Source organism: Bos javanicus, chromosome 18, assembly GCF_032452875.1.
Source record: "Bos javanicus breed banteng chromosome 18, ARS-OSU_banteng_1.0, whole genome shotgun sequence".
NCBI lineage: Eukaryota > Metazoa > Chordata > Mammalia > Artiodactyla > Bovidae > Bos > Bos javanicus.
Window position 1 is genome coordinate 60,333,536 of NC_083885.1, and position 71,826 is coordinate 60,405,361.

The 71,826-nt window shown below is 42.5% G+C and overlaps 3 protein-coding genes and 1 pseudogene across 3 annotated transcripts; 2 read left to right on the forward strand and 2 right to left on the reverse strand.

The window, feature by feature from the left end:
• Positions 1-1,211: 1,211 nt before the first annotated feature.
• On the reverse strand, positions 1,212-3,789 carry LOC133229720 (protein FRG2-like-2). The gene is made up of 4 exons (XM_061386446.1): positions 3,504-3,789; positions 3,094-3,174; positions 2,785-2,862; positions 1,212-2,500 (listed from the first exon to the last, which is right to left on the reverse strand). Exons 1-4 carry the CDS (start codon positions 3,718-3,720, stop codon positions 1,962-1,964), a joined length of 915 nt encoding a protein of 304 aa, XP_061242430.1. The 5' UTR covers positions 3,721-3,789; the 3' UTR covers positions 1,212-1,961.
• A 1,992-nt stretch (positions 3,790-5,781) lies between these two features.
• LOC133229723 (protein FAM90A27P-like) lies at positions 5,782-14,182 on the forward strand. Its single transcript, XM_061386447.1, has 7 exons — positions 5,782-6,414; positions 7,488-7,591; positions 8,095-8,267; positions 9,921-10,095; positions 11,384-11,580; positions 11,936-12,038; positions 13,294-14,182. Exons 2-7 carry the CDS (start codon positions 7,520-7,522, stop codon positions 13,393-13,395), a joined length of 822 nt encoding a protein of 273 aa, XP_061242431.1. The 5' UTR covers positions 5,782-6,414; positions 7,488-7,519; the 3' UTR covers positions 13,396-14,182.
• An 18,212-nt stretch (positions 14,183-32,394) lies between these two features.
• LOC133229734 (large ribosomal subunit protein eL38-like) lies at positions 32,395-32,865 on the reverse strand. Its single transcript, XM_061386450.1, has one exon. It carries the CDS (start codon positions 32,605-32,607, stop codon positions 32,395-32,397), a length of 213 nt encoding a protein of 70 aa, XP_061242434.1. The 5' UTR covers positions 32,608-32,865.
• Positions 32,866-45,452: 12,587 nt separating this feature from the next.
• Positions 45,453-45,837, forward strand: LOC133229735 (large ribosomal subunit protein eL39-like; annotated as a pseudogene).
• Positions 45,838-71,826: the final 25,989 nt, after the last annotated feature.

Consider the following 71,826-nt stretch of genomic DNA (forward strand, 5'->3'; position numbering starts at 1 on the left):
ATGAGTGCTATAAATGGTACAGTTTGCAGAATATCTCAAATATTACCCATGAAAATAAAAAATTTTACATCACCAAAAACAGATCTACATGGCATGTTTATAGAATTACGTTGTCTCTAAAACAGAGGGCTTCCCTGGTGGTAAAGAACCTGCTTGCCAATGCAGGAGATGCAAGAGATGCGGGTTTGATTCCTGGGTTAGGGAGATCCCCTGGAAGAGAGCAGGGCAAACCATTCCAGGGTTCTTGCCTGGAGAATCCCATGGACAGAGGAGCCTGGCAGGCTACAGACCACGGGGTCACAAAGAGTTGGACTCGGCTGAAGCAACTTATTGCACACGCACACCCCAAAACTGGAAGGAACCCAAATGTCCGACAAATGGTGGATAAACAACCACTAGTCAATCTGTAAAACTGAATGGCAGTCAGCAATGAAAAATAATAAACTCTTACTCTGTGTAAAAACATGACTGAATACCAAAGGCATTATGCTGAGTGACAGAAACATACAAATGGATAGTATTCAGCCTTGGAAAGAAAGGAAATCTTGTCACATGCTACAGAATGGATGCACCTTGAGGACATTATGCTGAGCAAACTATGCCAGTCACAATAACACAAGTATCATATGATTTCACTTACCAAAATATCTAGAGTAGTCAAATTCATAGTTACAGAAATAGTAGGATGGTAGTTACTGGGGACTGAGGGGAGGGAGACCCAGAGAGTAATTTAATGGGTACAGAGTTTCAATTTTTCAAGGTGAAGAAAGTTCTAGAGCTGTGTTGCCTAACAATGTGGATATATTTGAGCTTTGTGAATGTCTGTGCGTGTCTCTGTGTTATCACTGTTTTTTTTATTACCATTATACTTATAGTTAACGTCCATCACCAAGGTGGTGGTTTAGTCGCTAAGTTGTGTCTGACTCTTGCAGTCCTCAGGCTCCTCTGTCCATGGGATTTCCCAGGCAAGAGTACTTGAGTAGGTTGCCATTTCCGTCCCCCAAAGCATTACTGTTTACTTGGTTACTAAGTGATATGGAAATAAGATGACAAAGGCTAAAATAAATTTCTGAAACTTTAATTTCATTTTTGTTACATAAAAATTATATACATTTATATGCTGAGACTATACGATCCCAGTGTAAAGTGCAAATCAAAACTATACGGAATTAAATACAATAATATATAAAGCCAACAACAATATATATATGAGATTTAATATCCTCTATGAAACCATGGCAAATTGAAATCTATGAAGCAGGAGAAATCTAAAAGTAGGTACATAGGAATAAATACAAAAGGTCAAGAAACCTTTTCATATATCTTGACTTAGGTTTTACCTAAATTAAACAAAAATATGTTTAATATCTAAATTAAACAAAAATATGCCACATGGTGGCATCACCATCTTTCATCAAACTGAAAACTGTAAACATTTCCCAAGACAGATTCTTATTAAGGCTTTGTGAGTATCTGCCTCCATGGCCTGGAGGTGAATGAGGAAAGATCTAGTGCTTTTTCAGGAAAAAAAAAAAAAAGGATATGAATATGTTTTCAGTTCTACACTTCAAAGTGTGCAAATACATGTGAATTACATCCTGATACTTGCTCTCATTATAAAATAATGCCAGTGTGGTACATGCACCTCAGCTTTAGCCCTCCAGAGAGGCAAGGGGCCTGGGAGTTGGTGGGGTGGGGTGGGGGGGGGCAGGGGGAAAGAGGCAGGTAGGTGGGAAAGGTGGTGGTTATTAATACACCAACTTGGTTTTTCCAAGATACTCAAAGTGCATGCATTGTCTAGCATGAATTTTAAACTCTGTAATCTGAATCCTCAAGGAAACCCAGATTTCACATTCTGAGTCCATTTTTCAAGTTCCTTTCCTATCACCACCCCGGGTTTGTGACGAACAATCGGCCCTGCTGGTCATTTTGGAGAATCTAGGGGGTTTCAAGGTTTGGCTCTAACTGTCAGAGCTGTGGTCTCCGCTGAGTAGGCTTGGGTCCCCCTGGCTCAAATCAAGCTTCTTCTGACGCCGAAGAGGTGGACTGGCCTCAGAGCTCGGCCCTTCTACTCCATCCTTGGTTGGCCGCAGGGTAGCCTGCGCTGGGGCCGGAGAGAGCCAGCCCTCAGCAGGGAAGGCACAGGCCGCCTGGTTGGCCATGGTGTATATGGTCTGCGCCGCGGCCCACAGAGGCCCCCGGAGCTGGGCCAGCTGCTGCCAGCACTGTGGGGAATATCCCGGCTGCTTGTGCATGTGGACTATGCTCTGATAAATGGCCTCGGACATATAGCGCAGGGAGGTCACGAGGCTTTTTCGTAGTGGAGGCAACTGGTCTTCGGGGGACCTGGATCTGGGCCGCCGACTGCGCCCAGGGCGCCTCGGGTGGGGTCTTCTGGAGCGAGGAGCCCGGGTCTTTTCGCTGGAGCTGCTGCGGCCAGACTCAAGCACCTTCCGTTTCTTGTTTTCCAAAGTCACACTGGGTTCATCTGGAGGGGCCCCTACGGACAAAGCATGCGGGTGAGAGACCTGCCACATCAATTCCCAAGGACCCCCCATCCCAGGGATCTCACCACGCGCCTTCAGGTACACCCCACCTCTCCTGCGCCACACCCTCAGCTCTAGAACGAGATGATGCTACACCCATCTTGGGCGCTCAAATGCTCCAGGGATCCCAGAGTTTCTAAATGCCTTCAGCCATTGGACAACCCCCTTTGTGCCCACGCACTGGACAGGTCACCTGCTTTCTCTTCACACACCTCGAGACCCAAAAGCAAGATCCTACCTGTTCCATCGCAGGTGCGGTTCCTGGAATCCATCTTCCGCTTTCTGGAACTCTCAGAACTGGAACCGCGTTCTGAATCTGTGGATCAGGTGAGAGTTTTGAGTGACTGCTTGCAACCCGTGCCTTGGCAACCTAGCTGATCCCCGACACACAAGAAGCCAAGATCGCAACAAAAGCTGGTTTGCCCGCTACGCATCCTAGAGTTCAGGATGGGCAAGGCCTGGCGGCCAAAGCTCACCTAGTTCCCTGCTCAGCGAGACTGGGGTACCCCCTGTCCTGTCCCTCTTCTCCAGAAAAATGAAGTCTTACCTGAAGGAGCAGTGTGTCTGTTTCTGTCTTGGGTCTCGTTTTCCTTCGAATTATCTTTCTCATCCATCTCGGGCTCTGATCCTGGAAAAAAGGGGGAATTAAATGACTGCCCACCTTGGGGGACACTGAAGTGTTTAGTCCATCCCTCGCCCGTATTTTGGGGCAAATCTCTCAATTGAGGCCCTGCAGACGCATCCTATATGAACTGGAGCAATACGGTTCTTGGGGATCATCGCCACAGTACTCAGCCCTCACAGGACTGGGGTTCGGCTCCTATCACCAATCTCCAAATAGAATACCCACAAATTAGATGTCCCTGATTCCATTCCTCCTTTCCACCCCAGACCAACAGCTCAGGTTCCTATCTGGCCTCTGGACGTGGCTGTCTAAGTGGAAAGAGAAGGTCTTGCCTTTTTCTTCGGATCGTTTCTCCTCCCCATCTGAGCCCCTTTCTTCCACGGAGTTCTGTTGGAGTTGGGAAGAGACTATTTCGCCTTTCCCTTCAGAGAGTTTCTCCTCCACATCAGAGCTCTTTTCTTCAAAGGAGTCTTGTTGAGATGGGGTCTGGTCAGTGGGTTGTTCCATGGAAGGGCTGTTGGGGTGCCGGTCTTCTGTGCCGGATTCCATCTGGAGCTCCAAAAGACGTACCTGCTCTCAGAGAGGTTCGGAGTGAGACGTGTCCACTGGAGGGATGAACCGGCCTTTTATTAGAACCTCAGGGGGCGTGGCTTGTTCCTATTGGTTGATTGGATTATGCCGTCTTCTCGTGAGATTAGGAGTCTTATTTGTGGTTGTACTGTCAGACACGACTGAAGCAACTTAGCAGCAGCAGCGGCAGCCATTTCCTACTCCCTGGAATCTTCCCGACCCAGGGATCGAACCCTCGGCTCTTAGGTCTCCAGCATTGGCAGTCAGGTTCTGTACCACTAGTGCCACCAGGGAAGCTGTGGTTTAAAATATAGAAATTGGCAAAACCTAATTGTAGCATGTTGTTTCAGATGTATACATTTGAGAAAAAAGTGGAACGTATAAAGTAATGGTAAACACCTATAAAACCTTCCATCCAATCAGGGGGACGGGATCGGTGATTAGGTTAGGATGATGGGATTATCTGGAGGGCATAGCCAGCGGGTCCTGAGACAGTATAAAGCCCAGCAGAAGAAGGATTTCTAGTCTGCAGTTGCTTCTCCAGTCATCTTGGTGAACATTCTGTCTCCAGTGGTTTTGTGCAGTGTCCACGTATTTGATCGGCTCAGGACAGGGGGCAAGGACACGGCTTAGTTCTGATTTCTCCTTGAGAACTCAAAGAATCCCTCAGAGAAATTGCTGAGTGGGACAAATCTATTGAGGACCAATTTGAGTGTTGAGATGAGGATTAGTTAATTGTTAAATAGCATTTCTTGGCATCGTGCCTGATTCACAAAATACTTCTAAAATGTCAATTTTTAGATGAAAGTCAAACTTTTAAAATAATGGTTACTCGGAGACTGATTTATGTATGTGTGGGGTGAGGTGTTGGATTATCAGTTATGGAGCCCTGTTGTCTTTGAGCAAGGGCTTTTAAAAACTGTGAGTTATTAACTTCTCTTTATCCTGGTGTACTCAGGAAAATTAGTTTGCAGCTGATTTAAATTCAGGACCCTGAATATTTTTAATGCATGAGGTTTTTTTTTTTTTTTTCCTAAATAGGGTCTATTTTTATAGCAGTTTTTAGCTCACAGCAAAAATGAGCAGAAAGCTCAAATATTTCCATGTACCCCCTCCCCAACTCATGCAGATCCTCTCCCACTGGCAGCATAGGCTTAAGTATTTTAAACATAGTATATAATTGCAAAGTTGTATGGTCATATGTCTATCTTTCTAAGATCATATGGAATGCCAAAGACCAAATTATATATCTTCATTTCTACACACTGGATATAATTTGGAGTGTGACAGAATGGTTAACAACCACTAGAACATTCCATCCAATCAGGGGAGGTGGGCAGGGCTCTGTTACCATGTGATTAGATTAGGATGATGGTTACCTGAGGGTGTGGCCAGGAGGTCCAGTGGTTAAGACTCTGCACTTCCATGGGAGAAAGCCAAAAAATAAAAATATAAAATACTGAGTTACTCATATATTTTTATCCCAGTGTGTTTAGCAGAACATATTTGGAGCTGGTTGAAATTTAGGACCCTGACCATAAACCTGTAAGAGCTATGTGGAAACCAGAGTTACATTTTCTTTTTAGAAATTTTATTTTATATTTTTATTTTTTGGCCTCCTCCCATGGAAGTGCAGTGTTTTAACCACTGGACTGCTAGGAAGTCCCAGAGATGAGTTATTCTAACTTAATTTGTGTTTGGGAAGTGCTTCCTCAATACTTGAAATTGGTCATTGAAAATATGAAGAGGAAAACACACTTTATTCTAGACCATCAAATATGCCAGTCCCATGATCAGATATACCATGTGCTGACCCTTTCTTTCCTGTCCCTGGCAGAACTGTCTTTTCTTTTTCTTAATATAATCCATTATGGTAAATTTTATTTACTTCTTATGACAGCTTGTGGAATAGGATATTTTCCCACTGCAATCTATTTGTATTTCCATTAGATCCTATTAATTTTTTAGTCAACCCATTCCATCTTTTCAAGGAAGTTCCCTGAGTGAGGGGCTTCCCAGGAGATTCAAGGGTAAAGAATACACCTGCAATGCAGGAGACATGGGTTTGATCCCTGAGTTGGGAAGATCCCCTGAAGGAGGAATTGGCAACCCACTCCAGTATTCGCCCCTGGAGAAACCCATGGACAGAGGAGCCTCACTGGCTACAGTCCATGGGTCAGAAGAGTCCTCGAGCACTGAGGGACTAATGCTTTCACTATATCGTTTAAATAGTAGTTATACATGTATCTTTCTAAAGTCTTAGGGAATGGCAAAAACCAAATTAGAGTATTTTTTCAGGTTTATACTTCGAAATAAAGTGGGAGTGTAAAAGAATGGTGAAAACACAATACAACATTCTATCCAATCAGGTTAGGTTGGCGGGGCTTTGTCACGTGATTAGGTAAAGGAGATGGGGATATTGGGAGGGCGTGGCCAAGGTGGGGGTTCCTAAGACCTAGGCCAGCAGAAGGCATTCTGGTAAGTGGTCTCTTCCCTCTTCATCCAGGTAACTGCTCTGTCTCCAGCGGTTTTGCCCAGTGTCCACATATCTGAGTGGCTCTGGACAGACAGCAAAAGCACGATTGAATTCTTTTCTCTTTAGGGGCCTCAGTTTGTCCTCAGCAAACCAGGAGATTGGGAAAACTCTGCAGCGGTCCATTTTCAGGCATTGAGGTAAGGATTAGTTAATTCTTTGCTAGAATTTCTAGCACAGTGCTGATTCACAAAATACTTCCGAAGTGTTAATTTTTACATGAAGGTTATGTCTTGTATACAGTACAATGTTTCATTTATATAAATTTATATGTATTCTTTTTTCATATTCCTTTCCATTATGATTTGTAATAGGATATTGAATATAGTTTCCTGTACCATACAGTAGGACCTTGTTGTTTATCCATTTTATATATAATAGTTTGCATCTGCTAACCCCACTCTCTCACTTCATCCCTCCCTCACCCCTCGTCACCCTTGGCAACCACAATCTGTTCTCTGTGTCTGTGAGTCTGTTTCATAGATAAGTTCACTCATGTCGTATTTTAGATTCCACATATAAGTGAAATCATAAGATCTTTGTCTTTCTGACTTACTTCACTTGTATAGTACCTCTAGGTCCATCCATATTGCTACAAATGGCATTATTTCATTCTTTTTTATGCCTGAGTAATACTCATATTTGGAGAAGGCAATGGCACCCCACTCCAGTACTCTTGCCTGGAAAATCCTACAGACGGAGGAGCCTGGTAGGCTGCAGTCCATGGGGTCGCTAGGAGTCGGACACGACTGAGCAACTTCACTTTCACTTTTCCCTTTCATGCACTGGAAAAGGAAATGGCAACCCACTCCAGTGTTCTTGTCTGGATAATCCCAGGGACGGGGGAGCCTGGTGGGCTGCCGTCTCTGGGGTCGCACAGAGTCGGACACCACTGAAGCGACTTAGCAGCAGCAGCAGCAGTACTCATATTTACCACATCTTCTGTATCCATTCATCTGTGGATGAGCATTTAGGTTGTTTCCATGTCTTGGCTATTGTAAATAGTATCACCTTATTTTTCATTAATTGGTACTCTGTTCCTAGTAGAAGAATATGTACATATACTTTGAATAAAAAGTAGCAGGTGAGATGGTAGGCAGAGAAGAGGGATGGGACTTGACTGTCCTGTACGTGGGAGGTTCTAAGAATGTCTAAAATTCAATGGCCTTAAATTCAATGTCTAAAATAAAATTTCATTTTCTTTACTCCACAGAGAAAGAGAATCTCTGGGGTAAAACCCCAGCGATGGACCCCAGCAAACTTTCCATGGAACAGGGTAAAGCATTCTTACAGGAGATCGGGATCCCACAAAGAGATGTAAGTACTTGAGGTTTTAGGTCGGGCAAGTAAGATGTTGAGGAATAAGGTGGACTTCCGCTCTGCTTTCAGTGCTAAGGTAGGCTTTCCTATGCACAGGGGTGAAATTCAATGATGAACAACGTGGGTGCACATAGGAAAGGGTGCTTGGAGATTGAGTTCAATCATATGACCAATAATTCAATCAATCGAACTCAATCAAAAATCGAGTTTCGATCTAATGGAGACAAAAGAGAACCAACATGCTACGGCTCTGGCTCTTCAGTTCTCACTTGGGGATTCCCAGTATTCCCTTAACACCCCACGTTCACCCCCTGTTGCCTGCTCCTTGAAGATAACGAGAAAACTCATCATGGGGTTGGAGGAAAGAACGTTTACACTCAGACTAGCGTTACATTAAAGACCTTAGGAAACTGGGAGTCTCTTTCATCTTCTGTAATCCCAAGGCTTCTTCCTGGGTGCAAAACTCAGATTGTATGTTGGTTCTCTTTTGTCTCCATCAGCTCGACTTGATGACAGAGAAATGGGTGGTTGATGCTTCTGTGGAGGTTCTGCTACGGTTCCCTCTGTTGCCAGGAGAGGACCCAGCTGCCCGCTGTGTCCCCGATAAGAAATGTCAGCCTCCAGTGCACAAGCCTCACGGAGCTCCACAGAGACCTGGAGTCCAAGAGGAGAGGTAGGTCAGACGTCAGACAGTGATGTGGGTAGGGCCTGGAGGGATTCCCAAGGGCACAGATGTAGCTGTAGATTTCTGCTTGCATAGATTAAAAACCAGTTTTGTTTTTTTTTTTCTGGAGTATAGTTGCTTTACAATAGGTCAGTTTCTGCTGTACAGCAAAGTGAATCAGGCACATGTATACATATATCCCCTCTTCCTTGGGTTTCCTTCCCATTTAGGTCCCCACAGAGCTTTGAGTAGAGTCTCTGATGTTATACAGTAGGTTCTCATTAGTTATCTATTTTATACATAGTATCAATAGTGTATATGTGTCAATCCCGATTCCTCCCTCCAAGAGACTTTAAAACAATGATTTATCTAGTTATTGACTATACTGGGTCTTTGATGCTGCACAGACTTTTCCGTAGGTGTAGTGAGCATTGTGTGTGGGGGGTACTCTTTCTAGTTGCGGTGTGTGGGCTTCTCTATGGCAGAGCACAGGCTCTAGGCACTCCGGCTTCAACAGTTGCAGCTCTCGGGCTCTAGGCACAATAGTTGTTTAGGCACAATAGCTTTAGTTTAGGCACAAGGGCTTTAGGCACAATAGTTGTGGCACACAGGCTTTGCTTCTCCACAGCATGTGGGATCGTCCAGGACCAGAGATTGAACCCGTGTCTCCTGCCTTGGCAGGTGAATTTTTCACCACTGAGCTACCAGGAAGACCCTCCCCACAACCATAGACTTTTGACTTGTGTGTCCCTCAACACAGCACAGCCTCAGCCTGGTGTGAGTTTGCACATATATGTGAGCTTGTACAAGGACCCTCAGACTGCTTGTTCATCTGCAGCTTTGTGCAAAAGCCTCTATTAAACGTTGACCTATGGGGTTGGGGTCATGTCTGAAATTTCACAGGTGTTCATTAATTTACATGTCACATCTTTGCAATGCTTTGTCAGAAGAACTGGCAGGTTTTCTCAGTAAGAAGTTGTTATGTGAAAATTGTGAGTTTTCTGAAAGTATGTGGGGAAAAATTCTGTACTTGTTGGCTGCCTCCGTTTTAGCTTTAATAAATATTGGTAGATGCTTAAATGTTGGAGGGAGTACCTGGCTAAAAATCCAAAATTCAGGCCCAAGTTTATGTTGAAATTCTCAGGGAGAAACATTAGAAGAAGCCCTGATCATAGCCAAGTCATCAAAACCAGGCATTCAAGGTTGCAAATCTAATTTCCCTGTTTGTAAATAAGAGGATTCATCTCAGGCAATGTCCCACTCTGGAACTAAGTAATGACGGAAAAAGATGACACATTTCACAGAATGGGACATGAGTTCATGAGTAGACCAACTCACAGAGGGTGTGCCTTAGTGATCACTGAGCCCCTCATTCATTCAGAAGTGGGGGTATGATGGGCTTCTGTCTTTATGTTCATTGTTATTCAGTCACTCAGTCGTGTCCAACTCTTTGCGACCCCATGGACTGCAGCAGGCTAGGCTTCCCTGTCCTTTACCAGCTCCCAGAGTGTGCTCAAACTCATGTCCATTGAGTCGATGATGCCATCAACCATCTCATCCTCTGTCATCCCCTTTTCCTCCTTCCCTCAGTCTTTTTCAGCATCAGTGTCTTTTCCATCAGGGTCTCTGTGTTTACCTTTATTTTTTTTTTCTTGTGACTAGAAAATCCAATAGTCAACTCCCAGGGAAGAATGCCCAGAAGCCCCAGGAGGTGAGGCAGATAAAAAGTCACTACATTCACCAACTGCCCCAGAGACCCACTATGGCTCAGAATGTGAAGAAGCTACTGAGGGGACATGTGGAGCAGAGGACTACTTTCTCAGGCAAGAATAACAAGGTAGGTGGAAGCTTGGATGTTTCAAGAACCACGGTGTCTGCATGCATCCCAGAAAGTGGATTTTACTGTGGAAATGTTTGCAGGATCTTAGTTCTCCAAGTAAGCAATGAACCCCTGCTTGGGGCAATGAACGTGCTGAGTCCTAACCACTGGACAACCAAAGAACTCAGAAACATCTGTGTCTTATGACTCAGATGTTCTTACTTATCCAAGGCTGGCTTGGTTTGTAGTATCCTCACCAGGACAATTGACCCATCAGCTCCTCTGAGGAGAAACTTTATTCAGTGTTCAGTGTCATGTCAAGCTGGGTGTTTTTCCAATGCACAAACCTGGTTCATTTTTATTACCTTTAGACACTAGATTCTTTTCTCCTTGATCTCTCTCTCTAAAATGCTCTGTGGGCAGCACCATCAGTTCAGTTCAGTTCAGTTCAGTTCAGTTACTCAGTCGTGTCTCACTCTTTGCGACCCCATGGACTGCAGCACACCAGGCCTCCCTGTCTATCACCAACTCCCGGAGTTTACTCAAACTCATGACAATTGAGTCGGTGATGCCATCCAACCATATCATCCTCTGTCGTCCCCTTCTCCTCCCACCTTCAATCTTTCCCAGCATCAGGGTCTTTTCCAATGAGTCAAGTTTTTCTCATCAAGTAGCCAAAGTATTGGAGTTTTGGCTTCAGCATCAGTCCTTCCAATGAAAAATCAGGACTGATTTCCTTTAGGATGGACTCGTTGGATCTCCTTGCATCGTAGGATCTCAAATTTCCTGGCAGCTCTGGTCCATGTCTTCTATCCCAAATCAATATGCAACTTCAAAAATCTGTCCTTATGCAGCTGATCCTGAAACAATGCAAGAGTTAGGAGCAGCAAACCTTAGTCAGTGGAAAATCCAACTATGACTTTAGAGCCAGCCCTGTAGTCCATTATACTTGCAAGTGGTTTCCCATCTGAGCATTCAACCAACTTTGGATGTGGTCATCCTACAGTACGTATGTATGAAAAATATCTGAGTGTAAATGGATCTGCCCCGTTCAACCCATGTCTCGAAGAGTCAACTGTATTAACCTTTGAAATTTGCCTGTGGGAACTTCTCTGGCAGTCCAGTGGTTAAGACTCCATGCTTCCAATGCGGGGGGCATGGGTTTGATCCCTGGTCAGGGAACGAAGATCCCACATGCTGTATGGTATGGCTTCAAAAAAGTTGAAAAAAACTATAAAATAAATTAATCTTTGAAAAAAGATTGCCTGTGATACCTGTTAACTTCATACTCCTCCCCCACCCCCAGGTGAAGTGCAGAAACTGTGGTGCTTTTGGACACCTGGCCACCAGCAAGTGGTGCCCCGTGAAGTCCTGGGCTGGGGCCGTTGCTCCACAGCCTTTGGGCTCCAAGAAGAAGGAGAATCTGGAACCGAGGAGACCCCAGGACATCCAGACTCCAACGTTCTTTAATGAGGCTGTCAGAGAGCAGGAACCAGAACCAAGGTGAGGAATTGTGGAATTCAGAATGATTTTGGTGGGGTGGGGAACACCCTCAGAGCTTATTCTAGTCCTGAGAATCATGATGGGGGAAGGGCCAGCAGCTCTCTTGAAAGGATGGAGAGAACCACCTGAGAGTGTTCAAGGATGAGACCTCAGGAGGGGAAGAGGCACTTCCGGGAGAGGAAGCTGCCTCTGAAATGGTGGAAGGACTTGCCTTTGCAAAAGTCTCAGAACCTTGGCCACCTGCCTCACCCCAAACAGGGGCTAGGACCAGGCTCCAGGGCTGCTCTTGGCTCCTGGTCAGTGGTGAAGACAGAAAGGTAGGGGCATCCAGACACTTACATGAACTGTTCTGCAGGCAAGAGGTGCCGCAGAGAAATGCTGTTCCCCAGACCCACCCTGTGAGTTGCCAAGGGAAGAGGCAGAGACAGGAGCCTGAGGATTTGCGTGCCTTCATGAGGGTGAGTCTTGCCCAAGCCCCCCTGCTCTGTCCCTCCCTTCCATCCCCCTTGTGCTTCTATGTGATATAGTACTCTTGCTTGGAAAATCCCTGGACGGAGGAGCCTGGTAGGCAACAGTCCACAGGGTCGCCAAGAATTGGACACGACTGAGCCACTTCACTTCATGCCTCTCATGTGTGCAAGGTCATGTTAAACCCAGGCTGGCCGCTAGGTGTCCTGTTTTTTGTTTTCACTTTCTATATTTTTCAGGTTCCATTTTTTTTTTTTTTCACACTATGGGTTGGGGAATCCAAAATTCTGGTCCCACTATTTTAATTTTTTATGCAAGTAAGCCAGCAAAAGCTAGTGAAGGCATTTCAGCATTTTTATTGTGCAGTGGCTCAGTCGTGTCTGATTCTTTGCCACCCCATGGACTGTAGCATGCCAGGCTTCCCTGTCCTTCACCATCTCCTGAAGTTTGCTCACATTCAGGTCCATTGAGTTGGTAATTCTATCCAACCATCTCATCTTCTGTTGCTCCTTCTCCTCCTGCTCTTAATCTTTCCTTGCATCAGGGTCTTTCCCAATGAGTTGGCTCTTCACCTTAGGTGGCCAACATATTGGAGCTTCAGCTTCAGGATCAGTCCTTCCAATGAATATTCAGGAATGATTTTAGCATACAAAGTGTTTTATCAGATGCCTTCTCTGACTTCAAGTCCAGATGAGGCATCTTTTAACTTGCAATTACTCCCAATTGTCCTCAAAAAGATAGTTGCTATTGACATTCTTCACATTGCATAGGAAAATGTTTCTACCATTGACCTTAACAATAGACAATATAGGGAAGTTTTCATGGCCATAACTGATGGGCAAAAGCCTCAGATGGTATAGTAATTTTTCCCCTTGACCATCTCTGAGGTGGATTTCTCTGCAAATGTGTAATGACCATTTATTTGCATGTCTTTTCTGTGAAATTTAATTTTGTATGTGTTGTCTGTGTCTAATTGGGTTGTTCCTCTTCCTGTTGTAGAAAAAAACTCCTAGCATATATTTATTTTCTGTCTATTGTATTTCATTTTATTTTATTATATGTATATTACATATATATAATTATATTGTATTAGTCTGCCAGCTAATACAACATTTGTCCCAAATTGCTTATGATGTTCCTCTTTTCTATTACTATATTGTTGAAACAATCAGTGCCAGTGCCGTACTGCATTCAGTTAGATAATTCTGACTCCCGAGGTATCTAATGAGGTTCCTTCTCCCACAGCAACCCACCCGGCCGATGCCTGTCCAAACGTCCAAGAGGAGACCTGTCCTAGGCCCTGTCCTCATGGGTCAGCCACTGGCCCAGATCCCCAAGAAGAGATGACTCTGCCCTTGAACTGAGTGCTTGTGGACACAAGACACGCGGTGGACGCTAATGCCTCACCCAGCTGTGCAGACCTTCTGCCTGGAGGCCCCTCTCATGGCCGAGTCGACAGCCAGTGGGCCTGATGGTATCCCGTGGGATATTCCACTCCACCCGGCTTGCCCTGGGTTGTGTCTGTGACCTCTGGGCACAAAGCTAATGTCCTGATGTGGGCTCAAAGCCCAGCCCCCAACGTGCTGTACAACAGTGTGCCCAGAACTCAGTGCAGCTTCCAGGCATGACTTGAGAGGGCTTCCTAGATCCCTGTGCAGACTTGCCAGAATCTCTCACCAAAAGGCAAGACTTGGCCTATCTTACAGCTTCCAGCCCCATTCTCAGCACCTGCTCTGGGGCTGCCAGGCTCTCCCATGTCCCCTCAGTACACCTGGACTTGGATCCTGACAAGCACCCACGTGACCAGGAAGACACCAGCCGTGACGCCCAACTTTTTCCTGGCTGTACTCTGAGGCATGTGAGATCTTAGTTCCCTAACTGGGAACGAACCCTCACCCCCTGCATTGGGAGAGTGGAGTCTTTACCACTGGACGCCCCCAGGAAAGCCCCTTTATGCCTGCAGGCTCCACCCAACTCAGTTTGGCCGAGCCCCGTCAAGATCTGCAGTGTCCCCAGTGGTGGGAAGGAGACAGGAGGATGGACTGAGTAGTAGCACTGAAACGTATTTTACCATGTATAAAATAGATAGCTAGTGGGAAGTTGGTGTAGAACACAGGGAGCTCAACCCAGTGCTCTGTCATACCCTAGAGGGGTGGGGTGGGGTGGGGAGGTGGGAGTGAGTTTCTAGAGGCAAGGTACATATGTAGACTTATGGCTGACTGTTGTGTGGCAGAAATCAACACAGCCTTGTAAAGGAATTATCCTCCAGTTAAAACTAAATTAAAAAAAAAAAAAAAGATCTGGAGTGTCTCTAATCCCCACCATGAGTGTTTCTGGTCAGCCAGACAGAATTGTCTGTATAAGATGGGGTGAGGGCTGGCCAAGCTCCAATCTCAGGTGCTTCCTCCTCTCAAGAAGTCTACACTCGTTGGTCAGAACCCTCACAGCAGCGAGGAATCTGAGGGACAGGTGTGTCCTCGTCTCTTTCTCCCCTGAGTGACTGTGTGACCCTCCCCCTCGCTCCCATGGAGGGAGGCTCATCTTCAAGTCTTGCTAGATTGGGATGAGACTGAGTGGCGGAGAGTTGGGAAGATGTGGGCATCCCTGAGTCTGGTGAATCTGCACTTGCCTGTGCAGATTCTGGAACTCCAGACATGACTGGGGACCGGGGGACAAACACTGCCTTGACGTTTTGTAAATTTCTGTTGTATTTAAAATGGAGCTTGCGAAATTATCATAGGTAGTCCTTTGTAAGTTAGCTATGTAAGAAGTGGAATACAAAGAAACTGTTATAATGTCAGTAAAAGCTATGAAATTCATCCGTGTGGATGAGTAAATGACTAAAATATGGGTAACTGGGCAAAAGGCCTGTTTATGATTTTGGAAAATGTCTGAAGAATTTCAGTGTAAGTTCTCTTCACTTGGTTAAGGGCAATTATTTTCTTAACTTTTTGCAGTTTGTTATCAAAAACCATTATAATGTTATTTTTTGATGGATTTCTTTAAGTATTAATAAAATGCTCTGAAATAGAATGTATATTGTAGGTGTTTTCATTTTTGTTTGTCACCTCAAGTTAATTTTCTTTATTTTTCTTCATCAAATTCTCTTGAGTAAAGAGGATCTTGGTACCTGCAGTGAAGTCCAGAGACTGTATCTTGTAAGAAATACAAATCCTTAGCCACAAGCCAGTATTCTCAAACTAATATCTTGAGTCTTATTAACAATTCTAGGTGTTTCATATGTAGCTTGATAAGCGCAAAAATAAACTGGACCTGACTTTGCACATCAGAATCACATGGTGAGCTTTAAAAATTGTCATGACTGGTTCCTGCTCCCAGGGATATTTCCTTACTGGGTTTGGCATGGTGTGAGACGATTGGGGTTCCCCAGGTGGTGCAGGGGTAAAGAATCTGCCTGCCAGTGCAGGAGACACCTGAGATGTGGGTTCAGCCCTTGGTTTGGAAAGATGCTCTGGAGTAGGAAACGGCAAGCCACTCCAGGATTCTCGCCTGGAAAATCCCATGGACAGAAGAGCCTGGCAGGCTATAGTCCATGGGGTCTCAAAGAGTAGACACGACTGAGCGCACACACACATACACACATGAAAATATTGAAAATATGAATATTGGTCTCTTCCCCCTCGCTTCCTGGCACCAAGCTTGTAGTTCAGTTCAATCACTCAGTTGTGTCCGACTCTTTCTGACCCCATGGACTGCAGCACGCCACGCCTCCTTGTTCATCACCAACTCCTGGAGTTTACTCAAACTCATGTCTATCGAGCCCACGATGCCATCCAACCATCTCATCCTCAGAGCTTGTAAGACCCATGTAAATTCCTAAGTGATAAGAATACTGGTGAAATGGAACAGGACCCTCTGGTTCTTCCCCCTGTGTCCTCTGATTGCCTTTTGTCTGTGGGAAAAATGTTAGCCAAAGGATAAGTTTAATCAGAGAAGTGCGAAAATGCAGAAACAAAGGAAAACAGTCCAACAAGACTAAATACTAACAATTTGGTTATTAAGCAAAGTCAAGGACCTTTAGTTCCTTTTCAAGTACATGATAACAAGACCGTAGCCATGACAACAGCTGACTCAATTCTGAGACTGGACCTCAAATGGAAACAAACTGATCTTCTGACTGATGATTGCTGCTGCTGCATCACTTCAGTCGTGTCTGACTCTGTGCGACCCCATGGACAGCAGCCCTTCAGGCTCCACTGTCCACAGGATTTTCCAGGCAAGAATATTGGAGTAGGTTGCCATTTCCTTCTCCCGACTGAAGATTAGCTGTACCTAAAACAATCAAGACAACACTGGTCAGAAGGCTGAGCTCCGAAGAATTGATGCTTTTGAACTGTGGTGTTGGAGAAGACTCTTGAGAGTCCCTTGGACTGCAAGGAGATCCAACCAGTCCATTCTGAAGGAGATCAGACCTGGGATTTCTTTGGAAGGAATGATGCTAAAGCTGAAATTCCAGTACTTTGGCCACCTGATGCGAAGAGTTGACTCATTGGAAAAGACTCTGATGCTGGGAGGGATTAGGGGCAGGAGGAGAAGGGGACGACAGAGGATGAGATGGCTGGATGGCATCACTGACTCGATGGACGTGAGTCTCAGTGAACTCTGGGAGTTGGTGATGGACAGGGAGGCCTGGCGTGCTGCAATTCATGGGGTTGCAGAGTCGGACACAACTGAGCGACTGATCTGATCTGATGTGAAAACAATCAAGACAACACTGGTCAGACCATCAAAGACCAATTTCAAGATGACTGTCAGCGCTGACTGTTGTTTGTGCATGTAGCCTCCTCCCTCCATCTATAAAAGCTATGGGGGTGAAGAGTTAGCCTTTGGACAGGAGTCCATTCTTGGATGACCCCTGGTTGCCGGCATTCAAAATAAAGCAAATTTTCCTTTCCACCAACCTGGCCTGTGTATTGGCTTTTGAGCAGGTGAGCAGCCAGACCCCATTCTCACTTACACTAGGAGCATATTTTGTTCTATTGAGGTGACTCGAGTTGGGCTCTTGGATGGAGGCTGATCACTGGAAAGATCAAGCTATGATTTTGTTGTTGTTGTTCAGTCGCTAAGTCGTGTCTGACTCTTTTCAACCCCATAGACTGCAGCACATAGGCTTTCCTATCCTTCACTATTTCCTGTAGTTTGCTCAAATTCATGTCCACAGAGTCGGTGATGCTATCTAATCATCTCATCCTCTGCCACCCCCTTCTCCTTTTGCCTTCAATCTTTCCCAGCATCAGAGTCTTTTCCAATGGGTCAGCTCTTCGCATCAGGTGGACAAAGTGTTGGAGCTTCAGCATCAGTCCTTCCAGTGAATATTCAGGGTTGATTTCTGTGATTAGAAGCTTGGAATTTGCATCCTGCCCTTCATCTTCCAGAGAGGGTGGAAGGGTCTAGGAATGGAATTAATTACTGATCATGCCTACATGAGTAAGCCTTCATAAAATCGAAGTTCTGGGAATATTCGGTGAATTTCCAGGTTGGCAGACATGTTCACACTGGGAGGGTGAAGCAGCCCAAATCCACGAGTGCCAAAGCTCCCACGACTGGGACCCTCTCAGACCTGTCCTTTGTGTCTATTCATCTGGCTGTTCATCAATAACCTTTACCATGATGCTGCTGCTGCTGCTAAGTCGCTTCAGTCGTGTCCAACTCTATGTGACCCTATGGACAGCAGCCCACCAGGCTCCTCTAGGCAAGAATACTGGAGTGGGTTGCCATTTCCTTCTCCAACCTTTACCATATCATTTCATAAATGTTAGACTCAATAAATATTTCTCTGAGTTCTATAATCTGTTATAGCAAAAATTATTTTGGCTGTGCCACATGGCTTATGGGATCTTAGTTTCCCAACCAAGGATCAAACCCATACGCCCTGCAGTGGAAGCATGGAGTCTTAACCACTAGACCACCAGGGAAGTCCTCATAAGCATAGTTTTAAATTGGCACACCCAGTAACCTAACCAAAGGCAACGGCACCCCACTCCAGTCCTCTTGCCTGGAAAATCCCATGGATGGAGGAGCCTGGTGGGCTGCAGTCCATGGGGTCGCTAGGAGTCGGACACGACTGAGCGACTTCACTTTCACTTTTCACTTTCATGCATTGGAGAAGGAAATGGCAACCCACTCCAGTGTTCTTGCCTGGAGAATCCTGGGGATGGGGGAGCCTGGTGGGCTGCCGTCTATGGGGTCGCACAGAGTCGGACACAACTGAAGTGACTTAGCAGCAGCAGCAGCAGCAGCAGGAACCTAACAAGTGCACTTTCATTAGACTTATCATCACAGTGTATTTTACTTAATTAGTGCTTACTTATCCTAGTTGTCTTACTCCTTTTAGGCTGCTATATCATAAACTGAACATTTACTTCTGACAGTTTTAAAAGATAATAAGTTCTAGATCAAGGCACCAGCAGATTCGATGTTGAGTGAGCGCCCCTATCCTGCTTCATCAGTTCAGTTCAGTTGCTCAGCTGTTTCCGACTCTTTGAGACCCCACGGACTGCAGCACACCAGGCTTTCCTGTCGATCACCAACTCCTGGAGACTGCCCAGACTCATATCCATTGAGTAGATGATGCCATCCAATCATCTCATCCTCTGTTGTCCCCTTCTCCTCCTGCCTTCAATCTTTCCCAGCATCAGGGTCATTTCCAATGAGTCAGTTCATCACATCAAGTGGCCAAGGTTTCAGCTTCAGCATCAGTCCTTCCAATGAATATTCAGGACTAATTTCCTTTAGGATAGACTCGTTGGATCTCCTTGCTGTCCAAGGGACTCTCAAGAGTCTTCTCCAACACCACAGTTCAAAAGCATCAATTCTTCAGTGCTCAGCTTTCATTATAGTCCAATTCTCACATCCATACAAGACTACTGGAAAAGCCATAGCCTTGACTAGATGGACCTTTGTTGGCAAAGTAATGTCTCTGCTTTTTAATATGCTATCTAGGTTGGTCATAGCTTTTCTTCCAAGGAGCAAGCGTCTTTTAATTTCATGGCTGCAGTCACCATCTGCTGTGATTTTGGAGCCCCCAAAATAAAGTCAGCCACTGTTTCCACTGTTTCCCTATCTATTTGCCATGAAGTGATAGGACTGGATGCCATAATCATAGTTTTCTGAATGTTGAGTTTTAAGCCAACTTTTTCACTCTCCTCTCACTTTCATCGAGAGGCTCGTTAGGTTTCTGCTAAAGAGGTTCTTTGCTTTCTGCCATAAGAGTGGTGTCATCTGCATATCTGAGGTTATTGATATTTCTCCTGGGAATCTTGATTCCAGTTTGTGCTTCATCCAGATGCTTAGGAAGCATAACTTCAAGGAAAGCTAGTGGAGGTAATGGAATTCCAGTTAAGCTATTTCAAATCCAGCTTGTGCTTCATCCAGCCTGGCATTTCAAATGATGTACTGGTTCCAAATTGGGAAAGGAGTACATCAAGGCTGTATATTGTCACCTTGCTTATTTAACTTATATGCAGAGTACATCATAAGAAACGCTGGGCTGGATGAAGCACAAACTGGAGTCAAGAATGCTGGGAGAAATGTCAATAATCTCAGATATGCAGATGACACCATCCTTATTGCAGAAAGCAAAGAAGGACTAAAGAGCCTCTTGATGAAAGTGAAAGAGGAGAGTGAAAAAGTTGGCTTAAAGCTCAACATTCAGAAAACAAAGATCATGGCATCTGGTCCTATTGCTTCATAGCAAATAGATGGGGAAACAATAGGAACAGTGAGAGACTTCATTTTTTGGGCTCCAAAATCACTGCAGATTGTGACTGCAGCCGTGAAATTAAAAGATACTTGCTCCTTGGAAGAAAAGCTATGACCAACCTAGATAGCATATTAAGAAGCAGAGACACTACTTTGCCAACAAAGGTCCATCTAGTCAAGGCTATGGTTTTTCCAGTAGTCTCGTATGGATGTGAGAGTTGGACTATAAAGAAAGCTGAGCACCGAAGAATTGATGCTTTTGAACTATGGTGTTGGAAAAGACTCTTGAGAGTCCCTCGGACAACAAGGAGATCCAACCAGTCCATCCTAAAGGAAATCAGTTCTAAATATTCATTGATGCTGAAGCTGAAACTCCAGTACCTTGGTCACTTGATGTGATGAACTGACTCATTGGAAAAGACCCTGATGCTGGGAAAGATTGAGGGCAGGAGGAGAAGGGGACAACAGAGGATGAGATGGTTGGATGGCATCACCGACTCAATTGTCATGAGTTTGAGTAAGCTCTGGGAGTTGGTGATTGACAGGGAAGCCTGACATGCTGCACTCCACGGGGTCGCAAAGAGTCAGACACGACTGAGCAACTGAACTGAACTGACTTTGAATCGAAGTTAACTAAGAAGGGTAATAGTATATAGCCTTGATGTACTCCTTTCCCAATTTGGAACCAGTCTGTTGTTCCATGTCAGTTCTAACTGTTGCTTTGTAGGAAATGTAGAAGAGATTAAGAGCTTCCCTGATAGCTCAGTTGATAAAGAATCTACCTGCAATGTGGGAGACCTGGGTTCAATCCCTGGGTTGGAAAGATCCCCTGGAAAAGGGAAAGCCTACCCACTCCAGTATTCTGGCCTGGAGAATTCCATATAGTCCATGGGGTCTCAAAGAGTTGAGACTGAGTGAGTGAAGTCGCTCAGTCATGTCTGACTCTTTGTGACCCTATGAACTGTAATCTACCAGGCTCCTCTGTCCATGGGATTTTCCAGGCAAGAGTACTGGAGTTGGTTGCCATTTCCTTCTCCAGGGGATCTTCCCGACCCAGGGATCGAATCCAGGTCTCCCGCATTGTAGGCAGACACTTTACCGTCTGAGCCACAGAGGAAGTCCAAAGAGTTGAACACAACTGAAATTGTATTACATTAAAAGAGATTAAAAAGGAATTACATTGTAGGAAATGTAGAAGAGATTAAAAAGGTCAGTGGTTGACTTGGGTTACAAAGAAGGGGCTATGAATATCTTGAGTCTAGAGAACTTTCAGGATCATGAAATTGTGTTAAACTGTCATGATGGACACAGGTTATTATACATTTGCCCAGATCCATAGAGTGAAAATCCCTAAAGAGAAGCATAAGGGTAAACTAGGAAAGAAAAGAAAGTGAAGTTGCTCAATTGTGTCCACCTCTTTGCGACCCCATGGACTGTAGCCCACCAGGCTCCTCTGTCCATGGGATTTTCCAGAGAAGAATACTGGACTGGGTTGCCATTTACTTCTCCAGAGGATCTTCCCAACCCAGGGATCGAACCTGGGTCTCCCACATTGTAGGCAGATGCTTTATCTGAGCCACCAGGGAAGTCCATAGGGACTTTATCTATTTAATGTCCATTTAGATTCATCAGTGGTAACAAATGTGTCTTCTGGTGGGGAGAGATATGTAGGAAGATTATCCACATGTGGGAACAAGAGGTATATGGGAAATCCCTGTACCTTATTCTCAATTTTGCTGTGAAACTAAATCATCTAAAAAATTGGTATCAGTGCATGCACACTGAATATTTTTTAGAATATATAACATTAAAAAAATGGACATGCTTCTATCTTTAATTTTTCCTTAATCATTATACTTTAAAGGTGTGAGAAAATAGAGCTTTCTAAATGGACCAGACAACAAACTGTAGCAGATGGTTCACAAATCCTAGAAAAACATACACAGGAAGTAGAGCAACAATGTTCTCAAGTCTTATTTTACAGATAAGGTCACTTATTACTGAACAAGGATCATTATTTCCTTGCTTGGTCATCAGAAAGCATTTAGAGAATCATTTTCAAAGGCATTTGTCTCTTTCTCACACACTGTTAACCCAACATCCTCTGCTGCCCTTGTTTTATGTTCAAAGAAAGCTGTGATATAAACCCCTTCAGACTCCTGGTCTCTGAAGTTGGAGGCCTCCCACCTGCAGACAGGTGGTCACAATGCAAATTATTTTGTGAAAACCTGTGTCCCCAGGCTGCAGAGGGGAATGAAAGAAATGAAGAACTCAAGATATCCTTGAGAAGAATTCTGATCTTCCTAGGTGGCGCAATGGTAAATAATTTGCCTGGTGAGGAAGGAGATGTGAGAGAGATGGGTTTGATCCCTGGGTCGGGAAGATCCCCTGGCTTAGGAATTGACAACCCACTCCTGTTGCAGCCATGAAATTAAAAGACGTTTACTCCTTGGAAGGAAAGCTATGACAACATAGACAGCATATTAAAAAGCAGAGACATTACTTTGTCAACAAAGGTCCGTCTAGTCAAGGCTATGGTTTTTCCAGTAGTTATGTATGGATGTGAGAGTTGGACTACAAAGAAAGCTGAGCGCCAAAGAATTGATGCTTTTGAACTGTGGTGTTGGAGAAGATTCTTGAGAGTCCCTTGGACTGCACGAAAATCCAACCAGTGCATGCTAAAGGAGATCAGTCCTGGGTGTTCACTGGAAGGACTGATGTTGAAGCTGAAACTCCAATACTTTGGCCACCTAATGCAAAGAGCTGCCTCATTTGAAAAGACCCTGATGCTAGGAAAGATTGAGGGCAGGAGGAGAAGGGGACGACAGAGTATGAGATGGTTGGATGGCATCACCAACTCAATGAACATGGGTTTGGGTGAACTCAGGGATTTGGTGATGGACAGGGAGGCCTGGCGTGCTGTGGTTCATGGGGTCGCAAAGAGTTGGACACGACTGAGCCACTGAACTGAACTGAACTTGTATTCTTGTGTGAAAAGTTCCATGGACAGAGAAGCCTGGAGTGCTACAGTCCATGGGGTTGCAAAGAGTTGGACACAACTGAGATACTGAGTGTGCACAGTTCAGTTCAGTGGCTCAGTCATGTCCAACTATTTGCGACCCCATGAATCACAGCACACCAGGCCTCCCTGTCCATCACCAACTCCCAGACTTCACTCAGACTCACGTCCATCGAGTCAGTGATGCCATCCAGCCATCTCATCCTCTGTCGTCCCCTTCTCCTCTTGCCCCCAATCCCTCCCAGCATCAGAGTCTTTTCCAATGAGTCAACTCTTTGCATGAGGTGGCCAAAGTACTGGAGTTTCAGCTTTAGCATCATTCCTTCCAAAGAAATCCCAGAGCTGATCTCCTTCAGAATGTACTGGTTGGATCTCCTTGCAGTCCAAGGAACTCTCAAGGCTCTTCTCCAACACCACAGTTTAAAAGCATCAATTATTCGGCGCTCAGCTTTCTTCACAGTCCAACTCTCACATCCATACATGACCACCGGAAAAACCATAGCCTTGACTAGATGGACCTTCGTTGGCAAAGTAATGTCTCTGCTTTTGAATATGCTATCTAGGTTGGTCATAACTTTCCTTCCAAGGAGTAAGCATCTTTTCATTTCATGGCTGCAGTCACGATCTGCAGTGATTTTGGAGCCCTCCAAAATAAAGTCTGACACTGTTTCCACTGTTCCCCCATCTATTTTCCATGAAGTGATGGGACTGGATGCCATGATCTTAGTTTTCTGAATGTTGAGCTTTAAGCCAACTTTTCCACTCTCCTCTTTCACTTTCATCAAGAGGCTTTTGAGTTCCTCTTCACTTTCTGCCATAAAGGTAATGTCATCTGCATATCTGAGGTTATTGATATTTCTCCCGGCAATCTTGATTCCAGCTTGTGCTTCTTCCAGCCCAGCATTTCTCATGATGTACTCTGCATATAAGTTAAATAAGCAGGGTGACAATATACAGCCTTGAGGAACTCCTTTTCCTATTTGGAACCAGTCTGTTGTTCCATGTCCAGTTCTAACTGTTGCTTCCTGACCTGCATACAAATTTCTCAAGAGGCAGGTCAGGTGGTCTGGCATTCCCATGTCTTTCAGAATTTTCCGCAGTTTATTGTGATCCACACAGTCAAAGGCTTTGGCATAGTCAATAAAGCAGAAATAGATGTTTTTCTGGAACTCTCTTGCTTGTTCGATGATCCAGCGGATGTTGGCAATTTGGTCTCTGGTTCCTCTGCCTTTTCTAAAACCAGCTTGAACTTCTGGAAGTTCATGGTTCACGTATTGCTGAAGCCTGGCTTGGAGAATTTTGAGCATTACTTTACTAGCATGTGAGATGAGTTCAATTGTGCAGTAGTTTGAGCATTCTTTGGCATTGCCTTTCTTTGGGATTGGAATGCAAACTGACCTTTTCCAGTCCTGTGGCCACTGCTGAGTTTTCCAAATGTGCTGGCATATTGAGTACAGCACTTTCACAGCATCATCTTTTAAGATTTGAAATAGCTCTACTGGAATTCCATCACCTCCACTAGCTTTGTTCGTAGGGATGCTTTCTAAGGCCCACTTTACTTCACATTCCACTGAGTATCCACAGCTGGGAGCAAAGCCTTTTCAAAACGCAAGGCCCCCAGGTGATTCCCACCAAGCAGTCATCCCCCCACCTCCCCTCCCCTCCTTCAAGGGCACAGCGCCGGCCACACCCATCCTAGAAAGAGCCTCTCCCCAGGGAATCAGGCTGACATTCTTTGTTTCTAGAAGTTCCCGCCCTAAATCCTCCCTTTCTGAGGTCTCAGGTGTGCTCAGTGTGAGGCTGCAGCTCCGGGCTCCTAAGTGCAGGTCTTCCTCCTGCGTTATTTCTGAAACCCTCAGAGCCTGGGCCTGGTAGCCCAGTTGGCGGGTCCATGATTGTCTCTCGTGAACTGTTCTGCGGCCTGCTGTCTGCAACGCAAGAAGAAAGGAGAAGAACTCGCAGGGGTGGTCTGCAACGGGCGTGCTGGAAAGGTGAGCACCAAACCCAAGATGTGATTAGCATATCAGGTTAGTCTTGATTACCCACTACAGGAACACAGAAAGTCAGAAAAGAGCTCAGAAAAGGGTGAAAGAACCAAGAAAACTTTTTCTTCTTGTTCACTGCAGCAGTTGCAGGTTAAAGAGTTGTGTTGTTGCATTTAAAGGTATTTTCTCAACATGTAGTTATGAGTTTGCAACATAATATCCCCAGAGAAGACGCAGAGCAGGAGGAAGAAGAGGAGGAAATGGCAGCTTCTCAGGTAATTGTCCTGTCCCTGGTCTGGGGCTGTGTCTGCTTTTCCTTCTGGAATGCCTGGACTGAGAATCTGCAAACCTTTAGTTCTCTGCTTCTAATTTTTCTGCCTGGGGTGTTTGTTATCAAAAGCTTATTTTCTCTCTCTTTTCTTTTAATAGTGAAGCCAGTCTCCTTAGACTATTTCTCCTTTGTGTCCCAGAGCCTTTTTTCCATTGTTTGTGTCCCAGCTTTCTAGAGAGCGTGATGCATTCCCAATATGAATTAGTGACTTTCAACAGGTGAATGTATTCCCTTGGTGAGAGATCAATTCAGAGAGGCACTGGTATCCGAGATTCCCACTGGGATGTAGTTCAGTGTTGGGATCTTAGAGAAGTAGGGGAAATGCAGTGATGAGTTTACATCTGGATGCAATTCAGTTCTTTAGAACAGGAGTAAGAAAATGTCCTTATAAGTAGAATGAACTCAGCAGTCCAGAATTTTTCAGAAATGAAAAAAGTTGCAGACACTATCCTCTATATCTGTAAGAAACAATAGCTGTTAAACGTATTATTAGGTTACAGATCATGGGAGGTATATATGAAGTGAAATTTGCTTAAAACTGACATCTTTTCATCATAGGTTCAGATCATGGATTCCATAATATTGCCAAAATATCCGGTGGTAATAGTGCATTTTTCCTTGTACTTCTTACCCCATGACCTCAGATGTTCACTGGTTTAGGTGTTTGTGTGAGATTCCCATGCTATGAAGTTCTTTTTTTTTTTTTTTTTCCTGTCTGTCTTGAACAAGAGTCTTGGAAAGAAAAACTGACGGATGTGCCTAACTATCACAGTTAATGGGGAAACTCAGTATCTTTTTAGTTTCTCTCTGGTTTGGAAAATGAACACTGTTGGCTAAAACCAATGCACAACTTGATAGTTTCGAATCAAGCTTTATCTGGGGCAAAATGAGGACTGCAGCCCTGGAGATAGCACCTCAAATAGCTCTGAGAGACTGCTTTATAGTGGCAGTGGGGGAAAGTCAGTCTATAAGATTTTGGTGAAGGGGTGTTTTGCCGAAAGTTTTCGCTTTTGTCTCAGGTTTATTAACTAAATCACTTGTTACATACAAATAAATAATACAGATATTTACTTAAAAATTGCCGAACTTACTTTCAATATACTAACATTAAAAGAAAAGAGAAGTAAAAACAACAGAGGATACATCACCAAATTGGCTTCTGACAAACATCCAGACTTGGAACAGCCCTGGGAAGTCCCAGGACACAGCACATCTGGAGTCTCAATGGGGAAAAGGTACCAAGCAGACCTTCTGCTCATTGGGTGAGACTTCAAACTTTGCATTTCGGGTCTGGTTTATAATCCCAGGAGGGATACAACTGATAACTTTGCCAATCTGTGACCAAATTGCAAGCCTGGTTCTATGTTAAAGCTGTTTGTTTTGTCTTGTAAAACTTGGAATTTTGCTAAACCTGGGGTTCGGTTGGCTGGGTCCCCCAAGGTCTCAACAATCTCAAGATTTCTCCCTCACCTTATCTCTGGTGCTGCAAGTCTTGTACTCACTGCAGGCAGTCACTCAGTCGCTTTCAGTCAGGGCAGAGTCCAGGCAGGTTAGAAGCAAGGTCAGAGGCCTGCTCGGCTTTGTCTCTGAGGCCTAAACCAGGCTATTCATTTCATTTCCCTAACAAGGGGGAGTTCAGTGCAGTCAGGCTCTTACTTTACAAAAGGTTTTCTGCCAGTCGTGAGGAGCTGGTGTCACCATTTAGTGATTTTCTAGATATAAAGAGATGCAAGGGTTTGGATCATGAAATCAGTTCCTGACAAGACCTGTTCCACCAGATTCCCTGGAGCAGAGTGCCTCAATCCACCCTGAACTCCCTCTGGGGAGAGTTTACAGCTGCAGGGACCATAGGGCTCATTCTTCCCAGAGGCAGATGGCAAATGCCCTGGTTCAGTTGCTGGCAATCCTCTTGGCAAGTGCCAATTTGTAGTTGACAACACTCACGTGTGTTTAGTAGAGATGCTAGGTTTTGGGAGGGAGGCTTTTCATTACTCAAGTCCAGGTCTGATCACTTCCAGTACACTCTGCGCTCACATCACACACATAGTCTCATTACATTTTTGAATTTTCCAGAATGTTTACAAGAATCATGTTAGTGCTAATCTATGTTCAACTGTGCTAAATTTTAAAATATAGCTCTGTGCAAAAGATAGATTTTCAGGAAATTAAAAAATTCAGAACCAGAGCTCTACTTTATTTTATATCATTGTGTATGTCTGCATCCTAGTCTTTTTAAAAATTAATATCATCCTCAAATACTTATGCACATTTTTAATCAGTTAAAAATTATACTGCTTTTATTGACATGACAGTTTTTCTCTGTTACTAAGTATATAGCCCCATTTTAGTGTATGTTTATGTGCGAGAACATGTTGATATGATTTGATCTATTTTTTTCTTTGAAGAGTCCCTCAGAAGGGAATCATGATCCACTCCAGTATTCTTGTCTGGAGAATTCCATGTACAGGGGAGCCTGGCAGGCTACAGTCGATGGGGTTACAATGAATAGGACAAGACTGAGTGACTAATACTTTCTTATTTACAAATATTATCAAATATTATTTACAAATAAAGAAATTTATATAAATTTTCATTAGAGTTGTCTCTGTGTATTTTTCTGTTTATTAAAGTCTGGAGTCCATAAATTGAAGTAAAATTTAAGCTCTGCCATTTACAGAATATTTGTTAAAATATTTGCCAAAAGATGCGTCAGCAATATTATTGATTTTACATTATTTCTGTTGCACATTTTCAAGACTCTTCTAAAATTGTCAGAAAGATATATAATATATACTAAAATTAAAATGATTCTTACTGCCAAGGTTACTATCCTATTAGACAGTAAAATCATTAAAACACTTGAAGTTGAAAGTTAAGTATGAATTCTTCCCTTACTTTCTACTTCGTTGCTGTTCAAAAATAGTCATTAATGGAACACAATTTTCAACATTGCTAGTTAAAATAAACTTGTTTAAAACGGGCCACATTTGTCCCATTCCAGTACTCTTGGATCAGAGTATGCTTTTTAAAAATATTTCCTGTTTCTTTGATAAACAATTTATCCTGTGTCACATGAGTAAAACACTCAAAAATAAATATGCCAATGTTGATCTGATTATTTTACAATTTCTCTTCCAGATTAGAATAGTTTCTGTAGTGATTTGTGGATGATATCTCATCCTCTTCTCTTAGGGTTAGAAATATGGTACAAAATATTATATTATATTAAATTATATTATTGTGTAATACCGGCCACTCTCCTAGATCAAAACCAGATCTCTGAACTTGCTATTTTCATCTTGGGTCACATTAGGAAGTCTTCCCAGAGAAGGCAATGGCAACCCACTCCAGTACTCTTGCCTGGAAAATCCCATGGATGGAGGAGCCGGTAGGCTGCAGTCCATGGGGTCACTGCAAGTCGGACACGACTGAGTGGCTTCACTTTCACTTTTCACTTCCATGCATTGGAGAAGGAAATGGCAACCCACTCCAGTGTTCTTGCCTGAAGAATCCCAGGGACAGGGGAGCCTAATGGGCTGCCGTGTATGGGGTTGCACAGAGTCGGATACGACTGAAGCGACTTAGCAGCAGCAGCAGCAGGAAGTCTTCCCACAGCCATATGACACATGTACTTTGTATTTCAGGGACGGCTGAGGTTCCAGGATGTGGCCATAGATTTCACTCTAGAGGAGTGGGAGTGCCTGGACCTCAGTCAGCGGGAATTGTACAGGGACGTGATGTTAGAGAACTACGGGAACCTAGCCTCCTTGGGTGAGAATAACTTTCTTCCAGAATCCCTTATCTACCCACCTGGTTTTGGTCCTTTCATTTGTAGAATGTCTCCTGGAATCTTCTGCTTCTTATAATAGAGTTTCAGATGCCTGCTTTTTAGGGGAAAATGGGAATCTGTGAGTTTAGAAAGAAGACTTCATGATGATTATGATTGTAACCTTTTTCTTCCTTGATATAATCTGCCACCTTTTAGGTTAATGGCAATTCTGTAAGTTTTGTAGTATAAAAGGATGTCTCTTTCCTTTTCAAATCAGATTTCTACTACTTACTTTTACCTTAGCAGTACTTCACTAGAATCTCAGATCTGTTCTTTAATGTATTTGTTAGTATTGTAAATGTCCTTTCATTAAAGTATTTGGGAAAATCATTCTCTAGGCTGTATTAACAGTCAACCATGCATTCTCTTTGCGCATGAATACATATTGGATTGGAAACTGATGAAACTCTAGCAAAACAAATATTCCTTTCTCTGATGAACAGGTCTCGTAATCCCTAAGCCAGACCTGGTCACCTTTCTGGAGAAAATGAGGGATCCTCAGAATGTAAGGAGAATGGAGACAACAGCAATACACCCAGGTATGTCTGAATGGATGGAGCAGATGGTTCAGATGAGAGGTCCAAGCATCAAAGAGGAATCTATCCTTTGTATATGGTTTCAGAAGATCTGCTTCAGTGGATATGATTTTGGGGAAGTCTGGTTATATTTCTGTTGCTGTCATAGATGGATATCTCTTGCCCCATTGTGTCTCTTTAATCATTCATGAATTCATCTCTAGTGATTACTTTTCTCATTCACAGTGAGAGTTAAAATTCTCTTCTTGGCCTGTGACAACCTGCATGAGTTGGCTACTCTTCCATTTCATGGGGATCCTGGGAAAACTGTGCCCATTTCTGAGTAACTCTATGATGCTCCTTTTCTACCTTTAGACAGAAGTATGTGAGTGGAGTTGTAGACAAACTGTTAAAGTTCTAGGAATACTGGGGACGGATTTTTTTTTTCTTCTGATTTATAATTTCTAAAACACTGGAAGCTACAAATATGAACTTATAAGTTTTAAACTCAAGTCATTTCTTCACTGCATCAGTCAAAACCTCCCTAAAATGAGAGAACGCAAATCTCAGGGTTACTTCAAAGTTTCTTTTTTCTTTATATGAATTCATGTTAAATATATTAAGTGTATCTGTCCCAATTCCTCAATGCTAAAATACTTGAATATAATCAATTACCTCAAAGAATGTTAAAATAAATTGGCATAAGAGATTAGAACATTTTCCACCATATTTTTAATGGTTGTTAAACTATTAGAATTTTTAGATAATATAAGGAAATCTTTCAAAAATGATCTTATTGGAGTATAGCTGTTTTACAATGCTGTGCTACTGTACAGCAAAGAGAATCAATTATACACATAAATGTATATCCACTACATATCCACTCTTTTTTGATTACTTCTCATTTAGGTCTCCATAAATCACTAAGTAGAGGTTCCTGTGTTCTCATCATATCTTTAAAGTCTTACTTCTTACTTAATTTCTGAAGAATGACTATTAATTTATCTTGTTTGTTATCAGTTTCCCTGGACTTTATCCCACATGTCCTCACTTTCTGATGAGTTCTCTGTCAATATCAGTTATGACTTTAAGATTCAAACATCTAATAGAACATTCTCAAATAAAAACCTGTGTGATAAGAAGTGGAGCCCAGTGAGAGCCCTTCCTAGAGCCTGGCAAGGAGGGGCTGGCACAGAAGGAGAGAGGCTGCAATGGTGGGTCTTCCCTTTGGGTATCACTCACCAATGGTGCTTTGCACTATAGAAGTTCAGGCTTCCTCCACAAGCATTTCATTTGCAGAGCTCCTCCCTCCCTCCTGTCTCCTCAGGATGTCTCCTCACAGCCAACCGCAGTCCTCTGCCTGGGTCTGCTCTCCAAACCCCACATTCCAGCACCCAGCCCTTGTCTGCAGTGGTGCCCTCTCAGGGTGGTGCCCACTCAGCCCTCTCAGGCTGGGTGGGCAGGGCTGGGGTCAGTAGCCTGTGTACAGGTCTCACTGTGTCCTGCTGCCACAGACTGTTGCCGTGTTCTCTTCCCACAGAGAATGAGGCTCCTCTTCTACCCCAACTGAGCTCCCATCCCATCCCAGTGACCGGCTTCCCCAGATGTCAACCTCTCCTCTCTTCAGTTCCCCCACTAGGATTGGAGGTCCCATACCACCTCTTCCATTTCCTTCTTCTTTCTTTTGTCCTACTTGGCTAAGCAGGAACCTTTCTTGTCCTTTTAGGTGTCCAAGATCCTCTGTTAGTGTTCAGCTGGGCTCTGTGAGAGTTGTCCCATTTGCACATGTATTCTCAATGCATCTGTAGAGAGATGAACTCCACGTCTTCCTAATCCTCTGCCATTTTGATCTTTCCATCTCTATTTTATCCTTAATCTAGCAAAGGTTCATCAATGTCATGTAAATATTTAAGGATGTTCACAGAAAATACTAAAATGAGTTGTTATTTGGTATCTTTCAGCTGCATCTTCTTAGGACACCCTGGGTTTGATGCCAAAGGATCCAGGGTTAGGAGATGTATTCCCAAAAGCAAACCTAGAAATAAATGAAAGATTTCACCTTGGCAACTTACATTTAATGAAAGACTGGGAATATACAAGGGCATGTGAAACACAGAGAGGATGTTTGCAACGACATAAGGAAATTGAGACAGTTTCACATAATACAGATATGACTGTCAAAAACAAAGTACTATGAGTCAGTTTGGGAAAAACACCAATTTCAGGCATCAATATCTGCAGAGAGTGCATGTTTTTAAGCAAAGACCCACATCATTTTTGAAATATACATATTCTCTGAAAGGAAATGTCTAAAATCTGGAAAGATATCCAGTCCATGCTGCAAATACTCATTCAAACTATTCTGAATATAGGCTTCATTTAAACATAAATTCAAACATGTCTGAAAACCAGATATTTAAAAATCAGGGGGAAAACTCCCAATACAAGCAGTTTGAGAGATCGGTAAGCAAGGGGTCATTAGTCTTCCAACAACAGATATATTCTTTCTGTTTCAATATTTGTAATGTTGATAATAATACAAGACACTTAATCCAACCACCATAGTTCAATACATATTGTGATATGGTTAATGGGGAACAACTTTTCATGTGTACTAAAATAGGTCAGGCCTTAAGTAAGAGCTCTACCCCCAATAATTACAAGACTATTTGTGATGGAGTGAGACACTATACATGCAATGACACTGGGCATAAGGTTGAACAAGTCTCAAACCTGAACAAGTATCAGAGACCTCAATGTCCACACAAGGTTTTTAAAAGTAATAAATGTAGGAATATCTTTTATCAATGAACACATCTTTATATAAGAGTATTCATATTGGAGAGCAGACTTATAATTGTAATAAATATGATAATGTTTCTTTTTTTTCCTTGTTTTTTTGAGATTTTTAAAATTTGAATCCAGTTTAAATCAGTGTGTGTGGTTCATTTCTGCTCCTTCACTGCTGAACCTGGGGGCTCAGTCTGCTTCAGCGTTTCTGCCTTCTTATTGTCCGTGATGACCAAGGTGTAAAGGTATCTGCTGCATCGAACTGAAAACTTCACATCATCCTTATTTTTCTTGATCTTGACAGATTTGGCATCCTTTCGCCCAGCTGTGAGCCGATTGTCCTCGATTTCTTCAGTTTTGCAAGGCATGGCGACAATGCGCGGAGATTGTAAGGGGAACCGCAGGAGAGAATCGCTTGGAGCACCCCGGAAAGTTTCTGATCCGTCTTCAGATCTTACTCGACAGCAGAGGATTCAGAATCCACGGAAAGAGAACAAATGTAATATATGTGGGAAACTCTTTACTAACTCATCCAATCTAAGTAGACATAGGAAAATCCATTCAGGAAGGAAACCTTTCAAATGTACAGAGTGCGGCAAAGGCTTTATGCGTGGCACTGATCTTACACAACATCAACGAATCCATACCGGCCAGAAACCTTATAAATGTAAGGTATGTGACAAAGCCTTTAACTGTAGCTCAAGTCTTACTCGACATCAGCGAGTTCATACTGAAGAGAAGCCTTATAAATGTACAAAGTGCGGCAAAGCCTTTAAACAGAACTCCAGTCTTAATCATCATCAGCGACTTCATACTGGGAAGTCCAACCAATTTAACAAATGCAGTGAAGTCATTACTTGCTGCTCAAGTCTTACTGAACATCCGGTAATTCATTCTAGAGAAAAGCCTTATAAATGTAAGGATTGTGGCAAAGGATTTATCAAAATTACGAGCCTAATTCCACACCGCCGAATCCATACTGGAGAGAAACCTTATAAATGTAAGGAATGTGGCAAAGCCTTTACCCAAAGTTCAAGCCTTACTCAACATCAGCGAATTCATACCGGAGAGAAACCTTATATATGTAAAGAATGTGGCAAAGCCTTTCGTCAGAGCTCAAGTTTTCATAAACATCAGAGAATTCATACTGAAAAGAAACCTTACAAATGAAAGGAATGTGGCAAAGGCTTTAATCAGAGCGGTCATCTCACTAGACATTTGAGAGTACACATAGTAATGAAACAAGTGATGGAAGAGATTTGTCCTAAACATACACCAGAAAACATGAGAGTTTACACAAGAAACACATGGGAATGATGTAATAAATATGGAGAAAAGTATTTAATCACAACTCAAATCTAAGTAAATATCAGAGACGGCTTATTAGAAAGCATTTCGTCAATCCTGTTTTCTGAAGTTACTCTGAAGGAGAATTACTGCAGAGAGTAATCTGTAGTTAAAACATTGAATCAATGTTTCATATCAATAGAAAATTGATATGTTAGTATGGATCATGAGATGAATGGTTGGTGTTTAAGAAGTTACAGTTATTAACATTGACTCCTTGTTTAGACTGACATGATTTGAGATTATTTGAAAACCAAAATGAACTCTCAAATACTCCATGCTAGGCTTTGTTTCTAGTGTGTAGAAACAAACTTTTTCTGATGGTTACTACCTCAAAGATGAGAGAAGACCTTCTATATTGTGATGGAACCATTTATATCTAATCTCCATTAGAAGATTAAAGACACAGTAATATAAAATGAACATCTAAATGGAGGTGTTTGTCATTGATATCAAATATCCCTGTAGGTCACGTCATGTAAGTGACGATGGACTCTTTCCATGTATTAAAGTAAGACAGAGGTTTGTTCTAAATTTTCAGTAGTTATATCACTTGATTTGTAAGAACTCAGTGACGGTTAACTAAAATATTGACATATCTATAATATCAACGAAAGTCATGGATATTAGTTGACAACGTTAAAATAAAAACATCTTCTGTGGTAACCTAGAAACGTATGGGAAACCCTTCCTGAAAAAATCATATAATTAGGGTTTGTCAATTTACTAAGTGATTCCTAGCCTCTGTTTTGTAAACCATAGAAATCACAATTCTCAGACCATTGTATCAGAAAAATAAATATCTTTCTCTATGCTTATAATTTGTATTTTAATCAAGGATCACACAGTGGGTTGTAAAAGGTTTTATTTCAACTATGTTCTAAATATGCTAATTAATAAAAGTGAATAGTTTTTAGTGTTTTGGTTGATTGTAATGAATTTAGTGTTAACCCACTACTACCACCATTAACCTCTCCCACCTTTTTTAAGGTTGTAGAGAAGAGACTAACAAACTATTTGGTAGCAGAGAGAGATGCCATTTGGCTTTAAACCTCTAATAACTTCAGATATTTTCCACCATTTCTATGTTGTATCTACTCTCTCATTTTGTAACTAATCGGACATTGTGACGGTTCTAATAAGAAGGACCATACAGAGTACCGTTGAGAGCTTCCCTGACTGCTCCGTGCTATTGCTGCCTCAGCGTCTGTCTGGGGAGCAGGCAGCCTGCAGGTCCTTGAACTCACACCAGCCAGTCCTGTGAGCACCTCCACTAGATGACCCCCTTCCTTGAGATCAGCAGTCTTGCTGAACCCCAGGGTCTACTTCACAGGCCCCCCTTTAATGACACCCTCAGAGCTCACCAGATTCCTGCTCCTCTGGTTTGAATGGACCCATCCACGCTCAGCCTGGGGAGCCCATAGCACTTCACCCAGGGTCACTTAGAAAGGCCTGAACCCCAAGTACTGGAGCTTTCTCTACTTGGTTCTCTTGCTTGACCTTCAGAAATTCCCATCCTAGACCCTCCCCTCCTGGGACGTCTCAGGTGTGCTGAGTGTGAGGGCTTCAGCTCGCCTTCTGAACCTGGTCTTGGGGGAGAAGCATCAGAATAAACAGGAAACTTGGTAAAGACTCCTTTCATGGCCCCACCTCAGACCTGCAGATGCATTACCTCTTAGAGTGGGGAACCTGACCTCGAGGGCTTTGTATTCACTGAACTGGTTCAGAAAGAATCTTTGGCCAAGTGATTTCCATCTGCTTCCATCAGGATCACGTGATCAGTATTAGGAAATGACCTCCCTTGTGCCCTCCCCACAGAGTTCTCTCTCGGTCCTGTGGGAGCATCAGAGTGGTGTGTAGGAAGTGCTCCAGGGGATTCTAAGGGGAGGCCTGGCTTAAGCATGTGGCTCCTGGTCCATGTGTGAGAGCTGAGGCCAGGCTTCAGTCTGAGGAGAGGCAGCAGGGTTGGTCTAACTGGATTTGGACTGGGGAAGTCAGTCAGCTCATATGGTCTGTGTGAGCAGAGGGTTAGGAGCTCTCTGTGGGGAGAGAACAATCAAGAAATAAGTTCACAGGCTGGTCTCCAAGTAGGAAGTGATTGTTCTTGAATCTTTCCTGAGACAGAGTACAGGAGAGGTGGTTGCAGGTTATAGAGCTGCACGGATGCCTTTAAAGGTATTTTCTCAAGATGCAGAGGTGTGTTTGCTGCATAACATTCCCTAGAGAAGACGCAGAAGAGGAGGAAATGGCAGCTTCTCAGGTACATGTCCTGTCCTGGGTCTGGGGTTGTGTCTGCTTTTCCTCCTGAAATGCCTGGACTGAGAACCTGCAAACCTTTAATTCTCTACTCGTATTTTTTTGGGGGGGTGGGGGTGGGGGCGGGGCTTGGGCTGTTTGTTTTTGACTATTTGCTTTTTCCTACAATAGTGAAGACCAGCTCTTTAGACCACCTCTCCCTTATGTCTCAGAGCCCTTTCTCCATTGTCTGTATCCCAGCTTTCTATAGAGCAAGATGAATTCTCCATGTGATTTAGTGACTTTCAACTGGTGAAAGTTGAAAGTATATTCCCTTTGTGAGAGATCAACATGAGGAGTCACTGGTATCCAAGATTCCCACTGGGATGTAGTTTGGTGTTGGGATCTTAGGGAAGTAGAGGAATTGCAGTGAGGAGCTTCCATCTGTATGCAACTTCAGATCTTTAGAACGGGAGTAAGAAAATGCAGTTATAAATAGAATGAACTCAATGGTCCGGAATTTTTCAGAAAATTTTGAAACAGAAAGAAATAATAATGTAAGGTCTATATCATTAAAATAACTTGCTCTTAAAATATAAGATGCAGAGCAGGGGAGGTATATATGAACTGAAATTTGCATGACTGACATTTTTCAGGGTAGATTCAGATCACCTCTTACCATTTATCCCATTATACTGCATCTTTCCTGGTTCAGGGTCTTATGTGAGATTCCAGCACTGTGATGTTCACATTTTTCCTCTTCATCTTTTTTTTTTTTAATTTTTAAAAAAATTTTATTTTATTTTTAAACTTTACATAATTGTATTAGTTTTGCCAAATATCAAAATGAATCCACCACAGGTATACCTGTGTTCCCCATCCTGAACCCACCTCCCTCCTCCCTCCCCATACCATCCCTCTGGGTCGTCCCAGTGCACCAGCCCCAAGAATCCAGTATCGTGCATCGAACCTGGACTGGCATCTCGTTTCATACATGGTATTTTACATGTTTCAATGCCATTCTCCCAGATCTTCCCACCCTCTCCCTCTCCCACAGAGTCCATAAGACTGTTCTGTACATCAGTGTCTCTAGAACTGCCTTATGATCCAGCAATCCCACTGCTGGGCATACACACTGAGGAAACCAGAAGGGAAAGAGACACGTGTACCCCAATGTTCATCGCAGCACTGTTTATAATAGCCAGGACATGGAAGCAACCTAGATGTCCATCAGCAGATGAATGGATAAGAAAGCTATGGTACATACACACAATGGAGTATTACTCAGCCATTAAAAAGAATACATTTGAATCAGTTCTAATGAGGTGGATGAAACTGGAGCCTATTATACAGAGTGAAGTAAGCCAGAAGGAAAAACACCAATACAGTATACTAATGCATATATATGGAATTTAGAAAGAGGGTAACAATAACCCTGTGTACAAGACAGCAAAAGAGACACTGATGTACAGAACAGTCTTATGGACTCTTCATCTTTAAGAAAGGTTTTGGATGGTTGTCAGGAACATACAGAAGCCACCAGTTACAGTAGAAATCCATACCTTCTTAAGTTTCTCTTTGCTTTGGATACTGAACAAACCTGTGTTTAGTGTGCATATTGGGTTTTGGAAGTGGAGGTTTTCATCATGCAAGTCCAGATCTGAGTTTACATTGTACTCCACTGTCATATCTCAAATAATCATCTTATCACATTTTTTGATTTTCACAAATAGTTATGATTATTCCTAATGTTCGCGTAACTATATTTCTAAAATATAGCTCAACACAAGTGATATAGATTTTGAAAGAAAGGACTCAGAACCAAGAACTCTAATTTATTTTATATTGTTATGTGCGTTTGTATGTTAGTGTATTTAAAGAATACAGATTATCATCCACAAATATATGAAATTTAACCAGACTTTATTGACTTGAGTACTTTTTCTCACTTTTAAAACATATATACTTCCCATTTTAGTGTGTATGCACAAAAATGAGAACATTATTTGATCCATTTTGAGGTATATTTTTATGTTTTTCCCAGTTACCTACACTGGTATACACATTTATTAGAATTGTCTCTTGGAGAAGGCAATGGCAACCCACTCCAGTACTCTTGCCTGGAAAAGCTCATGGGCAGAGGAGCCTGGTGGGCTGCAGTCCATGGGGTTGGTGGGAGTCGGACACGACTGAGCGACTTCACTTTCACTTTTCACTTTCATGCACTGGAGAAGGAAATGGCAACCCACTCCAGTGTTCTTGCCTGGAAAATCCCAGGGACGGCGGAGCCTGTTGGGCTGCCATCTATGGGGTCGCACAGAGTCGGACACGACTGAAGTGACTTAGCAGAAGCAGCAGCAGCAGAATTGTCTCTGTATTTGTCTGTGTTCCTTTTTTATTTTTTTCATTTTATTTTTTATTTTATGAAAGTGTATGTGAGAGACATGTGAAATACAGAACAAAGTTACATAGATTCTATTATATAATATATATTAAAAATAGATGAATTATGATTTTAAATTGGTGTTTCAATGTCAAACTCTCCAAAGTTAATGGAATGAAGATTCAGAAAAGTACAAGGATATCAGTTCAGTTCAGTCGTTCAGTTGTGTCCAACTCTTTGCGACCCCATGAATTGCAGCACGCCAGGCCTCCCTGTCCATCACCAACTTCCGGAGTTCACTCAGACTCACGTTCATCGAGTCGGTGATGCCATCCAGCCATCTCATCCTCTGTCATCCCCTTCTCCTCCTGCCCCCAATCCCTCCCAGCATCAGAGTCTTTTCCAATGAGTCAACTCTTCGCATGAGGTGGCCAAAGTATTGGAGTTTCAGCTTTAGCATCAGTCCTTCCAGTGAACACCCAGGACTGATCTCCTTTAGGATGGACTGGTTGGACCTCTTTGCAGTCCAAGGGACTCTCAAGAGTCTTCTCCAACACCACAGTTCAAAAGCATCAATTCTTCGGCGCTCAGCTGTCTTCACAGTCCAACTCTCACATCCATACATGACCACTGGAAAAACCATAGCCGTGACTAGACGGACCTTTGTTGGCAAAGTAATGTCTCTGCTTTTTAATATGCTATCTAGGTTGGTCATAACTTTCCTTCCAAGGAGTAAGCATCTTTTAATTTTGTGGCTATAGTCACCATCAGCAGTGATTTTGGAGCCCCAAAAAATAAAGTCTGACACTGTTTCCACATCTATTTCCCATGAAGTGATGGGACCAGATGCCATAATCTTCGTTTTCTGAATGTTGAGCTTTAAGCCAACTTTTCCACTCTCCTCTTTCACTTTTATCAAGAGGCTTTTTAGTTCCTCTTCACTTTCTGCCATAAGGGTGATGTCATCTGCGTATCTGAGGTTATTGATATTTCTCCCAGCAATCTTGATTCCAGCTTGTGCTTCTTCCAGCCCAGCATTTCTCATGATGTACTCTGCATATAAGTTAAATAAACAGGGTGACAATATACAGCCTTGACGTAATAACCATGAACTATCCAGTTAAAAATGAGCTTGTTAAAGAAGAATAACTCTGGCCTGACTCCAGAACTCTTGAATTGGAATCCACTTTTAAAAAATATTCCCAGTTTGGAGAAAAATATTCAGGTTTGGTTGATAGATGATTTATTCTGTATAACACAAGAACAACATTCTAAATAAATATGCCTCTGTAAATCACATCATAGTACAGTTTTTCTCCCAGATAAAAAGAATCTCTACAGTGGTTTTGTGAATTGTATACCATCTTTTTTCTGGGGCTAAAAATATGATAGAGAACATTAGCGTGTAAAAATTATATTCTTGTGTAATACCAGACATTCTCCTAAATCAAAACCATTTCTCTTGCTGGTTCCATCTTGGGTCACATTAGGAAGTCTTTCTATGGCCACATGGCACATGTAACTTGTATTTCAGAGACTGCTGACATTCTGGGATGTGACCATAGATTTCACTCTAGAGGAGTGGGAGTGCCTGGACCTCGGTCAGTGGGAATTGTACAGGGAAGTGATGTTAGAGAACTATGGGAACTGGCCTCCTTGGGTGAGGATAATTTCCTTCCAGGATCCCTTATCTACCCTCAGGGTTTTGGTTCCTGCATTTCTAGAATGTCTCCTGGAATTATCTGCTTCTTATAATAGAGTTTCAGACCCCTGCTTTTTAGGGAAAAAAATGGAAGTTTGTGAGATTAGAAAGACTTCATGATGATTTATGGTTCTACCCTTCCTCTTCCTTGATGTAATCTACCTCCTTCTCTCTGGATTACTAGGAATGTTATAAGTTCAGAGGTATAAAATAGTTCTGCCCTCATTTCAAAATCAGATTTCCACTACTTACTTTTGCCTTGTAGTACTTTACCAGAATCTCAGGTTCTCATTTTTATGTATTTGTTAGTGTTGTAAAGGTACTTTCAATAAAATATTTGGGGAAATCATTTTCTAGGCTGTGTTAATATTCTATCACACCTTCTCTTCTCACCTGAATATACACTGGATTGGAAACTGATGAATCTCCAGCACAACTAAGTTTCCTTTTTCTGATGAACAGGTCTTCTTGTCTCTAAGCCAGATCTGGTCATCTTTCTGGAGCAAAGGAAGCATCTGTGGGATGTAAGGAGAATGGAGACAACAGCCACATACCCAGGTAGGTGTGAATGGATGGAGTCGATGACTCAGGTGAGAGGTCCAAGGATCTATGAAGAAGTCATCCTTTGTCTTGTGATTTGGGAAGATCTGCTTCAGTGGATAAGATTTTGGAAAAGTCTGGGTTTATTTCTGTTGCTGTCATAGAGGGACATCTGCCCCATTCTGTCTCTTTAATCATTCATGAATTCATCTGCAGTGATTACTTTTCTCACTCACAGTGAGAACCAAAATTCTCTTCTTGGCCTGTGACAACCTGCATGAATTGGCTGCTCTTTCATTTCTTGGGGATCCTAGGAAAACTGTGCCCATTTCTGAGTGACTCTATGATACTCTTTTTAAAGTTTGTTTCTACCTCCAGACAGAAGTGTGTGAGTGGAGTTGTAGATTCACTGCCAAAGTTCTAGGAAAACTGGAGACACTTTTTTTTTCCTGATTTATATTCTCTATAACACTGCAAGCTACAAATATGACCTTGTAAATTTTAAACTCACGTAATGTCTTCACTGCATAAATCAAAACCTCCCCAAAATGAGAGAATGCAAATCTCAGGGTTACTTCAAAGTTTCCCTTTTCTTCATATGAACTAATGTGAAATATCTTAAGTGTATTTGTTCTGACTTCTCAATGCTAAAATACTTTAATGTATTCATTTAACTCAATGAATTTTCAAATAAATTGACATGGGAGCTTAGATCATTTTCTACCATATTTTTATAGTTGTTTCTCACTGTTAAGATTTTTAGATTTTATGAAGACATCTTTTTAAAAAGTTCTTATTGGAGTGTAGCTATTTTACAATGTTGTGCTGCTGTACAGAAAAGAGAATCAATTATACGTATACATATCCACTCTCTTTTAGATTTCCTTCCACTTAAGTCTCCATGGAGCATTGAGCAGAGTTCCCTGTGTTCCCATCATATTTTTAAAGTCTCATTTCTTATTTAATTTCTTAAGAACTACTACTTAAGTTTATCTTGTTTGTTATCAGCTTCCCCGGACTTGTTCTATATATTCTCACTTTCTGACTAGTTGTATGTCAATGTCATTTATGATTTTTAGATTCAAACATTGAATAGAATATGCTCAAATAAAAACAGATGTGGTAAGAAGTGGATTAAAGAATTATTAAGCACCAGTATTTGTGAAAATGTCTCAATTCAACATGACTTAAAGCAAAAAGTCATCACTAGATTGCCTATCTCTTTTTCATTTAGTGGTTCTTGTAGGTTTTATCTTGCTCCTTCCTCTACAACATATTTCTTTGTCCTTTCATTTTGTCCAATTTTTTTGTGCCTGTGGTCTCTCTTATGAAGGCTGCAGGATCCTAGTTCCTCTTGCTGTGGTGTCTGCACCCTCATGGGTGAGGTTGGTCCAGAGGTTTGTGCCCTTATCTCCTTGATCTGGGCTTTGACTGTTGTTACTGTGACCCGAGCCTGCCCTGGATATTGAAGCGCGCTTCCCCTTGGCTCTGTGGCTGTCACTGCCCTGTCTGTGATGGGGTCTGCTCCCTGGTGGGTGGAATAGAGCCCACCCAGATCTGTTTCTTCGCTGTGATTCTGATCTGTGGTTGAGGAAGGTGGGATTGGAGCACACCCACTGGGAGAGAAGGCCCTGAGTATTGCTCCTCTGAGGATGTTCACCTCTGTGTGTGCTGTGTGTGTCAGTTTCACCCATTGTGTGAATCTCATGTGGCCTTGTGTTGGCACTGCCCTTGGCCCTACTTTAACCATGTGTATGCTGGCACACGGCCCTGGTGTCTCTCAGATGTTGTTTTCAGAAGGTCACCAGCATAGATCCTCTGAAGTCAGGTCCCAGGATGGCATTCATCATGGAGCTGGACCCACTGTGGTGCTGTGGGGCAGCTCAGACTCCGGCCTGGCCCCGCCCCCTAGTGTAGGAGCCCACAAAGTCTACAGCTGCTAAAGCTACACCTTCTATGACTGGGGGAGCCCTGGTTGTCCGTTCAGATGCTCTGTAGGTTACAAAGACAGTTGTGATGGTATAGAAATGAGTTTGTGCAGCTTCCAGTAGAAGATTTCAGCTTTACTTCCTTAATTTCCAGACCCTAGGGCTCAGCAGTGTTTAGCCCGCTCTGTGCATGTGGACGACCCATAGGCACCTGCTCCCGAGGTTTCCCAGAGCCCACCAGTCTACCCTGGTAGGGAGGGGGCACAGAGGAGGAGGCAGCAGCCAGCATCGTGAGAGCACCCACCCTGGCGGGAGGCCTTCGCACTGCCTGGTGAGGAGGGGCCGGCACAGGGGGAGAGAGGCTACAAACAATGGTGGGTCTTCGCCTTGGGCATCACTCACCAATGGCGCTCCGCACTATGGTGGTTCAGGCTTCTACCTCAAGCATCCCTTTTGCAGAGCTCTCCTCTCATTCCCGTCCCCTGAGGATATCTCCTCAGAGCCAACCGCAGTCCTCTGCCTGGGTCTGCTCTCCAAACCCCACATTTCAGCACCCTGAGCCCTTGTCTGCAGTGGTAGACACCCTCTCAGGCTGGGTGGGCAGGGCAGGGGTCAGTACCCCGTGTACAGGTCTCACTCTGTCCTCCTGCCACACGCTGGCTGCCATGTTCTCTTCCCCGGATGTGGAGTTCACCCCTTTCTTTCTGCTTCCCTCAGGGTTGCAGGTCCCATCTTGCTTCTTTTCCTCCTCCTTTTCCTTCTTCTTTCTTTTGAACTACCTCACTTAGCAGGAATCCTTCTTGTCCTTTTAGGTGTCTCACGTCCTCTGCTAATTTTCTGCAGAGGCTCTGTGAGAATTGTTACATTTGCAGATGTATTCTTGATGCATTTGTGGAGAGAGATCAACTCCATGTCTGCCTAATCCTCTGTCATCTTGGTCCTTCTGTCTCAATCTAGCTAAGGGTTCATCAATTTTATGTAAATTTTAAAGGATATTCACTGAGACTTGTAAGTAAAATACCATGTTCTTTGGTATTTTTCAGCTGTGTCATCTCATAACATGCAAGATTTGATGCCAAAAAATCCAGTTAGAAGATTTAATCTCCAAAGCAAAGCTAGAAATGTATGAAAGAGTTCACCTTGGCAACTTATATTTAATGAAAGACTGCAAATATACAAGGGCATGTGAAGGACAGAGAGGATATTTACATGGATATAAAGAAATTGAGACAGTTTCCCATAATGCAAATGTTACTGCCAACAGAAATCAAGGATATGAGTCAAATTGGGAAAAACACCAATTTGAAACATCAACATCTGCAGAGAAGTGTATGTTGGTAAGAAAAAACCCACATTGTTGTTTGAAACATACATGTTCTCTTGAGAAAAATGTGGAAAATCTGGAAAGTCATCCAGTTCCTACTGCAAATAATCAGTCACACAATTCTGAACATAGGCTTCGATTAAACATACATTCAAAAAATGCCTGAAAACCAGAAATTTAAAAATGAGGGGGGAAATTCCCAATATAATCAATTTAATGAATCTTTTAGCAAGGGTTTATTATTCTTCAACCAACAGATATTTTCAGCCCATTCCAAAATCTGTAATGTTGATAATACCAGGAGAGACCTTAGTGAACCATCACTGTCCAATACATGTGGAGGTATACTTAGTGTGGAACAACTTTACAAGTGTAGTAAAATGAGTAATGCCTTACATAAGAGCTCTACTCCCAATAATTACAAGAGTATGTATGATGGAGTGAGAAGCTATTCATGCAATGAAACTGGGTATAACCTTGACCAAGACCCAAATGTTATGAAATATCAGGGACTTCAATTATCAATGATTCTAAAAGTAATCAATGTAGGAATGTCTTTTATCAAAGCTCAAATCTTACTAGTTATAAGAGCATTCATATTGAAGAGAAAAATCATAATTGTTGTGAATACGGTAAAGGTTGTAATCAGTCTTCAAAACTTATTCAGACTAAGCAAAAATGCTGCAAATGTAATAAATGTGGAAAAGTTATTAGTAAATCATCAAGTCTAAACAGACATAGACAAATTCATATAGGAAGGAAGCCTTTCAAATGTACAGTTCAGTTCAGTTCAGTTCAGTCACTCAGTCGTGTCCGACTCTTTGCGACCCCATGAATCGCAGCACGCCAGGCCTCCCTGTCCATCACCAAATTCCGGAGTTCACTCAGACTTAAGTCCATCGAGTCAGTGATGCCATCCAGCCATCTCATCTTCTGTCGTCCCCTTCTCCTCCTGCCCCCACTCCCTCCCAGCATCAGAGTCTTTTCCAATGAGTCAGATCTTCGCATGAGGTGGCCAAAGAACTGGAGTTTCAGCTTCAGCATCATTCCCTCCAAAGAAATCCTAGGGCTGATCTCCTTCAGAATGGACTGGTTGGATCTCCTTGCAGTCCAAGGGACTCTCAAGAGTCTTCTCCAACACCATAGTTCAAAAGCATCAATTCTTTGGCACTCAGCCTTCTTCACAGTCCAACTCTCACAACCATACATGATCACAGGAAAAACCATAGCCTTGACTAGACGGACCTTTGTTGGCAAAGTAATATCTCTGCTTTTCCATATGTGATCTAAGTTGGTCATAACTTTCCTTCCAAGGAGTAAGCGTCTTTTAATTTCATGGCTGCAGTCACCATCTGCAGTGATTTTGAAGCCCCCCAAAATAAAGTCTGACACTGTTTCCACTGTTTCCCCATCTATTTCCCATAAAGTGATGGGACTGGGTGCCATGATCTTCGTTTTCTGAATGTTGAGCTTTAAGCCAGCTATTTCACTCTCCTGTGGCAAAGCCTTTGACTGGCAATCAAGCCTTACTCAACAGCAGCAAATTCATACTGGGAAGAAACTATATAAATGTAAAGAGTGTGGCAAAACCTTTAGCTGCTGTTCAAGTCTTATTCAACATCAGGTAATTCTTACTGGGGGGAAGACTTATAGATGTACAGAGTGTGCAAAAGCCTTTAATCAGAGCTCAAAACTTACTAAACATCAAAGAATTCATACTGGGGAGAAACCTTTTAAATGTAAGGAGTGGCTCTTTTCTCTTCTCCGCCATCCTATGTGCAGTTGAGTTCTCTCCTCACCATGTCTTCTCACAAGACTTTCAGGATCAAGCGATTCCTGGCCAAGAAACAAAAGCAGAATCGTCCCATTCCTCAATGGATTTGAATGAAAACTGGCAATAAAATCAGGTACAACTCCAAGAGAAGACATTGGAGAAGAACCAAGCTGGGTCTATAAGAAGCAAGCTGGGTCTATAAGAAGTGGTCTTAACATGTGTGGCACACATGTTAAGACCACTTTTTTAAGCAGCCAAATCACAATGAAAACATCACTACTGTAATGCTTGGCTCATGAAGTTATTTCCTCACTATCAGTCTGAGACCCAGTAATAAATATAAAACGTTGGAAAAAAAAAAAAAATGTAAGGAGTGTGACAAAGCCTTTAAGTGGCATGCAAGCCTTAATCAACATCAGCGAATTCATACCATGGAGAAACCATACACATGTAAAGAATGTGGCAAAACCTTTATCCATTGTTCAAATCTTATTCAACATCAGGTAATTCATACTGGGGAGAGGCCTTATAAGTGTAAGGATTGTGGCAAAGCCTTTGCCCGTTACTCAGCTCTTATTAGACACCAGCGAATCCATACTGGAGAGAAACCTTACAAATGTAAAGAATGCGGCAAAGCCTTTAATCAGAGCTCAAGTCTTACTATACATCTGCAAATTCACACCAGAGAGAAACTTTGTACAAGCACATGTATGCACGCTAAGTGACTTCAGTTATGTCCGGCTCTTCGAGCCCTCCAGGCTCCTCAGAGGTCCATGGGATTCTCCAGTCAAGAACACTGAAGTGGCTTGCCATGCCCTCCTCCAGGGGGTCTTCCCAACCCAGGGGATTGAACCCAAGTTTCTTTTGTCTCCTGCACTGGCAGGCAGGTTCTTTTCCACTAGCGCCACCTGGGAAGCCCCAGAAACTTTCTAAGTGTAAGGAATGTTGCCAAACCTTTAACTGGTTTGGAAGCATTACTCAACATCAAAGAACTCACACTGGGGAGAAATTATGCAAATGTAAAGAGTGTGAGCTTTTACCCAGATCTCAAATGGCAACCCATTCCAGTACTCTTGCCTGGAAAATTCTGTGGACAGAGGAGCCTGGTAGGCTACAGTCCTTGGGGTCGCAAAGAGTTGGACACAACTAAGTGACTTCACTTTCACTTTTCACTTTCAAGTCTCACTAGACATCAGAGATTTCATGCTCTGAAGAAACTTTACATTTGCAAGGAATGTGGCAAAGGCTTTAATCAGAGCCATCACCTCACTTGACATTAGACAGCACATACTGGAGAAAAACGCTAGAAGTCAGTAAGTGATAAAAGAGGTTTGTCCTAAATATTTACACACTTTAGAAAAAAAAAAAGAGAGCATTTACCCTGGAAAATGTGTGAATAATGTAAAAAATGTAGAATTGTGCTTAAAAATCAAATGTAAATAAATATCAGAGAATGCATACTAGAAAGACTTGCATCTATACCTCTTTTCTGGAATGATTCTAAATTGAGAATACTGTAGAAGGTAATCCATTGTTAAAATGCATAGAAAATTGATATGTTAGTATGGAACACAAGATGAAGGGGTGGATGTTTGGAGACGTACAGTTATTATCAATGTATCTTGGTTTATACTAACATTATTTGAAATTATTAAGAAACCAAAATGAATGTAATTCGACTCTCAGATTTCTACATAGTAAGGTTCATTCATAGTGTATAAATTGACTTTCGTTTTTGATGGTTGCTGCCTCAAAGATAAGAGAAGCCCTTCTAACCTAGAGAGAAATCATTCGTATTTATTTTCCATTAGAAGATGAAGAACACAGTAATGTAATGTGTACACTGAATATCTAAGTGGTTTTGTATGTCATTGACGTCAAACATCCCTATAGGTCACCATGATGGAAGTGTTCAGGAATCATTGCCTGTATTAATGTAAGACAGAGGTTTGTTCTAAAATTGTAATACTTATGTCACTTGATTTTTAAGAATAAAACTAATCAGGTCAGATCAGATCAGTCGCTCAGTCATGTCCGACTCTTTGTGACCCCATGAATCGCAGCACGCCAGGCCTCCCTGTCCATCACCAACTCCCGGAGTTCACTCAGACTCACGTCCATCAAGTCAGCGATGCCATCCAGCCATTTTATCCTCTGTCGTCCCCTTCTCCTCTTGCCCCCAATCCCTCCCAGCATCAGAGTCTTTTCCAATGAGTCAACTCTTCGTATCAGGTGGCCAAAGTACTGGAGTTTCAGCTTTAGCATCATTCCTTCCAAAGAAATCCCAGGACTGATCTCCTTCAGAATGGACTGGTTGGATCTTCTTGCAGTCCAAGAGACTCTCGAGAGTCTTCTCCAACACCACAGTTCAAAAACATCAATTCTTCGGCACTCAGCCTTCTTCACAGTCCAACTCTCACATCCATACATGACCACGGGAAAAACCATAGCCTTGACTAGACAAACCTTTCTTGGCAAAGTAATGTCTCTGCTTTTGAATATGCTATCTAGGTTGGTCATAACTTTCCTTCCAAGGAGTAAGCGTCTTTTCATTTCATGGCTGCAGTCACCATCTGCAGTGATTTTGGAGCCCAGAAAAAATAAAGTCTGACACTGTTTCCACTGTTTCCCCATCTATTTCCCATGAAGTGATGGGACTGGATGCCATGATCTTCATTTTCTGAATGTTGAGCTTTAAGCCAACTTTTTCACTCTCCAATTTCACCTTCATCAAGAGGTTTTTGAGTTCTTCACTTTCTGCCATAAGGGTGGTGTCATCTGCATATCTGAGGTTATTGATATTTCACCTGGCAATCTTGATTCCAGCTTGTGTTTCTTCCAGTCCAACGTTTCTCACGATGTACGCTGTACTTTTATTACATCAACATGAGAAATCATGCATATTACCAGACAGACTTGAGGTAAGGACATCTTCCTTCTCCCTGAGAAAAGTGTAGAAAACCCTTCCTGGAAAACTCATATAGTTAATGTACGTCCACGTTTACTAAATAACTGGCCTCTGTTTTGTAAATCATAGAAACCACAATTCTCAGATCGTTTTATCATAGGAACAGGAATGTTTCTGAAAGCTTGTAATCTCTATTTAATCAAGAATCACACAGTGATCACAAAGTAAGATGCATGTCTCATGTCTTCGGCATTGGCAGACGAGTTCTTTACCACTAGAGCCACCTCAGAAGCCCAAGGATCATAGAGTGGATTATAAAATGTTTTATGTTGACTATGTGTGAATTAATATATGTTGATTAATAGAAGAGAATGGTTTGTAGTGTTACATTTAATGTGTAATGAAGTGTTAACCAAAGCCAAAATTAACCTCTCCCACGTTTTTTAAGTTTGCAGGGAAGGTATTGTAATAATAAACTACTTTTAGCACAGAGGGATGGCATCTGTAGAAATTAGCTTCCTTAGTGCCTTTAAACCTCAAATAATTTCCTGTATTTCCCATCATTTCTACATTGTACGTTTTTCTCTCTCTGTAACTGCTGGGACATTGTGACGGTTCTAATAAGAAAGATTATACAGATATTGTTGACAGTTTCCCTGACTGCTCCGTGCTGTTGCTGCCTCAGCGTCTGTCTGGGGAGCAGGAAGCCTGCAGATCCTTGAACTCACACCAGCCAGTCCTGTGAGCACCTGCACTAGATGACCCCCTTCCCTGAGACCAGCAGTCTTTCTGAACCCCAGGGTCTATTGCACAGGCCCCCCTTCAATGACACCCTCACAGCACTCACCAGAATCCTGCTCCTCTGGTTTGAATGGACCCATCCACGCTCAGCCTGGGGAGCCCACAGCACTTCACCCAGGGTCCCTTATAAAGGCCTGAACCCCAAGTACTGGAGCTTTCTCAGCCTGGTTCTAGCCTGATCTCCCTCAGGGGGGCCCTCAAGGCTGCCTGTGAATTCTCTCAGGACCTAGAGTCATAAACTTACCTCCCTCATTTCCCTTGTGGTCCTTTGTGGAACTGAGACATTCCACAGACTGCCACAGTCTCATTTTAACAAGTGCAAGCCCTAAAAACTGACAAGAACTAAAATTAAAAGCCATGTTAATATTCTGAACTAATATTCATAAAATTCTACACTATGTATTTTTAGCATGTGTTTCTTGTCTATGCTTAAAGAAGCTTCTTTCCATGGCTTTGACATACACTGAATGCAATATATAAACATATGAAGGTATACATTAGCAGTGAAAAAACTAAGAATGAAGAGTGTGTCTGTATTTGTACCCTGGTCTTTTGAAGAATTAAGAAGCATTAGATCAAAATTGATGCTTTCAAACTTTTTGATTTACTAAGAACTGAGAAATGACAGATTTTAAAATTAGATATATTTTACCTATTTTCCATTGAGTTCATTTCCCCCAAACTTCAGGAATCTGTGTTTTAAAGGAAACACCATACTGTTCTATGGTAACATAAAACTGAACACCAGACTGAAACCATAATCACAAGGCAACTAGCCAATCTGATCACATGGACCACTGCCTTGTCTAACTCAATGAAACTAAGCCACACTGTGTAGGGCCACCCAAGATGGACGGGTCGTGGTGGAGAGGTCTGACAGAATGTGGTCCACTGGAGAAGGGAATGGCAAACCACTTCAGTATTCTTGCCTTGAGAACCCCATGAACAGTATGAAAAGGCAAAAAGATAGGACACTAAAAGATGAACTCCCCAGGTCGGTAGGTGCTCAATATGCTACTGGAGATCAGTGGAGAAATAACTCCAGAAAGAATGAAGGGATGGAGCCAAAGCAAAAACAACACCCAGTTGTGGATGGGACTGGTGATAGAAGCAAGGTTTGATGCTGTAAAAAGCAATATTGCACAGGAACCTGGAATGTTAGGTCCATGAATCAAGGCAAATTGGAAGTGGTCAAATAGATGGCAAGAGTGAACGTCGACATTCTAGGAATCAGCAAACTAACATGGACTGGAATGGGTGAATTTAACTCAGATGACCATTATATCTACTACTGTGGGCAGGAATCCCTTAGAAGAAATGGAATACCCATCATAGTCAACAAAAGAGTCCAAAATGCAGTACTTGGATACAATCTCAAAAATGACAGAATGATCTCTCTTCATTTCCAAGGCAAACCATTCAATATCACAGTAATCCAAGTCTATGCCCCGACCAGTAATGCTGAAGAAGCTGAAGTTGAACAGTTATATGAAGACCTACAAGACTTTCTAGAACTAACACCCAAAAAAGATGTCCTTTTCATTATAGGGGACTGGAATGCAAAAGTAGGAAGTCAAGAAACACCTGGCTGCTGCTGCTAAGTTGCTTCAGTCATGTCCGGCTCTGTGCGACCCTTGAGATGGCAGGTCACTAGGCTCCCCCGTCCCTGGGATTCTCCAGGCAAGAACACTGGAGTGGGTTGCCATTTCCTTCTCCAATGCATGAAAGTGAAAAGTGAAAGTGAAGTCGCTCAGTCGTGTCCGACTCTGAGTGACCCCATAGACTGCAGCCTATCCGGCTCTTCTGTCCATGGGATTTTCCAGGCAAGAACACTGGAGTGGGGTGCCATTGCCTTCTCTGGGAAACACCTGGAGTAACAGGCAAATTTGGCCTTGGAGTACAGAATGAAGCAGGGCAAAGGCTAACAGAGTTCTGCCAAGAGAACACACTGGTCATAGCAAACACCCTCTTCCCACAACACAAGAGAAGACTCTACACATGGACATCACCAGATGGTCAACACCAAAATCAGATTGATTATACTTTTTGCAGCCAAAGATGGAGATGCTCTATACAGTCAGCAAAAACAAGACCAGAAGCTGATTGTGGCTCAGATCATGAACTCCTTATTACCAAATTTAGACTTAAATTGAAGAAAGTGGGGAAAACCACTAGACCATTCATGTATGACCTAAATCAAATCCCTTATAACTATACAGGGGAAGTGAGAAATGGATTTAAGGGACTAGATCTGGTAGACAGTGTGCCTGATGAACTATGGACGAAGGTTTGTGGCATGGTACAGGAGACAGGAATCAAGACCATCCCCAAGAAAAAGAAATGCAAAAAAGCAAAATGGCTATCTGAGGAGGCTTTACAAATAGCTGTGAAAAAAGGGAAGCAAAAAGCAAAGGAGAAAAGGAAAGATATACCCATTTGAATGCAGAGTTCCAGGGAATAGCGAGGAGAGATAAGAAAGCCTTCCTCAGAGATCAATGCAAAGAAATAGAGGAAAACAATAGAATGGGAGAAACTAGAGATCTCATCAAGAAAATTAGAGATACCAAGCGAATATTTCACACAAAGACGGGCTGAAAAAAGGACAGAAATGGTATGGACCTAACAGAAGCAGAAGATATTAAGAAGAGGTGGCACGACCCAGATAATCACAATGGTGTGATCACTCACCTAGAGACAGATATCCTGGAATGTGAAGTCCAGTGGGCCTTACGAAGCATCACTATGAACAAAGCTAGTGGAGGTGATGAAATTCCAGTTGAGCTATTTCAAATCCTGAAAGATGATGCTGTGAAAGTGCTGCACTCAATATGCCAGCACATTTGGAAAACTCAGCAGTGGCCACAGGACTGGAAAAGGTGTTTTCGTTCCAATCCCAAAGAAAGGCAATGTCAAAGAATACTCAAACTACTGCACAATTGCACTCATCTCACACACTAGTAAAGTAATGCTTAAAATTCTCTAAGCCAGGCTTAAGCAATACATGAACTGTGAACTTCCAGATGTTCAAGCTGGTTTTAGAAAAGGCAGAGGAACCAGAGATCAAATTGCCAACATCTGCTGGATCATGGAAAAAGCAAGAGAGTTCCAGAAAAACATCTATTTCTGCTTTACTGACTATGCCAAAGCGTTTGACTGTGTGGATCACAATAAACTGTGGAAAATTCTGAAAGAGATGGGAATACCAGACCACCTGACCTGCCTCTTGAAAAACCTGTATGCAGGTCAGGAAGCAACAGTTAGAACTGGACATGGAACAACAGACTGGTTCCAAATAGGAAAAGGAGTACGTCAAGGCTGTATATTGTCACCCTGCTTATTTAACTTATATGCAGAGTACATCATGAGAAACGCTGGGCTGGAAGAAGCACAAGTTGGAATCAAGATTGCTGGGAGATATATCAATAACCTCAGATATGCAGATGACACCACACTTATGGCAGAAAGTGAAGAGGAACTACAGAGCCTCTTGATGAAAGTGAAAGAGGAGAGTGAAAAAGTTGGCTTAAAGCTCAACGTTCAGAAAACTAAGATCATGGCATCTGGTCCTGTCACTTCATGGCAAATAGATGGGGAAACTGAAAACAGTGGCTGACTTTATTTTTCTGAGCTCCAATTCACTGTGGATGGCGATTGCAGCCATGAAATTAAAAGACGCGTACTCCTTGGAAGGAAAGTTATGACCAACCTAGACAGCATATTAAGAAGCAGAGACATTACTTTGTCAACAAAGGTCCATCTAGTCAAGGCTATGGTTTTTCCAGTAGTCATGTATGGATGTGAGATTTGGACTATAAAGAAAGCTGAGTGCTGAAGAATTGATGCTTTTGAACTGTGGTGTTGGAGAAGACTCTTGAGAGTCCCTTGGACTGCAAAGAGACCCAACCATTCCATCCTAAAGGAGATCAGTCCTGGGTGTTCATTGGTAGGACTGATGTTGAAGCTGAAACTCCAATACTTTGGCCACCTGATGTGAAGAGTGGACTCATTTGAAAAGACCCCGATGCTGGGAAAGTTTGAGGGCAGGAGGAGAAAGGGACGACAGAGGAGGAGATGGGTGGATGGCATCACTGACTCAACAGACATGGGTTTGTGTGGACTTTGGAAGTTGGTGATGGACAGGGAGGCCTGGCATGCTGCGGTTCATGGGGTCGCAAAGAGTTGGACATGACTGAGCAACTGAACTGAAATGATACTGTTTTAAGTTTTAGTTTTGTAAGGACCCTCCATCCTGCTGTCTTTAGTGATTGTAGCAGTTTACATTCCCATGAACACTGTAGGATGGTTCCCTATTTTCCACACCCTCTCTAGGCTTTTTTTCATAGCTCAGTTGATAAAGAATCTGTCTGCAATGCAGGAGACCCAGGTTCGATCCCTGGGTCAGGAAGATCCCCTGGAGGAGGAAATGGCAACCCACTCCAGTATTCTTGCCTGGAGAATCCCATGGACAGAGGAGCCTGGTGGGCTACAGTCCATGGGGTCACAACGGTAGGACACAACTTAGTGACTAAACCGCCACTCAGCATTTCTGATACTATTTGCAGGCCCTTTGATAATGGTCATTCTGACTGATGTGGGATGTGATATTATTGTAATTTTGACTTGCATTTATCTAATAATTAGTGATGTTGAGCATCTTTGATGTACCTGGCGGCCACCTAAATGTCTGGAGAAATGAGGTCTTCTGCCCATTTTTTGATTGTGCAGTTTGTTTGATATTAAGTTTTTTGATATTATAGTCACTGTTTCCCAGGGGTTGTAAAGTTCAGGCTATAAATATCCTGAGTCTAGAGTACTTCCAGAACCATGAAATAATCTGTGTAAAACTGTCATGATGGACACACGTTGCTATACATTAGCCCAGACTCATAGTGTGCAAACACTTCCCAAGTGGCACTAGTCATTAAAAAAAAAAAAAAAAAATCTGCCCGCCAGTGCAGGAGTGGAGAAGGCAATGGCACCCCACTCCAGTACTCTTGCCTGGAAAATCCCATGGACAGAGGAGCCTGGTAGGCTGCAGTCCATGGGGTCGCTAAGAGTCGGACACGACTGATCGACTTCACTCTGAATTTTCACTTTCATGCATTGGAGAAGGAAATGGCAACTCACTCCAGTATTCTTGCCTAGAGAATCCCAGGGATGGGGGAGCCTGGTGGGCTGCCGTCTATGGGGTTGCACAGAATTGGACATGACTGAAGCGATTTAGCAGCAGCGGCAGCAGGGCAGGAGATGCAAGACAGGCAGGTTCCATCCGTAGGTTAGGAAGATCCCCTGTACAAAGAAATGACACTCCTTCCAGTGTTCTTGCCTGGAAAATTGCATGGGCAGAGAAGCCTGGCAGGCCACAGTCCATGGGGTCGCAAAGAGTTGGACAGGACTGAGTGACCTCACTTTCAATTTCAAATACACATTTATGGTTCATGACCAAAGGCTTTGGTCCCTTCCCAACATACATTTTAATCCATCCTCCATGCCTGCCTAGGGTTTATTTTCAAAGAAAGCTGTGATGTAAACACCTTCGTAAAATCGTGCCTCCTGGTTTCTGAACATGGAGGCCCCCTAACCTCTGGATAGGTGGTCAAAACGCAAATCATTTTGGGAATGCCTGTGGCCCCAGGGGTCTTCCCAGGTGGCTCAGTGGTAAAGAATCCGTCTGCCAATGTAGAAGACCCAGGAGACGCGGGTTCGATCCCTGGGTCAGGAAGATCCCCTGAAGAAGGGAATGACAACCCACGCCAGTATTCGTGCCTGGGAAATCCCAAGGGCAGAGGAGCCTGGAGGGCTATAGTCCACGGGGTCGCAAAAGAGTGGGACACGACTGAGCTACTGAGCACGGAAGCACGTGGCCCCAGGAAGGGGAGGGTGAGACAGGACCCAAGGGCTCAGAGTAACTTTGGGAAGATCTGGGAGAGCAGAGCCTCACCACACACCCCCCCCAACACCCCCCGCACACACCCCCCCGCAAGGGCATCATGTGACTTTGTGCACCACTCGCCTCCCACCTCCCCTTCCCCAAGCGCAGCTCGAGGCCACGGAGGGCCGCCCCCAGGAGGAGCCCCTCCCCGGGGCATCAGGCGGAGGGAGCCGGTGTTTTCAGAGGTTCCAGCCCCGCGCCCTCACCGGCTCAGGGCTCCCAGGTGTGCTGTGTGGGATGGCTCCAGCTCAGTGCCACGGAAGACAGGTGTTACAGGAGCAGCGACAGCTCCCACAGGGGGCTTGTTCAACGTGTCATTTCACGGGTTCCCCTCAAACTGGCTAATTCATAGCTTCTTAGACTGGGGAGGGTTTGTATCCACTTTAAAGCTAGAGAAAATCTTTAGGCAAGCGGTTCTCATCTGGGGTCCCAGGAGGATCCTCTTCGCAAACTCCGGCCCCTGGTCCTGGAGGAGCATCAGCGCTGCTTGTCTTCCTGCTCCAGGCGAGGCCCGGGCTGAACACGGGGCTTCGGGCGCGTCTGTGAGAGCTCAGAGCCAGCTTCAGGCCGGGGCGGGCGGCGGGGTCAGGAGGGGACGTCAGTGCCGCTCACCTCTCCCGTGTTGGCAGAATCCGGGGAGAGAACACGTGTGGACAGCAAAGGAAAACTTGACGTGCGTCTCCGGGAGGAGCTGATCGTCCTGAGTCTCTCCTGAGACGAAGGACAGCAGAGGTGGGCCCTCTCAGCTTTTCAAGCTCCTTCTGCCTGTGGGCGTGTTGCGAGCAGGGGAAGACGCTGTGCTGACGCCTTGGAAGGTGTTATCTCATGATGCTGAGGTGATCCTTCCCCATGACCTTGAGGAGAAAACGACCCAGGGCAGGAGGAAAAGAGGAGGAAATGGCAGCTTCTGGGTAAATGTCTGTCCTGGGTCAGAGGCTATGTCTGCTTTTCCTCCTGAAATGCCCTGGATTAACAGTTTACAAACCTTTCATTCTCTACTTCTGATGTTGCCTATTGACGTGGTTTTCAACTGCTAATTTTTTCCCCTTTTATTCTGATGATGGTCAAGATCAGAGCTTCAGAATGTTTCTCCCTCACGTCCCAGAACCTTTTCTCAGGTGTCTGTCTTCATCAAGGTTCCCTGTAGAACACGAAGTATTCTCACCAGGAACTAATAACTTTCCTTGTGGCTAAGAATCCTCCTGCCAGTGCAGGGGACACAGGTTCCATACCCGGCCTGGGAAGATTCCACAGTCCTGCGGAGCAGCTAAGCCCATGCGCCACAACTAGAGAAAAGCCCGCACAGCAACAAAGACCCAGTGCAGCCAGAAATAAATAAATGAATAATTAAAAATAGAAGGGCCTGGGATTTAGGAAGACTGCTGGTGACCAGGGCTTCTGGGGAAGACCTATGAGGAATTTACATTTGCTTATGAATTTGCAGGCTGTTATCTAGTGCGTGTGCTTATGAGAATAACTGGAGTCAAAGCAAGGCACCCGTGGGCTACCAGTCTACACAAATGATGCCAAGGCAGCAATATCATGGAGCAGTGAAGGTAACTCTCATCAATACTCTTATGCAATCCGTGTTGTAACCATCATAATGTCCCAGTAGTTAAAAATGAGGAAATGACACACTGTACCATTTATGAAAAATATGATCTCAAGTTATTTGAGTAGGAAAAAAGGAGTTACTGTAAGATGTCATTCTGTGTGCGTGCTAAGCTGTTTCAGTTGTGTGTGACTCTGCGACCCCATGGAGTGCAGCCCTCCCGGCTCCTCTGTCCATGGGATTCTCCACAGAACAATACTGCAGTGGATTGCCCTGCCCTCCTCCAGGGGATCTTCTGTACTCAGGAATAAAACCAGCATCTCTTATGTCTCCTGCATTGGCAGGTAGATTCTTTACCACTAATACTATCTGGGAAGCCCCATGAGATATCATCCTACTGTGTTATTACAGTACTTTATATTCAACATCTGTCAGTCAGTTCAGTTCAGTTGCTCAGTCATGTCCAACTCTTTGTTACCCTATAACCTGCAGCACGCCAGGCTTCCCTGTCCATCACCAACTCCCAGAGCTTACTCAAACTCATGTCCATTGAGTCGGTGATACCATCCAACCATATCATCCTCTGTCTTCTGCTTCTGCTCCTGCCTTCAATCTTTCCTAGTATCAGGGTCTTTTCAAATAAGTCAGTTCTTCGCATCAGGTGGCCAAAGTACTGGAGTTTCAGCTTCAGCATCAGTCCTTCCAATGAATATTCAGGACTGATTTCTTTTAGGATGGACTGGTTGGATCTTCTTGCAGTCCAAGGGACTCTCAAGAGTCTTCTCCAACACCACAGTTCAAAAGCATCAATTCTTCAGCACTCAGCTTTCTTTATAGTCCAACTCTCACATTCATACATGACTACTGAAAAAACATAACTGACTAGAGAGACCTTCTTTGGCAAAGTAATGTCTCTGCTTTTTAATATACTGTCTAGATTGGTCATAGCTTTTCTTCCAAGGAGCAAGTGTCTTTTAATTTCATGGCTACTGTCACCATCTGCAGTTATTGTGGAGCCCCCAAAAATAAAGTCTCTCACTGTTTCCATTGTTTCCCCATCTATTTGCCATGAAGTAATGGGACCAGATGTCATGATCTTAGTTTTCTGAATATTGAGTTTTAAGGCAACTTTTTCATTCTCCTTTTCCACTTTCATCAAGAGGCTCTTTAGTTCTTCTTCACTTTCTGCCATAAGGGTGCTGTTATCTGCATATCTGAGGTTATTGATATTTCTCCCAGCAATCTTGATTCCAGCTTGTTTCATCCAGATGCCTTGGAAGCATCACTATGAACAAAGCTAGTGGAGGTGATGGAATTCCAGCTGAGCTATTTCAAATCCTAAAAGATGATGCTGTTAAAGTGATGCATTCACTATGCCAGCAAATTTGGAAAACTCAGCAGTGGCCACAGGACTGGAAAAAGTCAGTTTTCATTCCAATCCCAAAGAAAGGCAATGCCAAAGGATGTTCAAACTACCGCACAATTACACTCATCTCACATGCTAGCAAAGTAATGCTTAGAATTTTCCAAACTAGGCTTCAATAGTACGTGAACCGTGAACTTCCAGATTTTCAAGCTGAATTTAGAAAAGGCAGAAGAACCAGAGATCAAATTGCCAAATTCTGCTGGATCATCAAAAAAGCAAGAGAGTTCCAGAAAAACATCTACTTCTGCTTTATTGACTATGCCAAAGCCTTTGACTGTGTGGATCACAACAAACTGTGGAAACTTTTAAAAAAGATGAGAATATCAGATCATCTTAGAAATCTACCTCCTGAGAAATCTGCATACAGGTCAAGAAGCAGCAGTTAGAACTGGACATGGAACAACAGACTGGTTCCAATTTGGGAAAGGAGTACATCAAGGCTGTATATTGTCACCCTGCTAATTTAACTTATATGCAGAATACATCATGCGAAATGCCGGGCTGGATATTCACCATCAGTTATTGACAACTTAAAAAAAAACCTGGGAGATGATAATGTTGGTATTCGTCTTTATGTTGGTGGTGGAATACATGTGTATGTGCTTAGTTGTGTCTGACTTTGCAACCATGGACTGTAGCCTATCAGGCTCCTCTGTCCATGGGGTTCTCCAGGCAAAAATACTGCAGCTGGTTGCCATTTCCTTCTCCAGGGGATCTTTCTGACCCAGGAATGGAACCCACACCTTCTGTGACCCCTGCATCGTCAGGCAGATTCTTTACCATTGAACCACCTGAGAAGCCTATTACTGATGAGAACACTTCATCAATTATACATGAAGTTTAATATAGTAAAAGCCATTCCATTTTATTAACTAACATATAGGAAGTTCACACATAAGCTAAATAAAACTTTCCAAAGTTTATAATCTTTGATCAAAACACAGATTACAAGCATTCGGAAACATTCTTGTTCTTCTGATATACTGATTAGAGAAATAAGATATTTATGGTTTGCAGAGAGCAATTACTTAGTAAACAAAGATGTAGATTAATTAAATAACCTTTGGAGAGGGCAATGGCACCCCACTCCAGTACTCTTGCCTGGAGAATTGCATGGACGGGGGAGCCTGGTGGGCTGCAGTCCATGGGGCCGCTAGGAGTCGGACACGACTGAGCGACTTCACTTTCACTTTTCACTTTCATGCACTGGAGAAGGAAATGGCAACCCACTCCAGTGTTCTTGCCTGGAGAATCCCAGGGACGGGGCAGCCTGGTGGGCTGCCGTCTATGGGGTCACACAGAGTTGGACACGACTGGGGTGACTTAGCAGCAGCAGCAGCAGGAAAATGTTACATCACTTTTCTTAGGTATAAGATTTCCTGATTACTACCATGTCAATTAAAATTTATGACTTCTAGTTATTGCTGTTATAAAAATACTTGGGGATTTCAGTGAACTCCCATCTTTATATCCATAAAGAACCATTGGCACCACTATTTAAAATTTAGAATGACCCTCTGTCTTACTTTAATACAAAGAATTATTTTCTGAACACTTACCTAATGGTGACATAGAGGGATATTTTAAACAATGACAATCATCATCTCCATTTACACTTTCATTGTACATTTCACATTTCAAGGTCCTTAATATCCCATAGAAAGGTAGATAAAAACTATTTCTACCTAACATAGAAGGGCTTCACTTAACTTTGAGGCAGCAAAGATCAAGAATATTAGTTAAAAAAAGAAAATTAGCTCACATACACACTAGAAACAAAGGTTTAGCATGTAGTATTTTGAGACTCAAATTATATTAAATTTCACTTTCACATAATGTCAATATAAATAAGGATACAAGGATAATTGTACTGTCAAACATCTCTCACCTTGATCCTATGATCCACAGTACGAAATAGTTTTTCTAAGTGTTTTAACTTTGGATTATTTTCTATAATATCCTGATTTAAAGTAATATCAGAAAAGGCTTAATGACCGAATGCTATCCATTATCAATTCTCCGTATTTATTTAGATCTGAGTTTTTAAATTCGTTTCATCATTTCTTACAGCATTAAATGTTCTTCCCAGTATGAACTCTCTGGTGTTTCCTGAATTGTATGCTTAGGACAAACCTCTTTCATCACTTATTACATTTGTAGGATCTCTCTCCAGCACACGCCCTCTGATGCTGAGTGAAGTGATGGCTAACTTTAAGGCTTTGTCACATTATTTATATTTGTAAGACTATTTGGTGCTATGAATTATTTTATGACGAGTAAGGTTTGAGTAGCAATTAAAAGCTTTGCCATATTCTTCATATGTGTATGGTTTCTCCCCAGTATGAATTTGCCTATGTTAATTAAGGTTTGAAGCCTGATTAAAGGCTTTGCCACGTTCTGTACATTTATAAGGCTTCTCTCCTGTATGAATTCGCTGATGTTGAGTAACATGTGAACGCCTGGTAAAGGCTTTGCCACATTCTGTACATTTATGAGGCTTCTCTCCTGTATGAATTCACTGATGTTGAGTAACATACGAACGCCTGGTAAAGGCTTTGCCACATTCTGTACAGTTGTATGGTTTCTCCCCAGTATGACTTCTCTGATGCTGAGTAAGTTTTGAGCAACTGATAAAAGTTTTGCCACACTCTTTACACTTGTATGGTTTCTCCCCAGTATGGATTCGCTGATGTTGAAAAGTGTCGTACTTTGGTTAAAGGCTTTCCCACAATTCTGACATTTATATGGTTTTTCCCTAGTATGGATTCACCTATGTCGATTAAGGTTTGAACTGCGAGTAAAGGCTTTGCCACATTCTGTACATTTGCAAGTCTTCTCTGCAGTATGAACTGTGAGATGTCGAGTAAGGTTGGAGGGCTTGTTAAAGGTTTTGCCACATTCTGTGCATTGGGTTAGGTGTCCCTCCAGTGTGGGTTTTCCTGTGTCTGTTTAGATTTGATAATTGAGGGAAGACTTTCTCACATTTATTCCACTTGCAGTGTTCCTCCTTAGTGTGAATACTCGGATATTGAATAAGTTGTGATGACTGGTTAGAAACTTGACCACATTCACAAAATCTGTAGTTATTTTCTTCAATATGGACATTCCTATCTGTAATAAGATTTGAGCTTTCATAAAAGACATTTCTATGTTCATCCCTTTCATCATGGTTCTCTGAACATTGAGTTCTCTGATGATTCATGAGACCATCTTGGTCAAAGAGATTCCCAGGTTCAAGGCATGGGTAGATTCTGGCTCCATTATAAATACTGTTGTAATAACTGAAGATGGAGCTCTCGCTTAAGGCCTCACTAGCTGGATTACACATGGAAGGTTGTTTCGCATTATCTGTACTAAGATACCCATTGAATGATGGTGGCTGGATAAAGACTGTCTCATTATTACCAACATAACAGATATTGGAATAGGGAGAAAATGTTTGTTGGTGGAAAAGTAATGAGCCCTCATGAACGGATCTCTCAAATTGACCATAGTGAGATTTTCTTCCTTCACTTTCAAATCCCTGACTTTCAGACATGTATGACTGACTGTTTAACTCAAACCTATGTTCATACTGGCTTGAGTGATTATTTGTAGCATAAACTAGATGACTTTCCATGTTTTTCAAATTTCACATCAGAGAATATGTGTTGTTTTTTTTTAAGTCATGTGGGTCCTTGCTTAAAAAAAACATATTTTTCTGCCAGACTTACTGACTTCAAATAGAACTTTTACTAGTTTGACACATATCCTCAATTTCTTTTGGCAATTATATTTTCATCATGAATAGCTGTCCCAATGTGGTTACATCTAAAATAATATCCTTTTTGCACATTATAGGCCCCCTTAACTTTCCCAGTCTTTCACTAAGTACAAATTTCCAAGCTGAGAGATCTCAGAACTTCCCAGCACATCACACATGAATCTCTTATGCACGGCTTCTTTGGGAACAAACCCTGGATGTCCTGAGACAATATCCCTGAAAGATAACAAATAACCGAGATCCCACTTAGTACTTTGAATATGCTTTACAATTGTATGCAATATTGACAAACCCTTAGCTAGATTAATAAGAGATGAGATGCAAGGAAGATCAGAAGTAAAACTAATGGCATTGTACATGTTACATGGAACAAGAAGTATTTCTATCAGGCTTCTATGAACTATACTACACCAAAAAGCTGAATACCTCAAAGAAAGGTTCAATTTCTAGAAACATAGAACCCCTTAGGTGTTTGCATGAGTGAATTAAAAAATTACAACATATCTACATCTATTAATAAGACTAAAAAAGTAATTTAAAAAATCCCTGGAGTAGATGAATTCACTGGAAAATTCCAGCAATATTTCAGGAAAAACTAATATCAATTCTCCATAAGAGATTGGCTTGTACACACTGCTCTATTTACAATGGATAGCCACCAAGGTCCTACTGTACTTGTTCAATGTCATGTGGCAGCCTGGATGGGAGCAGAATCTGGGGGAGAATGGATATATGTGTATGGACGGCTGAATCGCTCTGCTGCCCACCTGAAACTATCACAACATTGTTGATCAGCTATACTCCAATACAAAAGAAAAGAACAGTAAAAAAAAAAAATTTCTGTGAGTCAATATATGTATTAAATGGTTTTAACATTGATGAATTGGGGTAAATGCACTTAAAATGTCTAAAATTTGTTCATAGAAGAAAAAATTGGGCGGTAGAAATTGGGGATTACATTTTATGATTTCAGGGACTGAATCTGAACTTCAGAGAGCCATGTTTGAAGTTTCCATTGGAAATTAGAAAGCAGGAAGCATATATCTGTTCTCAGTATTTCTGGAATTTTGTCAAGTAATCCCAGGATCTCCACAACTCTCCTCACACTTTTCTGACTTGAGGCGAGATGGAAATTTGGAAAGGCTTTAAGGCAGAATTTGTCAGAACTGTTAGCAGCTTTTCCTAGGTCCCCCAAAGCAGCAAGAGTATGCAGGTCCCCACAGACCAGGAGGAAGGTTTTGGCTCTCAGTGAAAGTGAGGGATGGAAGGCACCTTCATTCCCCTTGGAGGCCGAGCATCCTCCTGCCTCCACCAGCCTCTCCCACTGCTCAAACGCTATTCTTATATTCTCGAATATTAAACAGTTTCATTAAAGAAATTAAATTACATTTAAATTATTGACATTTCAAAAGACTTCATGTTGGTAATACCAAATAGGAGAAAGAGAAAAGGATATACTTAAAAACCAGTTATTCTGACTGAATTCAATCTTACAATTTGCCTGCAATTCACAAAACGATTCCAGCTGTGTTTCTTTTGGGTTTTGCTGCTGGGATACTTTAGTGAATAGTCCCCAAACCAGTACTATGTCTTTCTTGATTCCCCTTAGGAATCTAAAGCAGAATCTCCAGTTTTTCGTCTCTGAAACATTAGACATGACATTTAGAAATTGACATGATCAATTCAAAAGACCACTCAGTACTGTTGATAGAAATACAAGGGTCAATGGGCCTGAATTTCCCCTCTGAGTTTAAGAAGTGCTGGGAGGGATTGAGGGCAGGAGGAGAAGGGGAGGACAGAGGATGAGATGGCTGGATGGCATCGCCAACTCGATGGACGTGGGTTTGGGTGAACTCCGGGAGTTGGTGATGGACAGGGAGGCCTGGCGTGCTGTGGTTCATGAGGTCGCAAAGAGTCGGACACGACTGAGCAACTGAACTGAAGTGAACTGAAAGTGAGGGAAAACCCACTGGAGCTGAAGAAGAACACATGGAGATGTAACAGCAGAAGAATGGGGCAGATCAGGCCCTCTTTGGCAGACATAAACCCAGGCTTCTCATTCTAGTGAAGCAGACCTCCCCAAACCATCTGCACACGTCTGGCTTCCTCTGTGGTCTTTGGACCTCTCACCTGTGTCATCCGCTTCATTCATTCACACCTAGCACCGAGATTCTTCCTTTATTCCAAAGGGGACCTGCTCATTAGAAAAATGAACATAATTAGGACTTTGGGTTTAACATATACACTCTAGTATACACAAAAATAACCAACAAGGATCTGCTGCATAGCACAGGGAACTATTTTCAATATTTGTAATAACCCATAAGGGAAAAGTGTCTGACTTGACTAATGAAAGCCTCTCCTTAAAAAATGCAGTATCTCTCCTGAACACAATTGAGTGCTCGTATTTCAGAGCCAACTAGCAGCAAAGAGACACTAGGAGGAAAACAGAGTTTCCACCTTAACTTTTTTGGATTGTGCACCTCCCTTACTACGTCTTTCCAAGATTTTATTAAAGATAAACAGAAAAAATATGAAACTTGATGGTGTGGGAATCTAGCAAAAAATGCCCGAATCGGTGACCATCAGTTGTAATGGGATAAGCTGGTGTCAGGTGAGAGAAACACTCAAGAAGACACAGGGTCACTGCTTGGGTACTTTCGGCAAAAATAAGGAAATCTCAATGTATCTTGAAAAAGTTTCAGTTTTATGCATTCTTACCCCATATGTAACTTCCCTGTTCTGTATCCCTAATTGTGTATTTAAACAGCAAAACTTTCTTACCATGTAGAGAATACTGATTTTTTTTTCAGAAGTTTCTAAGGAATTCTAGACCATTAAGGTTTACTGTTCAGTTTAGTCACTCAGTTGTATCCAACTCTTTGCGACCCCATGGACTGCAGCAAGCCAGGCTTCCCTGTCCATCACCAATTCCTGGAACTTGCTCGAACTCATGTCCATTGAGTCAGTGATGCCATCCAATCATCTTATCCTCTGTCATCCATCCCCTTCTCCTCCTACCTTCAATCTTTTCCAACATCAGGGTCTTTTCCAGTGAGTCAGCATTAGGTGGCTAAAGTATTGGAGCTTCAGCATCAGTCCTTCCAATGAATGTTCAGGGTTGATTTCCTTTAGGATTGACTGGTTGGATCTCCTTGCAGTCCAAGGGACTCTCAAGAGTCTTCTCCAACACCACAGTTCAAAAACATCAATTCTTTGGCTTTTAGTTTTCTTTACAGTCCAGCTCTTACATCCATAACATGACTACTGGAAAAACTATAGCTTTGACTCGCTGGACCTAGTCAAGGTCATCCCGCTTATATGTGCATTTTCTAAATCTTCCTCTAAAGAGCTGAAGTTGTATCCAGATATAAGGAAATGACTCCACTTTCCTGTTATTCACTAAAATCCCAACACTCCACCCCATCCCAAGGGGAATTTTGGATATTAACGCCTTCCCTTGTTGATCTTTCCAAAAGGGAATATTTTGAATAAGTGAAAGCTGTTAATTCACACTGGGAATACTTCATGGCCTGCAGGGAGCCTGGAGGCAGACAAGGAGAAGAGGCTCATGGAGAGAGAAGAGCCTCATTGTGACTCATAAAAATAAAAGAAAAAACAGTATTTAATAGTTGAAAACCACCTCACCAGGCAAGAATATCAGAAACAGAGAATTTAAAATGTGTATGTTTTCAATCCAGGGCATTTAAGGAAGAAAAAACAGACACAGCTTCTCTCCTGGATCTGGATCAGGACATTTATCTGAGAAGCTGCCATTTCCTCCTCTTTTTCCTCCTGCCCTGGATCGTTTTCTCCTCAAGGTTATGGGTAAGAATCACCTCAGCATCGTGAGATAACACCTTCAGAGGTGTCAGCACAGCTCCTTCGCCTGCTCCCAACACCCCCACAGGCAGAAGGACCTTGAAAAGCTGGAAGGGCCAACCTCTCCTGTCCTTCGTCTCAGGAGAGATTCAGGACAATCAGCTCCTCCGTGGAGACCAATCTAGGAATTGTTGTTGTCGTTGTCTACACTTCTTTCTTCATATAAATCCCCCCGAATTCTGCTAACATGGGGTGTGTGGGCTGCACTGACTTGCCCCTTTAAAGCCCATGCAGAGCAGAACTTGTTGCCTCTCTGCGGACTGAAGCCAGGCCTCAGCTCTCACAAATGGACCAGGAGCCGAGTCCTTAATCGGGGCCTCCCTGTAGAATCCCCTGGAGCACTTCCTACACGCCACACTGATGCTCCCACAGGACCAACACAGAACTCTGTGGGGTGGGCACTGGGGCGGTCACTGCCTGACACTGGTCACATGATCCTGATGAGAAACAGATGGAAACCACTTGGCTAAAGATTGTTTTGGCTTCCCTGATGGCTCAGCTGGTAAAGAATCTGCCTGCAATGTGGGAGACCTGGTTCGATCCCTGGCTTGGGAAGATTCCCTGGAGAAGGGAATGGCTGCCCACTCCAGTATTCTGGCCTGGAGAATTCCATGGACTATATAGTCCCTGGGGTCGCAAAGAGTTGAACACAAGTGAGCAACTTTCACTTCACTTCAAAGATTGTTTCTGGACCATTTCAGTGTATACAATCCCATGAGGTCAGAGCCCCACTTGAAGAGGTTATGAATCTGCAGGTCTGAGGTGGAGCCATGAAATGAGTCTTCAACAAGCTCCCTGTTTGTTCTGATGCCTCTTCCCCAAAGACCCACACTCAGGAGCCCTGAGCTTCAGCTGTCACACTCAGCACAGCTGAGACCTCTCAGGAGGGGAGGGTTTAGGGCAGGAATTTCCCTGGAACAAGTTATCAGCTCACACCCCTCAGAATGGCCATCTTTGAAAAGACTTTTGGACTTCATCTCCAAAACATGTAAACTGCTCATGCAGCTCAAAAAAACAAAAAACAAAAAAAACAACAAAAGACCCAATAGAAAAACAGGCCAAAGATCTAAATACACACAGCTCCAAAGAAGGCATACAAAAGGCCATTAAGCACATTAAAAGATACTCAGCATCAATAATTATTAGAGAAATGAAATAAAAACTACAACGAGGTATTATCTGACACCCCACAGAATGGCCATCTTTCAAAAGAGCCTCAAAAATTAAACGCTACCGAGGGCATGGGGAATAGGAAATCCTCCAACACTGTGGGTGGGGATGGAAATGAGTGGGTACAGCCACAAAGGAAAATGGTATAGACGTTCCTTAAAACACTAAATATGGAGTTTCCACATAATTTTTAACTCCTTGCCTTAAATTCTGAGAAAATCATCATTTAAAGTGATATATACACCTCTTTTTTCAGGGCAGCGCTATTGACAATATCCAAGACAGAGCATCAACCAACTGTCCATCGATAGAGAAATGAAGGTCCACCTAGACACTGGAATACACACAGCCCGCAAAACGAACATAAAAAAAATGCCATTGTCAGCAGCATGGATGGCCTACTCAGTGAAGTCAGTCAGAGAGGGAAAGAGAAATATCATTTCACTTACAGGTGGGACCGTGCTGCTGCTGCTGCTAAATCGCTTCAGTCGTGTCCGACTCTGTGCGACCCCAGAGATGGCAGCCCACCAGGCCCCCCCGTCCCTGGGATTCTCCAGGCAAGAACACTGGAGTGGGTTGCCATTTCCTTCTCCAGTGCATGAAAGTGAAAAGTGAAAGTGAAGTCGCTCAGTCATGTCTGACTCTTAGCGACCGCATGGACTGTAGCCCACCAGGCTCCTCCCTCCATGGGATTTTCTAGGCAAGAGAACTGGAGTGGGGTGCCATTGCCTTCTCCAACCATAAACTAATTCAAATGAATTAATTTATAAACAGACTCACAGATTAGAAAACCAATTAATGATTGTTAAAAAAAAAAGGGTAGGGGAAGGGAGACATTAAGAGTTTGGGATTAACATATACACACTACTTATTATCAGCTAGATAATCCAAAAGAACCGACTGAATAGCACAGGAAAGTCTACTGAACACTCTGAAGAACCTATACGGAAAAGACCTCAAGAAGTATATACGTCTATGTACAACTGAATCAAGTTCCTGTAAACCTAAAACAAGCACAACAACGGAAATCAACTCTACCCCAATAGAAAATAAAAACGAAAAAACGAAGGAAAAAAAAAAAAGTGGAGCATGAAGAAATGCTGCCTCCTTGTGGCAGCTATTGGTAACTACAACTGAAAACCGGTGCTTATGATTCACCAGGCCAGGAGGATGTAAGGAAAAAACCCCTGTCCTCAACAGATGTCTTCGGGCAGGTCCTGGAAAAAGAATTCAAAATAGGACAGAGGGTCAAGAGGCCAATCCCCAGAGGTCAGTTTTACTCACACTGGTTTTTCTTTTCTTTTTTTAAAAATCACATGGAAATGTTTCAACATCATGAAATCTTAAATCCAAGTCAAAATTACAATGAGGTACCAATCTCACCCCATTCAGAATGGCCTTTGTGTAAAAGTCTACAAACAATAAGTGCTGGAGAGGTTGTGGAGAAACGGAAACCCTCCTACCCTGGTGCTGGCCAGGTAGATTGTTAACAGCCAGGCTGGAGGACGGGGTGGAAGTTCCTTAAACAGTGAAAAGAGAATAAAATTACGTCACTCCCTCACCTCTTCTCACTTTCTTCTCTGCAATCACTCTGTGCTTTTTCAGTGTTTTAAATTATTGAGACTTTCAATGGCTAAGTCAAAGATCTGTCTCGGTAAATGTTTCATTGCACTTGAAAATATGTGGGCTATTTTCAACTATCTGTTGATATTGATTGCTAAGATAATTCCACAGTAATAAGAGAACAGCTTCTGTATGATTTCAATCCCTTTAAACTGAAATTTTTGCACCTTGTTTCATGTCCTTTTGTATATTCCAGTGGCTCCTAGTTTATCATCTATGGGAACTTTAATAGAATTTGTATACTGCTGCTGTGTGAAAATTGTGTAATAAAAAAAAATCTTAATTATGTTGAATTGGTTCACAGCACTTGTCAGGTCATCACTGACTCAATGGACACGAGTTTGAGGAGACTTCAGGAGATAGTGAAGGACAGGAAAGCCCGGAGTGCTGCAGTTCATGGAGTTGCAGAGTTGGACACAATTTAGTGGCTGAACAACAACAAACACCCTTCTACTTCTGTCTGCTCATTCTATTAATTTTTGGAAGTTTGATAGTGAAACTCCAACTAAAAATCTTAATTTATCTATGTAGAAAAATAATTGTAATATATAGTGGACCTGTATGTAACTTTGTTCTGTATTTTCCAAGTCTTCTGTAAATGTGTTATCATACTTTAATAATTGAAAAAATATAAAGAGAAAATAAATTTTAAAAGATGCAGGGAAAAAACTGTAAATTTAAAAGTATTTCTGTAGCTCCTCACCAAGGCATAACAAATCATAAAATGATCAATAATCAAGAAGGAAAATAAGTTTATAAGTTACACATAGATTATGGGTAATAATTAAACATATCATTTTATTAGCAATAGATATATGGGAGATTCATATTTGAATTCAATGCCATATTAATTGTACTTAGTCACAATTGTCATTTACATTCATGAAATATAGGTCAGGTAAAAACAAAATTAGAAGTAACAAATTTGGGGGAACTTATCATCAAAAAGCAATCAAACTCATGGAACAGCTAAATAAGAGAAATTTTTTTGCCCAGAAGTCTGAATACAACTTATATGTTCTATTAAAAAAGAATCCTTCTAAGTTATATTTTTTGCTTGTGACTGTGCACATGTAGAAAGCAACCATTTTCTCCTGGGTTGCAAGCCAGGAGATAATCACAGAAAATGGAAAAAATCATTCCTAAAAAACTCTAATGAAAAATTAAAATGAATAAGCATTTTTATCCCAGTTTAGAAATTTAGCATGTTATTAACAAATTGCTGATATATATAGACAAGATATCAAGGCTGTAACCCTTTCTTTAGAACAAAAGCAATCTTACCTTATAAGTAAAGAAAAAAAATTAAAAGTTGTAAAATATGCAAAGAATCACCAACATATCAACTAAACCTTTGTGATTAAATTATACCATGGTTCAAACACCCCTTGAAGGAAGTAGACAAAAAAACCTAATGATTACTTTTTTTTTTTTAAGTTCGAACATTTTTTTATTTTATTTTTTTAAATTTTATTTTATTTTTAAACTTTACATAATTGTATTAGCTTTGCCAAACATCAAAATGAATCCGTCACAGGTATACATGTGCTCCCCATCCTGAACCCTCCTCCCTCCTCCCTCCCCATACCATCCCTCTGGGTCGTCCCAGTGCACTAGCCCCAAGCATCCAGTATCGTGCATTGAACCTGGACTGGCATCTTGTTTCATACATGATATTTTACATGTTTCAATGCCATTCTCCCAAATCTTCCCACCCTCTCCCTCTCCCACAGAGTCCATAAGACTGTTCCATACATCAGTGTCTCTTTTGCTGTCTCGTACACAGGGTTTTTGTTATCATCTTTCTAAATTCCATATATATGTGTTAGTATACTGTATTGGTGTTTTTCCTTCTGGCTTACTTCACTCTGTATAATAGGCTCCAGTTTCATCCACCTCATTATAACTGATTCAAATGTATTCTTTTTAATGGCTGAGTAATACTCCATTGTGTATATGTACCATAGTTTTCTTATCCATTCATCTGCTGATGGACATCTAGGTTGCTTCCATGTCCTGGCTATTATAAACAGTGCTGCAATGAACATTGGGGTACACGTGTCTCTTTCCCTTCTGGTTTCCTCAGTGTGTATGCCCAGCAGTGGGATTGCTGGATCATAAGGCAGTTCTATTTCCAGTTTTTTAAGGAATCTCCACACTGTTCTCCATAGTGGCTGTACTAGTTTGCATTCCCACCAACAGTGTAAGAGGGTTCCCTTTTCTCCACACCCTCTCCAACATTTATAACGATTACTTTTTGCTAGAAGTAATCTGAAATATATGAACAAAGCATTTTCATAGATCTGGGATACCTGCTAATTATCTCCTTCTTACCAAACATATGTTCATTCAAGCATGTTATATTAGATCTTTTAAAGTCATGTATGGATATGAGAGTTGGACTGTGAAGAAAGCTGAGTGCTGAAGAATTGATGCTTTTGAACTGTGGTGTTGAAGACTCTTGAGAGTCCCTTGGACTTGCAAGGAGATCCAACCAGTCCATTCTGTAGGAGATCAGCCCTGGGATTTCTTTGGAAGGAATGATACTAAAGCTGAAACTCCAGTACTTTGGCCATCTCATGCAAAGAGTTGACTCATTGGAAAAGACTCTGATGCTGGGAGGGATTGGGGGCAGGAGGAAAAGGGGACAACAGGGGAGGAGATGGATGGCATCACCGACTCGATGGACGTGAGTCTGAGTGAACTCCGGGAGTTTGTGATGGACAGGGAGGCCTGGCATGCTGCGATTCATGGGGTCGCAGAGTTGGACACGACTGAGCTACTGAACTGAACTGAACTGAACTGAATAGATGATTTTGATATAAAACTGATCAGAATGTAAAAATATAGGAGACCAAGGATTTTGGCTCCTATGGAGCTGAAGGAGCCAAAACAAGCTGAATTTTAACTACATATCTGGTTCATAAGTGGCCATTGTGAATGGCACAGAAATGAAATAGCCATGTAAGAAATCATAGTTAAGATTGAACTTAAAGCATTATACAGATTTTACAGGTTTAATAGATTAGCAAACCTAGAAAACAACAATCCTTTAGATTATTTACATACTATATATCTAACACTTTTTTACTTTTCAATCTTGAATGAGCCACATAAATAATTTTAGATCAATAATAATGCTATCCAAAATTGTTTTGAATATTTGGTCAAATATTCAGGAAATGGTAGAGCTTGGGAGATTTACTTCAGTGGATCTGAGCTTGATTTTCTCTAAAAAGAAAAAAGGCAGCACACAGACAATTCTAATGGATGTTTTACCCAATTGAGGTAACTGGC

Bases quoted from the DNA above. Each gene is read 5' to 3' on its own strand.
- LOC133229720 (XM_061386446.1), bottom strand. From the start codon at position 3,720: ATGGAATCCGGCACAGAAGACCGGCACCCCAACAGCCCTTCCATGGAA. The intron at 3,175-3,503 runs GCAAGACCTTCT...CCTTTTTTCCAG, and splicing joins GAAACGATCCGAAGAAAAAG to GATCAGAGCCCGAGATGGAT. The intron at 2,863-3,093 runs GTAAGACTTCAT...CCTGATCCACAG, and splicing joins CAGACACACTGCTCCTTCAG to ATTCAGAACGCGGTTCCAGT.
- LOC133229723 (XM_061386447.1), top strand. From the start codon at position 7,520: ATGGACCCCAGCAAACTTTCCATGGAACAGGGTAAAGCATTCTTACAG. The intron at 8,268-9,920 runs GTAGGTCAGACG...TCTTGTGACTAG, and splicing joins CCTGGAGTCCAAGAGGAGAG to AAAATCCAATAGTCAACTCC. The intron at 11,581-11,935 runs GTGAGGAATTGT...ACTGTTCTGCAG, and splicing joins GAGCAGGAACCAGAACCAAG to GCAAGAGGTGCCGCAGAGAA.
- LOC133229734 (XM_061386450.1), bottom strand. From the start codon at position 32,607: ATGCCTTGCAAAACTGAAGAAATCGAGGACAATCGGCTCACAGCTGGG.